Below are 65532 nucleotides of genomic sequence, written 5' to 3' on the forward strand. Positions count from 1 at the left end.
TTGATGACATCCAAGGTCCCTTCCAACCTCAACAGTTCTATGATTCTCATGCAAAGGGATCCTCATATTGAGGTGGAACCTCCTGTACTGTAGTTTATATCCATTGCCCTGCATCCTACCACAGGGTGCCACAGACAAGAGCCTGTCCCCTCTCTCTTGACACTCAGCCCTCAGATATTTATAAACATTTATTAAATCCCCTCTCCGTCTTCTCTTGTCCAGACCAAAAAGCCCCAGGTCTCCCAGCCTCCCCTCATAGAACAGAGTCTCTTCAGCATCCTGGTAGCCCTCCGTTGGATTCTCTGCAGCCCAGAGAGCCAAGCAGAGCCTGGGCTGCAGCAAGAGAAGTGTGGCCAGCAGGGCCAGGGAGGGGATTCTCCCCCTCTGCTCCACTCTGCTCAGACCACACCTGGAGCTCTGGGTCCAGTTCTGGAGCCTCTGTTCCAGGAAGGATCTGGAGATGCTGGAAGGTGTCCAGAGAAGGGCCACAAGGATGAGCAGAGGGCTGGAGCTGCTCTGCTCTGAGGACAGACTGAGAGAGTTGGGGTTGTTCAGTCTGGAGAAGAGAAGGCTCCCAGGAGACCTTCTTGTGGCCTTCCAGGATCTGAAGGGGGCTACAAGAAAGCTGGGGAGAGACTTTTGAGGGTGTCAGGGAGTGATAGGACTGGGGGGAATGGAGCAAAACTAGAAATGGGGAGATTCAGATTGGATGTTAGGAAGAAGTTGATCCCCATGAGGGTGATGAGAGCCTGGCAGAGGTTGCCCAGGGAGGTGGTGGAAGCCTCATCCCTGGAGGTTTTTGCAGCCAGGCTCGATGTGGCTGTGAGCAACGTGCAACTCCCCATGGCAGGGGGGTTGGAACTGGATGATCCTTGAGGTCTCTTCCAACCCTGACAATTCCATGATTCTGTGATTCCGAATGTACCCCAGGACCCCATTGGCCTTCTTGGCCACAAGGGCACATTGCTGTCCCATGGACAGGGCAGAATTCTAGCTACAGTGTCCAGAAGTACATTTCAAACCCATCCGTGGCCGTGATTGCTTAAGCAGTTTGAACAGCTTAGGTGCATTTTGACACTCGCAGAGGTTTGGACTCCGATTTGCAGTTCGCAGAGCCCCCTGATGGCTCTGCACTAGGGATGGGTTGGCTTCATTCGGTTCCCTGCCTCCCTTCGCTTACTCCGAGGATCTTCCCTCCGCTTTTCTGCAGCCTTGGAGCCACCCCCAGCCCTGCACAGCGGGGTCCCTCCAGCCCTCCCGGACACCTGCTCACGGTGCGCGGCGCAGCGGAGCGGCACAGTGCGGGGCAGGCGGCGGGGCCCTGCCGCAGCTCGGGGCGCGGGGGCCCTCTGGCGGCCGCGGGAAAGAACAGTGCCCGAGGACGAGCGGCGCCCGGGGACAGGTGCCGCCCCCCACTGGCACAGTTCTGCCGCGTCCCGGGAAAGCGGACCGCTGGGGGTTTGTCCATCCCCGCTCACACCGCATCCCTGCCTTGGCAGACCTCCCGCCCCAAGACTCGGGGAGGTGTTTGGGCACCGGGTTTGGCTTTTCGTGTTCAAAACCAGCAGAGCACAGCTGCTAGGCTGGCGGCGAAAACGTTCAGATATGGAAAACGTTCCCTGGTGGGAAGGAAAAGAGAAACTCTGGAATAGGTTGCCCAGAGAGGCTATGGATTCCAGCTTGCCTCCAGTGCCCCTTGTGCTGTCCTTGGACATCCCTGAGCAGAGCCTGGCTCCAGCCTCTGGGCACTCATCCTGCACATCTTTACCCCAGCAATGAGAGCAGCCCTCAGGCTCCTCTGCTCCAAGCTCCAGAGCCCTCAGCTCCTTCAGGCTCTCCTCCTAAGGAAGATCTTCCACTGCCTGCAGCACCTTTGTGGCTCTGTGCTGGACTCTCTCAAGCAGTTCCCTGAGGTCCTTCTTGAACTGAGGAGCCCACAACTGGACACAGTATTCCAGATGTGGCCTCATCAGGGCAGAGTAGAGGGGGAGGAGAACCTCTCTGACCTACTGACCACAGCCCTTCTGATCCCCCCCAGGCTGCCCTTGGCCTTCTTGGCCACCAGAGCACATTGCTGGCTCATGGTCACCTCCCACCCACCAGGACCCCCAGAGCCTTTTCCCCTTCAATCCTCTCCAGCAGGCAGTCCCAAACCTGTACTGCTCCATGAGGTTGTTCTTTCCCAGGTGCAAGACTCTCCCCTTGCCTCTCTTGAACTTCATTCCATTTCTCCCTGCCCAGCTCTCAGCCTGTCCAGGTCTGGCTGAATGGCAGCACAACCCTCCTGTGTCCGGTTTTGTGTCATCAGCAAACCTGCTGACAGTGCCTCTGTGCCCTCATCCAGGTCCTTGATGAATATATTGAACAGCACAGCCAACAAGAAAAAGGTGAGAAGAGCTTCATATGAAAGAGATTCAGCAGAACTGCTAACGCAAATCTTTCCACCAGTTTGGATCAGGGAATTTGCCCTTGGCTTACCCGGAAAAATCATCTTGCAGGGCATGTTTCTCCCCTTCACATCCAGCAAAAGAATTTGGGGGTTTCAAGTCACAAGATTTTGGTTCAGATAAGGAAAGTTCTGTTCCATGTGTTTGTGAGCATGCAAAAGCTGTGATGGTAGCAATGGCATTGGTCTGGGGAAGATTTGGTAGGTAACTGGCAATAGCAATGCAGCTGCACATCCAGCAGCTCAGAAATCAGATCCTCAAGTCATCAGCAGCCTCTGCAAAAGAACATCTCTGCACTGGGTTCAATTCTGGGCACCACAGGACAGGAAAGACCTTGAGGTTCTGGAGGGTCCAGCAATGAGGCTGGTGAGGGGTTTGGAGGGCATCATATGAGGAGCAGCTGAGGGAGCTGGGGGTGTTTAGTATGGAGAAGAGGAGGCTCAGGGGAGACCTCATTGCTCTCTACAGCAAGGAAGGCTGGAGTGAGGCTGGCGTTGGTCTGTTCTCCCAGGTATCCAGCAATAGGACAAGAGGAAATGGGCTGAAGTTGTGCCAGGGGAGAGTTAGGTTGGCTATTAGTAACAATTTCTTTGCTGCAAGAGTGGTCAGGGGTTGGAACAGGCTGCCCAGGGAGGTGGTGGAGTCCCCATCCCTGAAGGTGTTCCAAAAGCTGTAGATGTGGTGTTTCAGGATAGAGTTTACTGGTCATGGTAGTTGGGTTACAGCTGGACTCTATCCAACCATGAGCTATCCTCATAGGGTTCAACCCAAGTGCAAGGTCCTGCACCTCAGTTGGGGCAATTCTAATCACAAATCCAGGGTGGATAAAGAATGGACAGAGAGCAGTGCTGAGGAGAAGGACTTGGGGGTGGTGGGTGAGGAGAAGCTCAACAAGAGCCAGTGATATGCATTGTAGCTCAGACCCAGCTGTGTCCTGGGCTGCATCCCCAGCAGTGTGGGCAGCAGCTCAAGGGAGGAGATTCTGCTCCTCTGTTCTGCTCTGCTCTGCTGAGACCCCACTTGGAGAACTGCAGCTGGCTCTGGAGCCCTCAACACAAGAAGGACTTGGAACTGTTGGAGCAGGTCCAGAAGAGGCCACAAAGATGATCAGAGAGCTGGAGAACCTCTCCTATGAAAACAGGTTGAGACAGTTGGGGTTGTTCTGCCTGGAGAAGGCTCTGGGGAGACCTTAGTAATCTTAGCAACCTTCCAGTATTTGAAGGAAGCTACAGGAGAGCTGGGGAGGGACTTTTTACAAAGGCCTGGAGAGACAGGACGAGGGGTGATGGCTTCAGACTGGAAGAATCTGGATTTAGATGAGACATTAGGAAGAAATTCTTCCCCATGAGGCTCTGGAACAGGCTGTCCACAGATGTTGTGGAGACTCCAAGGCTGGAAGTGTTGAGAGGCAGTCTGGATGGAGCTTTGAGCAACCTGACTAGTAGGGTTGGAACTGGATGATCTTTCAGGTCCTTTTCAATCCAACCCATTCTGTCAGTCTGTGATCACCTCACCTCCATGAAGCTGCAGGTGACCACAGCACTCCTGTTGAGGTTCCTCCCCACCACCAACTGTGACAAGATATTCTGGCTCTCCTTCCTGCTGCCTCTGAAGGCTGGGAGCTCTCTGTCCAACAGGCACTCCAGGGAGTTTCTGAGGCAGCCGTTTTCCAAGGCTTTTGCTCTTTGAAGCTCCTTCCTCCCAAATAGATGTATCTGTTGCTGATACTTTGATTAGAGGGGAGGCAGCCAGTGAGTCACTGTTGGGATTGTACCTAACAACTTGGAAAGCCCCCTCCCACCTCCCCCTGTGAGTGAGCATTGCCTTCCAGCACAGACTCGGACCTGCACCTACAGAGCAGCTGCCACAGGGCATTTCCCTTTTCAACACCTCACACCAACAGATGATTGCCCGAATGTCAGCTCCACTGCCTCCGGAGCTGCCTTATGCTGAGCTTCCCAGCACAAACCAAGCCTGGGAGCGATCAAGAGCGTCGAGCTGTAGACCTGACTCCTCCCACAGCCCTTTGCAGATCTTTCAAACCCTGTCCAATTTGTTCTGCTCTCCTTTCAGCCTGCTTGCTGCTGCTGCTCTGCTGAGGGATGAGAGGAGTGACACACGAGTGGAAAGTCAGGGTTGGCTTCCCTCTCTCTGGAGGACCTCTTGAATGACTGCCTTTTGAGTCTTAAATGATAGCAATCCTCTAACAAGCTATGGAGGAGCCTTTGAGTGTGATGTTTTTATAAACATCAACATTTTTATCCTCAGGGTTTGCTGGCCAAGGAAATCCCTTCCAGTTCCTTTGCATGTGTAACATCTAAACCAATGGAATTAACACCATATGGGGGAGAGAGAGGGGTGAAAAATCACCTCTCTGGCCAAAAGAGTTCAGAAAAAAAGGAAAAAAACCCTGCACAGCTGAGGCTGAAGATTGCCCATCGTGAGATTGTATTTTGTTTAGACATGGGTGTTAATTCTTCACACAGGTCATGTGCAGCCCAGACTGCAGCAGCATCTGCTGCGTGCTGCACAGCTGATGAACTATGCAATGTAACTGCCTCTGGGCTCAGCCAGACAGAAGCTAAACACCACCAAATGAAGATTGCTCTTCTCTTCTCTTCTCTTCTCTTCTCTTCTCTTCTCTTCTCTTCTCTTCTCTTCTCTTCTCTTCTCTTCTCTTCTCTTCTCTTCTCTTCTCTTCTCTTCTCTTCTCTTCTCTTCTCTTCTCTTCTCTTCTCTTCTCTTCTCTTCTCTTCTCTTCTCTTCTCTTCTCTTCCCTTCCCTTCCCTTCCCTTCTCTTCCCTTCCCTTCCCTTCCCTTCCCTTCCCTTCCCTTCCCTTCCCTTCCCTTCCCTTCCCTTCCCTTCCCTTCCCTTCCCTTCCCTTCCCTTCCCTTCCCTTCCCTTCCCTTCCCTTCCCTTCCCTTCCCTTCCCTTCCCTTCCCTTCCCTTCCCTTCCCTTCCCTTCCCTCTTCCCTTCCCCTCCCTTCCCTTCCCTTCCCTTCCCTTCCCTTCCCTTCCCTTCCTTCCCTTCCCTTCCCTTCCCTTCCCTTCCCTTCCCTTCCCTTCCCTTCCCTTCCCTTCCCTTCCCTTCCCTTCCCTTCCCTTCCCTTCCCTTCCCTTCCCTTCCCTTTTCTCACCATCACAGGGAGGTACAACCACCTGAGCCCTGAGTTTCAAGTCTCTTCTCTGTGTCCCTGCAAGCAGCAGGCAGCATGAAGTGAGCACCAGCAGAGGCAGCTGGGAGGAACATAATGAAATACAATCATAGAATTGTCAGGGCTGGAAAGGACCTCAAGGCTCAGCCAGTTCCAATCCCCTGCCATGGGCAGGGACACCTCACACTCCAGCAGGTTGCTCACAGCCACATCCAGCCTGGCTGCAAAAACCTCCAGGGATGAGGCTTCCACCACCTCCTTGGGCAACCTCTGCCAGTCTCTCACCACCCTCCTGGGGAACAACTTCTTCCTAACATCCAATCTGAATCTACCCCTTTCTACTTTTGTTCCATTCCCCCCAGTCCTATCATTGCCTGACACCCTAAAATAGCTGTGCAAGCCCTCATAGGGGGAAGAAGAGACCTGTTCACAAAGACAAACCTCCTTGCTTCCCTGTGGGGGCAGTGGAGATTCTGACATGGTGCAGCCTGTAACTCAAACTGCCCTCCTAGCACTCACATCCTGTCTTTTTTGAACCTTCACCTACCTTTCCCCCTCCAGGGGTCACAGAGTTTTGTGACAGTCAGAGATGCTATGGTACAGTCAGGCTTAGACACAGACTTTCATTTGCAAGCAGCTGGTAGTATCTACCAAGTGAAAAGGTCTTGTGGTTTCCTCACCTAACTTCTCCTACACAAATACCACCTGCTGCTAGACTGCCCCAGACAGCACTTTGCAGGGGAACCCTGGCAAGTGTTTGAGTTTATGGCCAGAACAACCAAAACCTTGCTGGCAGTCACCACCTGGCAACAAAGAGCACCAGCAGCAGGTGGCTGAGGGTCCCCACTGAAGGTGGTCAAGTGACACTGGCAAGCTGTGACGTGTCACTTGGGCTCTCAAGAATGAGTGATGTCCCCAAGCAGCCAGCAACAGGGTGAGAGAAAATGGGCGCAAGCTGTGCCAAGGCAGGGTTAGGTTGGAGATTAGGAACAATTTTCTTTCCTGCAAGAGTGGTCAGGCACTGGAACAGGCTGCCCAGGGAGGTTGGTGGAGTCACCATGCCTGGAGGTTTTCAAGAAGTATGGAGATGTGGAGCTTCAGGGTATGGTTTAGTGGTGATGGAAGCTGGGTCATGGTTGGACTTGATGATCTCAGAGGTCTTTTCCAAGCCTAATGATTCTGTGAGTGCCTGATTGGAATTTACTCACATTTACAAGGGAGGAAGGAGGAACCCAAACAGAGCAAACCTGGAAATGCTGAGGAGCTAAGAGAAGGTGCAGCTGTTCCCCTCTGGGTCTGGTGGGGAACACAGCCCTCCTTCAGCTGCAGGAAGCTGCTGAGGTAGCCAGCCACCACCTTCTCCCTTGCTTACAGCTCACTCCTCTATCCTCAGGCCAGAGGAGGCTTTTATTCCTCGTGGATACTCAGCACCTGGGGCTCTACGCAGCAGCTGAGTAACCCTAAGGACTTCTGCAAATCAGACTTCTCCATAACCCCTGTTTGGCTTTGACACATCTGAGTGTTTAAAGGTCTCCTGGGGAGATGAAACACAAAGCTAACTACACCAAGCCATCCATCAGGACAGGGATTGACTGGCTTCCCCCTCCAGATGGGCTTCCTTTGCCTGGCAGCAGGCATCCCACAGCTCAGAGCGGGGAGCCAGGAGGCGGTCGGCAGGCACACTGCCGCCCTCAGCCTGACACTTCTGCAGTGCAGTCTATTTATTTTTTCTCATCTGCTTTGACAGAAGCCTCATGAAGTGTTATGCTCCTTCTGGAGGGTCAGAGCCTCGTGCCCTGCCGTGATTTTGGAGCGGGGGACCATCATTTTGGAGGACATGTTTATTATTTCTGTAAACACTGTTTTCCAGGCCAGCAGGAGAAGGCTTTTCTGTACGTACTCAGATGACAGCTCAGCTTTGCTGGCTCACTTTCCCCACCAAGTCCTGCCTGCCAAATGGTTCTGATCACAGTCTGGCAAACACAACAAGACTCAGAGCAGAGCTGAGCAAATCATCTCCAGAAAATTCCTGATTTATTTATTTATTTCCCCCCTCTCCTCCCCCCCTCTTTCTTTTTATTGCTTCCATAATAGCCCTGAATCTTGAACACAGTTTCCTGGAGTTCAATTCCCCCTTTAAAGCATCCTGGGTTTAACTAAGACCAAAAGAACTCAAGGGAGGCAGAAAAGCCACTCACAGAACAGCTGTGACAAAGCAGGTCCATTGCTTTAGGTTCCCAAAGAGCCAAGTGTCCATTGCTGTTCCTGCAGCAAAGCAGCTGTCTGTCAGCTGAAACTCTGCACAGGGAGCTTCCAAATCTGTGCTCTGGTGCCCTGGTGGCCAAGAAGGCCAATGGGGTCCTGGGGGGCATCCAGAAGAGTTTGTCCAGCAGATTGAGGGAGGTTCTCCTCCCCCTCTGCTCTGCTCTGGTGAGGCCACACCTGGAATATTGCATCCAGTTCTGGGCTCCCCAGTTCAAGAGGGACAGGGATCTGCTGGAGAGAGTCCAAGGGAGGGCTCCAAGGATGCTGAAGGGACTGGAGCACTGCCTGGGGAGGAGAGGCTGAGAGCCTTGGGGCTGTTTAGTGTGGAGAGGAGAAGACTGAGAGGGATCTGATCAATGTCTGTCAAGATCTGAGGGCTGGGGGTCAGGAAGGAAGGGACAGGGACAGCCTCTGCTCACTGTGCCCTGGGATAGGACAAGGGGCAATGGATGGAAACTGCAGCACAGGAGATACCACCTCAACATGAGGAAGAACTTCTTGACTGGGAGAGTCCCAGAGCCCTGGAACAGGCTGCCCAGAGAGGTTGTGGAGTCTCCTTGTCTGGAGCCTTTGCAGCCCTGTCTGGATGTGTTCCTGTGTGACCTGTGCTGGATTCTCTGGTCCTGCTCTGGCAGGGGGTTGGACTGGAAGATCTCCAGAGGTCCCCTCCTAACATCCTGGGATCTGAATTCCTGTTTGTACTGGCACATATGTTTACAGGAGTCAGACAAGGCTACAGGCTAACCAAATGGGTTTTCAACTCTGACCAGGCCACATCTGTAATATCTGCTGCTTTCACAGAATCACTGAATGCTTCGGGTTGGAAGGGACCTCAAGGATCATCCAGTCCCAACCCCCTGCCATGGGCAGGGACACCTCCCTCCAGCCCAGGTTGCTCAAGACCTCATCCAGCCTGGCCTTGAACACCTCCAGGAAGGGACATCCACAGCCTCCCTGGGCAACCTGTTCCAGTGTCTCCCCACCCTCACGCTAAAGAATTTCTTCCTCATCTCCAGTCTCAATCTCCCCTCCTCAAGCCTCAATCCATTCCCTCTCACCCTATCACTACAAGCCCTTGCAAAAAGTTCCATTCTGCCTCTGTGTTCCTGCTGGATGCAGAGGAAACTCTTATTTAGTTAACAATGGTTTCTCATCTGAGAGATGGATTTACCCAGTGCTGGCAGCAGGTCAGCCCCTTAGCTGCACACAGTGGCCCTGCACAGCTGCTGAGTTCAGGCAGCTGATCCAATGCTGTACAGAGGCATGGTCCTGAACCTTCACTGAGCATCAGTGGCAGTGACACAGGTGAGGGGGGTGAGGCACCCTCAGCAAGGCTGTCACCAGCACCAAGCTGTGTGGTGTGGCTGACAGGCTGGAGGGAAGGGATGGCATCCAGAGGGCCCTGGGCAGACTGCACTGCCAGCCTCATGAGGTTCAGCAGGGCCAAGTGCCAGGTCCTGCACCTGGGTCAGGGCAATCCCAAGCACAAATCCAGGCTGGGTGGAGAATGGACAGAGCCTGTTCCAGTGTTTGAGAACCTTTTTAGTGAAGAAGTTTCTTCTAACATCCAACCTGCACTTCCCCTGGTGAGACCTGAGGCAGTTTCCTCTCATCCTATCACTTGTTACTAGGGAGAAGAGCCCAACCCCCACTGGGCTGCAGCCTCCTTTGAAGGAGCTGTAGAGAGCAAGAAGGTCTCCCCTCAGCCTCCTTTTATCCAGGCTGGACAACTCCAGTTTCCTCATCTGCCCCTCACAACACTTGAGCTCTAGGTCCATCACAAGCTTTGCCACTCCTCTCTGGACATGCTCCAGCACCAAAATGTCCTTCTTGGAGTGAAGGTCCCAAAACAACCCAGTTCTCAAGATGTGGCCACACCAGTGCCCAGTGCAGGGCACTGCCCTGCTCCTGCTGCCCACACCACAGCTGCTCCAGGCCAGGCTGCTGAGGCCTCCTTGGCCACCTGGGCACACCCTGGCTCATCTTCAGCCAGCTGTTGATCAGCTCCCCCAGATCTTTCTCTGCTGGGCAGCTTTCCAACCACTCTGCCCCAGGCCTGGAGCACTGCAGGCTTCATAAAACCAAACTCTGCAGCCATTTGTTCTAGAAAGAATCACACACACAGAATCACAGAATTAACCAGGATGGAAAAGACCTTCAAGATCATCAAGTCCAACCTATCACCCAACACCATCTAATCAACTAAACCATAGCACTAAGTGCCTCATCCAGTCTGATTTTAAACATCTCCAGGGATGGTGACTCCACCCCCTCTCTGGGCAGCACATCCCAATGACCAAGCTCTCTTTCTGTGAAGAATTTCTTCCTCACATCCAGCCCAAACCTCCCCTGGCACAGCTTGAGACTGTGTCACCTCATTCTGGTGCTGGGTGCCTGGGAGAAGAGCCCAACCCCCACCTGGCTACAACCTCCCTTCAGGTAGTTGTAGACAGCAATGAGGTCTGCCCTGAGCCTCCTCTTCTCCAGGATGAACACCCCCAGCTCCCTCAGCCTCTCCTCACAGGGCTGTGCTCCAGACCCCTCCCCAGCTTCGTTGCCCTTCTCTGGACTCATTCCAGCATCTCAACATCTTTCTTGAACTGAGGAGCCCAGAACTGGACACAGGACTCAAGGTGTGGTCTAACCAGTTGTGGCAGTTTGGGCTGGGTGCCCCCTGCCACTGCTGCATGAGATACACCTCTGGTGTCCTGGGTGCCTGCCCAATAGGGGTGGACACAGGAAACGGCGTATTTCTACCCATAAATCCTGCGCCCTATAAAGCCATCTGCAGAGTCATCCTCTTCCTCTTTCTTCCCTCTCTGCTCCCATGGGAGATGTCCTCTTTTATCGGGTAATGCCGGGGGAGTATCCTCAAGGCCTCTTAGGCCTGACAAGGCCTAATGCCAGGAGGAGAATGGAGGGGGGGAGGGGGCAGTCTCAGACCTGGCCAGCCTGAGACTTGCCTAGCAGTGGGAGGGGGGAAGGAAGAGCCCTGAGGGATTGGGTAGACCCTCAGGTGGGAGGAGGGAAGGATTGGGAAACCTCTGGGTACTGTGTGGGGGACTCTGTATGCTTTGGGATGTTCTTTTCCATTATGCTTTGTAGTCTGTAGGTTTTTTTCTGTATTCTCACCAATTGCTTTTCCATTTAAACTTTTCCATCACTCTCCAATCCGTTTGTGTGTGTCATTCTTTTGTCCCTCTCGGGGCAAGAGATGTTCTGGCTGGCCTCAAACCAGCACACCAGTGCTGAACACAGGGCAGGATGACTTCCCTACTCCTGCTGGCCACACTACTGCTGATCTAGGCCAGGATGCCATTGGCCTTCTTGGCCAGCTGGGCACACTGCTGGCTCATGTTCAGCCTACTGTCAACCAGTAAGCAAACTGGTTAGACACAGATGAGTGATGGAAGCAGAGTACAGAAACAGATGCAGCAGGTTACACCTTCAACTGCTGCAAAGATATTTCCTCAACATGTTTTGGAAGGAGAAGACAAACCACAGGAGAGGGCAGAAGGGGTCTCAGGCTCTCTGTATTCCCTACCCTGACTCAGGAAAGACTTCACCACAGCCAAAGCTGCAGATCTTGGCTGTCAGGTATCTTAATCACTGTTTGACAGAAGAGCCACTCAGAGCCCATGGCAGGCAGAGCTCTCCCCAGGAGCTTCCCTGTGCTGTGGTGAAATGCAGAGTGATGATCAGCTCTCTGCTGCGCTACAGCTCCTCAGAAATAATTGCTGCAATGGGAAGTGGGGGAAAGGTGAGCTACACAAACAGCCCCCCTCTGTGTGACAGCAAACTTAACTCTGAACAGCTTCCCACTTCACTTGTGGCAGCTGCCACAACCAGGAAGGCCAAAGTGAAGTTTTAAGGTCTTGAAGCTAACAAATGTAAAGCACACAATGCCCAAAGAGAGGAGAGGAAGGAAATTCAAAATGAGGTCCCATAAACAGAGCTAAAGCTAAAAGACCAGCAGGGAGAGTAAGAAACCTCTGCAGAACAGGGAGAAGATTTGCAACAGGCCAGAGAAACAGTGTCCTGGGCTGCAGCCAGAGGAGTGTGGGCAGCAGGGCAGGAGAGGGGATTCTGCCCCTGGGCTCTGCTCTGCTCAGACCTCACCTCCAATCCTGCCTCCAGTTCTGGTGTCCCCAGCAGGAGAAGGACACAGAGCTGCTGGAGAGAGTCCAGAGGAGGCCACAAAGATGATCCAAGGGCTGGAGCAGCTCTGCTGTGAGCACAGGCTGAGGGAGCTGGGGGTGTGCAGCCTGGAGAGGAGAAGACTCCAGGGGGACCTCAGAGCTGCCTGCCAGCACCTGAAGGGATCCTGCAGGAAGGCTGCAGAGAGACTTTCCATGAGGGTGTCCAGAGAGAGGACAAGGGGAATGGTTTGAAGTTGAGGCAGAGCAGGGTTAGAGTGGAGCTGAGGAAGAAGTTCTTCAGTGTGAGGGTGGTGAGACTCTAGAATAGGTTGTCCAGGGAGGCTGTGGATGCCTGGGGATATTCAAGGCCAGGCTGGAAGAAGTCTTAGGCAACCAAGTGTAGTTAAGAGGTGTCCCTGCCCATGGGTGATCTCTGAGGTCCCTTCCAAGCTGAGCCATTCTGTGATTCTGTGATTTGCATCTTTTTAGAAGAAACAGAAACTGATCCTCATGGAACCAGACCAAAGGACATGAAATGAGCATGACAGGAAGCACAGCTGTACCTGCTGGACTTGTCCTGCTTTGAAACTTAAAGGGATGAGTAGGAGGTGTCACCAAAACACAACCCAGGCAAAACATCTTGGAGCAGCTGTGGCAGCAGGGATCACCTATTTTCCAAGAAAATGTGGGAAGTTAAAAGCTGAACAAGTTCCAGCAGCATATTGAGACAGTATCCAGAGGGCCCATGGGCTCCAGTGAATCTGCATACAATCCTGCCTGTACTTAGGATCCACTTTCCAAGGCCACAACAGCACTTCCACAATCCACTGAGGACTCTCCCAGTGCCAGAAGCAGCCTCTCCTGCTATTTCCTCTTGCTGATTGTCCCTCCCTGTCCCCTGCTCCCTTCCCATGGTGCTGAGGCTCATCACCAACAGGAGGGGCACTGTGCAAGGTGTGATGTGCCTGCACAAACACTGCTAGTGAGAGGCCTGTGGTGAAACCTGGAGTCAGCTCTGCAAAGGTCCAGAGGTGACTCCACCACTGCCCCAGACAGCCTCTTCTAATGTTTGAAAAGCCTTTAAGGGAAGAAATATTTCCTAGTATCCAGCCTGAACCTCCCTTGTGCAGCCTGCAGCTTGATGTTGGCCCAAGAGTGTGGTGCAAAACACCACCAAGCTCAGCAGCTGAGCTCTCCAGCTGTGCAGGAGCTACTGAGAGGAAGCACAGCAGCTTCACAGCTGAGTCCTATCTCTGCACCCACAGCACTCCAAGGACTTTAAAGAGAGGGCAGAACCATAATAAAGAAAAAAGTGTTAATCACAGAGTCCTAGAATTGGTTTGGTTGGAAAAGGCCTCTGAGATGATCAGGTTCAACCATCAACTGAGCACCACCATGGCCATCAAACCATGTCCCCAAGTGCCATGGCCACACTATTCTTGAACACCTCCAGAGACAGGGACTCTACCACCTCCCTGGGCAGCCTGTTCCAATCCCTGGCCACTCCTGCAGCAAAGAAATTGTTCCTAATTTCCAATCTAAACCTCCCCTGCCACATTTTCAGGCCATTTCCTCTTGTCCTATCACCTGGGACTAGAGAGAAGAGCCCAACTCCCACCTCTCTCCAACCTCTTTTCAAGGACTTGTAGACAGCAATGAGCTCTTCCCTCAGCCTCCTCTTCTCCATAGTAAGCACCCCCAGCTCCCTCAGCTGCTTCTCCCCAGCCCACTTCTCCAGACCCTTCCCCAGCTTTGTTGCCCTTCTCTAGACCTGCTCCAGCCTCTTAATGTCCTTCTTGGAGTGAGGAGCCCAAAACCTGAGCCCAGTACATGAGATGTAGCTTCACCAGTTGTGAGTAAAGGAGTAAAATCCCTTCCCTACTCCTCCTGGCCACACTGCTGCTGATCCAGGTGAGGATGCAGGTGGCCTCCTCCTGAGCATACTGCTGGCTCGTGTTCAGACAGTTTTTGAGCTTGATAGCTGCACCCAGAGAGTGGCTGTCAATGGCTCCATGTCCCAGTGGAGGCCAGTGACAAGTGGAGTCCCTCAGGGATCAGTCCTGGGACCAGGCTTGTTCAACATCTTTGTTGGTGACATGGACAGAGGCATTGAGTGCACCCTCAGCAGGTTTGCTGCTGACACCAAGCTGTGTGGTGCAGCAGACAGGCTGGAGGGAAGGGATCCATCCAGAGGGACCTGGACAGGCTGGAGGGAAGGGATCCATCCAGAGGGACCTGGACAGGCTGGAGAGGTGGACACAATCAACCTCATGAGGTTCAACAAGACCAAGGGCAAGGCCCTGCAGCTGGGTCTGGGCAATCCCAAGCACAAATCCAGGCTGGGCAGGGACTGGCTGGAGAGCAGCCCTGAGGAGAGGGACTTGGGGGTGCTGGGGGAGGAGAAGCTCAACATGAGCCAGCAGTGAGCACTTGCAGCCCAGAGAGCCAAGCAGAGCCTGGGCTGCAGCAAGAGAAGTGTGGCCAGCAGGGCCAGGGAGGGGATTCTCCCCCTCTGCTCAGCTCTGCTCAGACCACACCTGGAGCTCTGGGTCCAGTTCTGGAGCCTCTGTTCCAGGAAGGATCTGGAGGTGCTGGAAGGTGTCCAGAGAAGGGCCACAAGGATGAGCAGAGGGCTGGAGCTGCTCTGCTATGAGGACAGACTGAAAGAGTTGGGGTTGTTCAGTCTGGAGAAGAGAAGGCTCCCAGGAGACCTTCTTGTAGCCTTGCAGTATCTGAAGGGGGCTCCAAGAAATCTGGGGAGGGACTTTTGAGGGTGTCAGGGAGTGATAGGACTGAGGGGAATGGAGCAAAACTAGAAATGGGGAGATTCAGATTGGATGTTAGGGAGAAGTTGTTCCCCATGAGGGTGGTGAGAGCCTGGCACAGGTTGCTCAGGGAGATGGTGGAAGCCTCATCCCTGGAGGTGTTTGCAGCCAGGCTGGATGTGGCTGTGAGCAACCTGCTGGAGCGTGAGGTGTCCCTGCCCATGGCAGGGGGTTGGACCTCGAGAGCCTTGAGGTCTCTTCCAATCCTAACAATTCTATGATTCTAACTCCACCAAGTCTTCTTTCTGCCCAGCAACGCTGCAGCCTCTCCAGTTGCAGTTCCCAGAGCTGGGAGAAGAACAGCTGTATCATGTGAATGTGCCACAAGGTGGCAGGGGTTGGTCTGAAATAAGTCACAGAACCACAGAATCACAATGTGAGAGGTTGGAAGGGACCTCCAGAGATCACCCAGTCCAACCCCCCTGCCACAGCAGGGTCACCCAGGGTAGTCTGCAGAGGAATGCATCCAGGAGGGTTTTGAAAGTCAGCAGAGGAGACTCCACAACCTATCTGGGCTGCCTGCTCCAGGGTTTGGGTAAGATTTGTCAGACCTCAGCAGCAAAACTCAGATCTGGCTCTGGGGGAAGCAGGGTCTGGAGTTATTCCACTGGTGTCAGGTTCACACTTGGTTCTGTAGTATCTGTCCCAGAGAATGTCATTAGGTTCCTCAGATTCTGATCAAACTTGTATGCACACTTCTTCCTGGGAAAGGCAAACAGTTCTGCTCTCTGGGTCCCCTCTGAGACTCTGTAGAATTGCTGTGACTAAGTAAAGATCACAGGATCACAGAATGGCTCAGCTTGGAAGGGACCTCCGAGACCATCTGCTCCAACCTCCCCACCATGCCCAGGGACACCTCTCAGCTAGCCTCAGCTGCTCAAGGTCTCATCCAGCCTGGCCTTGAGCACCCCCAGGGAGGAGGCAGCCACAACCTCTCTGGGCAACCTGTGCCAGAGTCTCACCACCCTCACACTGAAGAACTTCTTCCCAAGCTCCAGTCTATCCCTGCCCTCCTTCAGCTTCAAACCATTCCCCCTTGGCCTGTCTCTAGACACCCTCAGGAACAGTCCCTCCCCAGCCTTCTCTTGGCTGCTACCTGAGAGTCAGTATTTCATGCTCACTCTCACTGAGTTTTCTCCTGGTTTTGGTTCATTCTCTGAATCCATAAATCCCTCATCTTTCAAAAGGGCATTCCTGCAAGGTGGATTTCTCTGTGTCAGGGCCCTGAGAGGCCCCTTCCTGGCTCTGCTGTCCCACATGTGGGTTGTTCACCCAGTGTGCAAACACCAATCCAAAGCCAGCTGAGAGGCTTCTGTGGCAGCTCTGTGCAGAAGAGGCTGCCAGGTGCTGCTGGAACAGAACAAGGGACTTCATTCACTCCCTGTGATGAGTGCTCTCTGCACACCAGCTGAAGAGTCCAGATCACAGAACCACAGGATGGGATGGGTTGGGTTGGGTTGGAAAGGACCTTAAAGATCACCTAGTTCCACCTCCCTTGCCAGGGCCAGGGCCAGCTTCCACTAGAGCAGGTTGATCAGGGCTTTGTCCAACCTGGCCTTGAACACCTCCACTCTGGGAGGCTTTCACCTCCTCCCTGGGATGATCCTTCTCAAAACTAACTTTCTGTTCTCCTGCTGAGATCTGGAGACTCACAAACAATCTCCCCTTGGAAACTCCAGTGGAATTCCCATGAGATAGGGCCCATGCTGACCTTGGCCAGTCAGCTGCTAGGACTCAGTGGAAATCTTCAGTTGCTCAGACTCAAACCCCTTGGCTTAGGGAATTCTTGCAGCTCTTCCCAAGACTCCTGTTACATGAAGCTAAATGGTAAACTTGGGGAAAACCTATCTTGAAAGCCTCAGCAGCTTGGCATGTCCACCCTTGGGTGGGATAATCTACCTACAGGAATGCTGTGGATTGCACCTTGGATGTCATAAAGATTTGGCCTAAGAGAATAAAGGGATTAAAATCATAGAATACTTAAGGCTGAAAAAGAACCCCAAGATCGTGGAGACCAACCACCAACCCAGCACTGCCAGGGCACCAACCAAGCCACATCCCTCAGCACTGCATCTCCTCCGCCCCCAAACCCCTTCAGGGCTGGGGACCTCACCACTTTGGGGCAAGAGTTGGGCCTGCTGAGACAATGACAGAGGCAGCTCTGCCACTTCTGCAGCCCTGTGCTGGCACAAGTGTTTGTGCAGCTGCACCACGAGCCAGCCCTGGGATGTGGTGTGGTGAACAACTCCTCTTTTTCCTTCTTTCAACCAGAAAGGAGAAAAGCCAGCAGTGATTTTCAAAGTGAGCTATGTCTCCTGTGGTTGCAGCTTCACAGCAAAACAAGGGAAACTTCCTGAAGGTTAGAAATTGTTTGTGAACCCCCCACCCCACCCCGGGAAGTTTGTTTATCCCTGTAATTATGTCTCGATAAACACAAATGCTGGGAACAGAGATCACAGCCCTGCTGAGCCCCGAGCCAGCAAAACCCTAACCACAGGAGGATTATAACTGAGGATAAAGGCACAAATCACACTCACCAGGAATGAACATTAAATGCCTGTCCTGTAGTCAACTGTGAAAAACAAACTTGGAGACTCCAGCAACAGTTTCTGACAGGTGGGCACGGGAAGGGAACCCACATCTGAGTCTTTCAGGGAGAGACAGAGGTAGGAGTGGCACAGCCATTTCCCCCTCCTTGTTTAGAAATCACAGTTCTTGTAGGCAATGTGCTGCAGAATCAGAGAGTATCTTTGGCTGGAAGAGACCTCCCAGCTCATCCAGTCCAACCTTTGACCTGACACTGCAAGGTCACCACTAAACCATGTCCCTAAGTGCCAGATCCACACAACAGGGATTGGTGACTCCAGCACTGCCCTGAGCAGCCTGTTCCATTGTTTGAGAGCCCTTTCAGGGAAGAAATACTTCCTAATACCCAGCCTGGACCTCCCCTGGCACTGGAACCCTGGAACTCCCCTGACCATTTCCTCTGATCCTGTCACTTGGCAGCAAGGAGAAGAGGCTGTCAAAACCCAAGCCATGGTTAAGACACTCCAGTACTGGACTGACATTTTAAGGAGCAAGCCCTGTCTCTTGTGCTGACAGCTCCTTTAGCTGAGCAGAAAGAAAAGGAGCAAGAGAGATCTCTTCAGCATTTTTTTGGTAGAAGTGCCATACTCATATGAAAAGGCTGAGACCTGGGGGTGCTCAGCCTGGGGGAGAGCTTATCATCATGGACCATGATGGGTGGCTGCCAGGAGGATGGAGACTCCCTCTGTACAAGGAGTGCCACGGAAGAGAAAAGGGGGGATGGGGACAAGGTACTGCTGGGGACATTCCCATGGGCTCCAGAAGAAAATGTTCCCCATGAGCACAGTCAGACACTGGAATCATCTCCCCAGGGGAGCAGTGGAGTCCCCTGCACTGGGCAGCTTTAAGACTGAGCTGGACAGGCTGCTGGCCCAGCTCATTCCAACTCCACCATCACCTAGAAAGGTTGGAGCAGATAATCTTTGGGGTCCCTTTGAACCTTGCATTCTGTGATTTCCACTAAGTCCCCAAATCTGTTTTTATCTCTAAAACCCGTAAGTTAAGCCCACATAAACCCCATCTGTGATTTCTAGGATGTACTGCAGACACTAACTCCATGAGCTAATGTGGCTCAGCAGACAGAACACGTAATGCTGCCAAAAATCTGCAAGCATTTTGAAAACCACAACTTAACTTCACAAGGGTTCTTTTCTAGAGGGATACTCACTCCAAAAACATCCTCCTTACTCAGCAGATGTTTCAGCCCAGCACACTAACACACTGGGACACAGCACTTAGGACTCCTTTAATCAGGAACTGTGTATTCAACTCTGGGATTTAAATAAACCATTACAAACCTCTTCTAACTCTCTGTCCAAGATGTTTTATGTGTTAAAAATGCTATTAAAAACCCTTTAAATGAAGCCTCTCAAACCCTAACTGATGTCTTCACCACCATCATCCCTAATGAGTCAGGTGTAGCACATCAGTGAGCTGGCACTGAGGCCTTTAGGGCTGTAAATGGACCAAGAAAAGTTGGACCAGATGATTCTTGAGCTTCCTTTCTATGAAACTGTGAATTTTGTATACCACAGAATCATAGAATGACCTAGGTTGGAAGGGACCTCCAAAGCTTATCCAGCCCAACCCCTCTGCACTCAGCAGGGACATCCTCCACTAGATCAGGTTGTCCACAGCCCTGTCCAGCCTCACCTTGAAGATCTCCAGGGAAGGGGCCCCAGCTACCTCCCTGGGCAACCTGTTCCAGTGTTCCACCACCCTCATGGGGCAGAACTTGTTCCTCACATCCAATCTCAATCTGCTCTGCTCTAGTTTGAAGCCATTGTCCCTGGTCCTGTCCCTGCAGACCTTTGCAAACAGTCTCTCTGCAGCTTTCTTGCACAAGCCTCCTTCAGGTACTAGCAGGTTGCTCTAAGGTCTCCCTGGAGCCTTCTCCTCTCCAGGCTGGACACCCCCAGCTCCCTTAGCCTGTCCTCGTAGCAGAGCTGCTCCATGTTCCATCTGATGTCACAGATACATGAATAAATCAGACTGTGTTCACGAATTCCAACAGAATTGCCATTCTTAAAGCACACAGGTGGGAAGGGACCTGTCTGACATACAGTGGCTAATCTGGAAGAGGATTGAGGGAGTTTTATTTCTAAACCTCTGCTCTAATTGCTAGGTTTTGAGTTTGTTCATTGCTGGCATGAAATTAAAAAAGTAAATAAAAAACCCCACCTGATCCCAGTTCTCCATTTCTTTTCTACTTCTTCCACCTCTTCTGCAATGTAGACTTGATTGGATATTAGGCAAACTTTGCTGCAAGAAGTGTTGGAAGGGGCTGCCCAGGGAGGCGGCGGAGTGCCCATCCCTGGAGGTGTTCAAGAAATGTGTGGCCATGGCACTTGGGGAGATGTTGTGATGGCCATGGTGGCCTTGGGCTGATGGTTGGACTCAGCGATCTATGATTCTATGCAGCCCCCACCAGCTATAGGAACAATCTACCTCAATGGAGAGAAGCTGCACTGTGAGCATGTCGAGTCCCCGGGCTTTCACCACTGAGAGGAACCCAAGATGACACTCAAATCTTCAACCCTTTCCTAAGCTCCTTCAACCCCGTTTTGCGTACCGAGGCCTGGCTGCGGGCCGTGCCGCCTGAGGGCACCACGGGCCCCTTCCCCATCTCTGCTTTGGGAGGAACCGAGCGATGCTGGGCGTCAAGCCGCAGCTAGCCCGAGCTTCTCCCTCAGCCCTGCATCCCCAGCCAGGACCGGCGCCCGCCCGTCTGCCTCTGCAGCCGCGGCGCGGCAAGGGAAGCCCCAGCCCGGTCCCGCCTGCCGCCACCGCGCCTGCGCCCGCTGCCCGGCACCGCCTTTCCCCATGCCGGCCAGCGGAGCGGGACGCGGCGGGAGCCAGGTGGGTCCGGCGCCCTCCCCGAGCCCCGGTCCCGCCGCCCGCGGGCAGCCCCGCGCCCCGCTCGCCCCCTTCTCCCCCGGTGCGCCGGGGCTCGCCCCGCTCCCGCCGTCCGCCCGGGGCCCGCCCCCGTCGCCATGGCAGCGCCGCACGCTGGGCAGGGGCCTGGCGCTGCGCGGCCGCCGCCATTTCGGGGTTCCGGTGAGGCTGCAGGGCTCGCTCGGACAGGCCGCGGAAAGAGGCGGTCCCAGCCCCGGGAGGCTGCGACTTCCAGCCCTGCCGGCCCCCCGGGCTGAGGCAGGCAGCTACGGTGTGCTGAACGCGGGCAGATAAAGCCTCCAGACACGCTTCGCTGGCTGGGGACTGAGTGCTCCCGCAGCTGGACGTTCGCTGCCTCGCTGAGACCCCGAGCAGAGGCCCCGCCGTTAACACCCGCAGGCACCCCGGCTCTGTGCCCCGGGCTCCCGGGGTGCCGAGGGCCGGGAGCTGCCGAGCTCCTTCCGCGGTGCCTTGCCCAGAGCCGACAGTTTCCGGAGCAATTAGCAGTGTGTAGCTGCTGGGGGCTGTGGGGACTGGAACCCAGCCCTCCGCGGCGTTTGGTAACTACTGCTGCGGAGCTTAACATTCGCCAAGCCAACCTCTGCCGGGAAAGGAGAGGTCCGGGAAGGAGAGCCCGGGACCAGGGCTTCTGTAGGCGGTCCGGGTGATGGAGAGCGGCTTCTCCCTTCGCAGCAGCGTTCTCCTGGTTTGTAGCAGCTATACCTTCCCCCTACTCATCACTTAATTACCCTTCCCAGCTGCAGGCAGCCAGCCCTCTTTGGAGCAGGAAAGCTGGACGTGCATGTGCGTGTGCTTCAAAGGCAAGGCAGGCGTGTACAGATGCAGCTATTGCTGCTACTGCCGAGAGACTCTGCAGTAGGTTAACATAAAGGTGAATCATAGAATCAAAAAGGTTGTAATTTCAACTACTGTTATAAAAAACCAAAGATACTCACTATGGGATCGCTGGATTTATGCTGAAGTAAAATACTTACTCCAGTGTGTGGAAAGTACCTGTTCAGATGGGGTTTGTGCTGCCACCCAAGCAATCACAGGAGAGAGGATTACAGTGCTAATTAGATCTCTGAGGTGATGTTCTGGCAGCATCTGGCCCCTCAGAGTCTGTCTCCCTTAATTCATCTCTGTGTAACACACAGAATCAGGCTCGCAGAATGGTCTGGGTTAGAAGGGACCTTAAAGATCATCCAGTTCCAACCCCCCTGCTATGGGCAGGGACACCTCACACTACAGCAGGTTGCTCACAGCCACATCCACCCTGGCTGCGAAAACCTTCAAGGATGAGGCTTCCATTCAGGTCAGGGCAATCCTAACCACTGATATACATTAAAAAAAAAAAAAAATCTAATGGCAAAACTTTAGCAACATTTCATAAGGTTTGATCAAATGGGAGCTGTCCCTGCTGACTGTAAAGGGGTTGGACAAGATGACCTTTGAGGGTTCCTTCAAACCCTATGCAATCTGTGACTCCGTATACAGAATTACACAAAACTAAAGCATTCCCTGCAGTGTTTCACTCCAAGCTGATACAGAACAACATTCTGCCCCTTGACTCTGCTCTGCTCTGCTCAGACCTCACCTCCAGTCCTGCCTCCAGTTCTGGTGTCCCCAGCAGGAGAATGACACAGAGCTGCTGGAGAGAGTCCAGAGGAGGCCACAAAGATGATCCAAGGGCTGGAGCAGCTCTGCTGTGAGCACAGGCTGAGGGAGCTGGGGGTGTGCAGCCTGGAGAAGAAAAGACTCCAGAGGGGCCTCAGAGCTGCCTGCCAGTACCTGAAGGGATCCTGCAGGAAGGCTGCAGAGAGACTTTTGCTGAGGGTGTCTGGAGACAGGGCAAGGGGAATGGTTTGAAGCTGGGGGAGAACAGGGTTAGAGTGGAGCTGAGGAAGAAGTTCTTCAGTGTGAGGGTGGTGAGACTCTGGAACAGGCTGTGGCTGCCTGCTCCCTGGGGGTGTTCAAGGCCAGGATGGATGAGGCTTTGAGTAGCCAAGTGTAGTTGAGAGGTGTCCCTGCCCATGGCAGGGGGGTTGGAATAGATGATCTCTGAAGCCCCTTCCAACCTGAACCATTCTAAGATCAATTGATTTTTATTATCCACACTACAAGAAGAGCAAAAAGTGAAGCTGGTAACATCCAGAGCCAACTAGGAATCAAAACACATTGTTTGTACTAACTTCAAATCAACCCCAAAGTAAATTAGGCTTTAGTAAACTTTTAAGTTTTAGGATAATTGGATGTTTTGAATCTATGTGCCAGTAAAAAAATGTGCAGTCTAAGCAATGGTCACATGTTTGAATGGCATCCAGCTCATTAGGAGACAATTTAGCCAGTGTTCTACCTGCCTGATCTGATAAGATAGTGCCTAGGGTCATGGGACATGTGGGTTTGCTCTGTCCTCTGTAAAGCAGCCATGAGGCAGCTCATGCAGAGTAAAGAGAAATCAGCTGGCAGCAGCCTGCTGAGCCTGCTCTGCTTCCCTCAAAAGCTCCTTGGTATCTTCACGTGGCAGTCAGCATCCAATAGAACCTTCCAGAGAATTTGGGATCCTTCATTTGGTTTGAACAGGCAAACCCCAAGCCCAGAGAGATAAAGATGATTAGTCATTAGCTTCCACCTACTCTCTGTATTCTTTCCATGAAAATGATTTCAAACCTAATGCTTACCTCCCCCAAAGAGTCATCCTCACTTAGCACAAAGCCTTCTCTTGACAAACACACAATGCTCCAGCAAACATGTTTGGCACTGATTCCTGCAGCTTAGCTGAACTTTGCAGATCTCTGGGGAAAAATAAACTGCATTTATTAATACTGAAAAGTACAAAGGTAGGAACCCAGCAAAGCTCTAACACCTACAGCTTGACATTGCAAAGCAGCAGGCTCAGAGACTCATAGAATGGGTTAGGTTGGAAAAGACCTTAAAAATCATCCAGTTCCAACCCCCTGCCATGGGCAGGGACACCTCCTACCAGCCCAGCTTGCTCAAGGCCTCATCTAGCCTGGCCCTGAGCACCTTCAGGGAGGGTTGTTGCACTGAGAGTCCAAACCACCCAAGAGTGGGAATTCCAAACCACTCCCTTTCTGGAGTCAAACAGTGGCCTTCCAGTATCTGAAGGGGGCTACAAGAAAGCTGGGGAGGGACTTTTTAAAGTCTCAGGGAGTAATAGGACTGGAGGGGATAGATCCAAGCTAGAGGAGGGGAGACTGAGATTAGACATTGGGAAGAAGTTCTTCCCCATGAGGGTGGTGAGAGACTGGCAGAGGTTGCCCAGGGAGGTGGTGGAAGCCTCATCCCTGGAGGTTTTTGCAGCCAGGCTGGATGTGGCTGTGAGCAACCTGCTGGAGTGTGAGGTGTCCCTGCCCATGGCAGGGGGTTGGAACTGGATGAGCCTTGAGGTCCCTTCCAACCCTGACAATTCTGTGATTCTGTATTATCCATAGAAAATAAGCACTAAGCATCACAGAATGTTAGGGGTTGGAAGGGACCTCCAAAGCTCATCCAGTCCAATCCCCTGCCAGAGCAGGGTCACCTAGAGCAGGTCACACAGGAACACAGCCAGGTGGGTCTTGAATATCTCCAGAGAGGGAGACTCCACAAACCCCCTGGGCAGCCTGCTCCAGGGCTCTGTCACCCTCACAGGGAAAGAATTCTTCCTCCTGTTTCCATGGCACTTCCTCTGCCTCAGCTTCCACCACTGCTCCTTGTGCTGGCATTGGGCATCACCCAGCAGAGCCTCTGGGCACTCATCCTGCACATCTTTATCCCCAGCAATGAGGTCACCTCTCAGGCTCCTCCTCTCCAAGCTCCAGAGCCCTCAGCTCCCTCAGGCTCTCCTCCTAAGGAAGATGTTCCTGTTGGTGATAGGTTCTCCAGTACCATCATTTAGAGCTTTCCCCAACAGAGAGCTGGGGAAAGTGCTTATGTTAAGAATTTAATTAATGTTTAATTATCTGAAGCTGCTCTTTGTTCTTTAGTTAACTGAAAAAAAAATCCCAAACTGAACATCCTGCATTTCCACCTACAAAACCTTTTACCAGATGCTCCATTTGTTGAATACATGTTTTGTGTGCTGACACTTTAAAAAAAATTGTAGTTCTTTACTCATAGTTCTGTGCCTATGAACAGTGGATGATGAAGGCAAGAGGCAATGCTGCCCCTGGGAAGCATTCCTAGTGCAGGGATCCTCAGACAGGCAATCCACCAGTGCTGGATCCAGTCTGGGAGCCAGCCCTGCCTTGTGTAGGATGTTGGAGTAGCTGACCTCCAGTTCTTTCCAGCTGACCTCCAGTTCTTTCTAGCTGACCTCCAGTTTTTTCTAGCTGATTTCCAGTTCTTGCTGGCCAGAACAATCCTGGAGAGGAGAAGACTCCAGGGGGACCTCAGAGCTGCCTGCCAGCACCTGAAGGGATCCTGCAGGAAGGCTGCAGAGAGACTTTTCCTGAGGGTGTCTGGAGACAGGGCAAGGGGAATGGTTTGAAGCTGAGGCAGAGCAGGGTTAGAGTGGAGCTGAGGAAGAAGTTCTTCAGTGTGAGGGTGGTGAGACTCTGGCACAGGCTGCCCAGGGAGGCTGTGGATGCCTCCTGCCTGGGGGTGTTCAAGGCTGGGCTGGATGAGACCTTGAGCAGCTGAGTCTAGTTTAGAGGTGTCCCTGCCCATGGCAGGGGGGCTGGAATAGATGAGCTCTGAGGTCCCTTCCAACCTGAGCCATTCTAGGATTAATTGCTTTTTATTATCCAACCTACAAGAGGCTGTGGCTGCCTCCTCCCTGGGGGTGTTCAAGGCCAGGCTGGATGAGACCTTGAGGAACCCAGGCTAGTGGAAGATGTCCCTGTCCATGGCAGGGAATTTGAAGTAGATGGTGTCTGAGGTCCCTTCCAAGCTGAGCCATTCCATGATTGATTGTGTTACTAAAACCTGAGGTTGGTGTGGCCTCTTGCCTCAATCCCTTTAAAATCTGGGCAAAGGCAGCAAGCAGTTTATGGGGTGATTAGTGGCATAGTCCCTAAGGCACTCCTTCTGCAGACTTAAGTTTCTTAAGTTAAGAAAAGATATCTGCAGGCTCCTCCCAGCTTGCCATCAGCAATCCAATTAGGCACAGGAAATTCCATGGCAACGTCATGCAGCTTCTCTGCTCTCAAACCTGAATCCCTCCAGCAGCACTCCTGGGGCTGACAGTGCAGCAATGAAGGGCTCAGCAATCACTTACTCAGTTTGCAGTGTGACAGGTAAGGTGTTAGCTCCAAATTCCTTCACCTCTCATAGAACTCCTCTAAATTGACTGTAATTTGGACTGGGTGAGACTTAAAAAGAACTGCTCTAGCTTGCAGAGCTCTCTTTAAAGGACTCCTGAGTGTGTTAACTGCCCAGATCTCATTCTTCTGGCTGTAGTCAGTGTTCCAGCTCTGGTAGTCTCTTAGTAAAGATGATATTCCTGATCAGGAGTATCTGAGTCACCACTTTTGTTTGCAGAGCACTTAATGGATTCATTTTGCATCATCTCCTTTATAATTTGCTGGTGGAGGGTCTGGAGAACAGGGCTGGTGAGGAACAACTGAGGGAACTGGGGGTGTTCAGTCTGGAGAAAAGGAGGCTGATGGGGAGAGACCTTCTGGCTCTGTGCAGCTGCCTGAAAGGAGGATGGAGCCAGGTGGGGCTTGGTCTCGTCTTGGTAACAAGTGATAGAATGAGAGGAAATGAGAGATGCAGCAGGAGAGGTTTAGGTTGGACATTAGAAGAAACTTCTTGACTGAAAGGGTTCTCAAGCCCTGAAGCAGTCTGCCCAGGGAGGTGGCTGAATCCCCATTGCTGAAGGTGTTTCTAAGAGGCAGAGCTGTGGTGCTGAGGGCCATGGTTTAGCACCAGCCTTGGAGGAGTTAGGCAGTGGTTGGCCTGGATGATATTGAAGGACTTTTCCCTCCCAAATGCTGCTCTATTGATTCCATTCTAATTCTCAGTGGTAATGAGTGGCTGCCAGCCTGTTCAAGGTGATTTCCTGTTGGGTTAACACTAAGCCCAGCAAGCTGACCTGACTTAAAGACCATGAATGGAGTCAATTGCTAGAGCCCTCCATTCATTCAGTTTGCAGCTTCTTGCTATTTATGTCCAAAAGAAACAAACAAACAAAATCTCTGAGTAGCAAATCCTGACTCAGCAGCCCAACACCTACCTCCTCTGCTGCTGAAGGTCATTGTTTTGTCTCTCTTGTAGGAGAAAGCAGTGCCAGTCCCTTGTCAATATCAGACTTCCTGGTTAAATAACACTCACCTAAACCACCTGAGGAACCTTTTCTTTTTTATCCCAAAGTGGGGAAAAAACACACTTGGAAATACCAAATCAGTGCTGGCTGCGGTCCCAGTGGAGTTTTGCAACAGCTCTGCTGTTGTTCTGCTCTGTAAATCACATAGGGAAATTGGTTTAAATGCTTCCCTTCTCCTCTCTCTGTGGATATTTTTCAGTTGTTTGTTCTTTGCTTAGAGGTAGGAAGCTGTTCAAATTTCCAAGGAGCCTAAGGAGCTGAGGTGTGTGCCAGCTGAAAGCTGTGTCCTCAATGCTCCAACTGCCCTCTAGGCTTCATTGTAGCTTAAGTACTTGTGGAATTTTACTCTGCTCTGCTCAGACCTCACCTCCAATCCTGCCTCCAGTTCTGGTGTCCCCAGCAGGAGGAGGACACAGAGCTGCTGGGGAGAGTCCAGAGGAGGCCACAAAGATGCTCCAAGGGCTGGAGCAGCTCTGCTGTGAGCACAGGCTGAGGGAGCTGGGAGTGTTCAGCCTGGAGAGGAGAAGACTCCAGGGGGACCTCAGAGCTGCCTGCCAGCACCTGAAGGGATCCTGCAGGAAGGCTGCAGAGAGACTTTTGCTGAGGGTGTCTGGAGACAGGCCAAGAGGAATGGTTTGAAGCTGAGGCAGAGCAGGGTTAGAGTGGAGCTGAGGAAGAAGTTCTTCAGTGTGAGGGTGGTGAGACTCTGGCACAGGCTGCCCAGGGAGGCTGTGGATGCCTCCTCCCTGGAGGTGTTCAAGTCCACAGGTTGGATGAGGCCTTGAGCAGCTGAGTCTAGCTTGGTGTCCCTGCCCATGGCAGAGGGGTTGGAGTGGATGATCTCTGAGGTCCCTTCCAACCTGAGCCATTCTGTGCTTCTGATCCCATGAAATTTCTCCTATCAGCGAGCTTCATTACTGCTATGTCCTTTGCAACAATCACCTCTGCATTCTGTTTCTTTATTCACAGTAATGAAGGTTAACAACCCCCCAGTGAGCTACAGTTCTTACAAACTTCAGAAAGAAATGCTTCATATTCCTGGCAATTCCTGACCCAGAGGGGTGATTCTGGCCCTCTGCTCTGTTCTGGTCAGACCTCCCCTGGAGTACTGAGTCCAACTCTGGGGCCCCCAACACAAGAAGGACATGGAGCTGCTGGAGTGGGTCCAGAGGAGGCCACCAAGATGATCAGAGGGCTGGAGAACCTCTGTTGTGGAGACAGGCTGAGAGAGTTGGGGCTGTTCAGCCTGGAGAAGAGAAGGCTTCAAGGAGACCTTAGAGCTGCATTTCAATATCTGAAGGGGATCTAGAGGAGGGCTGGGCAGAAGGGACTGTTCAGAAGGGCCTGTGGGGATAGGACAAGGGGCAGTGGTTTGATTCTGGAGCAGAGCAGAGTTAGGTTGGACATCAGGAGGAAGTTCTGCACAGTGAGGCTGGGGACACACTGGGACAGGCTGCCCAGGGAGGTGGGGAGACAGTCAAGATCATCCTTGGAGACACTCAAGATCAGCCTTGCTGTGTCCCTGGCAGCCTGCGCTAGCTGGAGGTGTCTCTGATGCCTGCAGGGGGGTTGGACAAGCTGCCCTTGGAGGGTCCCTTCCCACCCAGTGCAACCTGTGAGTCTATTACATTTGGTGGTCTGCTGGGACTGGAAATATGATTTAGAAGAAAGTAACTTTCTGCTTCCTGTAGAAGTGACCAACAATGGCTCAGCAAATTTAGACTTTTCTGTTAAAACCCCTCAGGATATGCCAGTCCTAACAGAGCATCTTCACAGCCTGGGGTTTGAGTCCATTTTATAATTTAATAGCTCTTAGCCACCTTATTAAATATAAACCATCCTCCTTATGCTGTCCTATTTAATTTCAGGTATATTTAGTTATCTAAACCATCATTGTCAGGTTTGGAAGGGACCTCAAGGCTCAGCCAGCTCCAACCCCCCTGCCATGGGCAGGGACACCTCACACTACAGCAGGTTGCTTACAGCCACATCCAGCCTGGCTGCAAAAACCTCCAGGGATGAGGCTTCCACCACCTCCCTGGACAACCTGTGCCAGTCTCTCACCACCCTCATGGGGAAGAACTTCTTCCTAACATCCAATCTGAATCTCCCCATTTCTAGTTTTGCTCCATTCCCCCCAGTCCTGTCACTACCTGACACCCTCCAAAGTCCCTCCCCAGCTTTCTTGGAGCCCCCTTCAGATCCTGCAAGGCCACAAGAAGGTCTCCTCAGAGCCTTCTCCTCTCCAGACTGCACAACCCCAACTCTCTCAGTCTGTCCTCACAACAGAGCAGAGCAGCTCCAGCCCTCTGCTCATCCTTGTGGCCCTTCTCTGGACACCTTCCAGCACCTCCAGATCTTTCCTATAATAGAGGCTCCAGAAGTGGACCCAGAGCTCCAGGTGGGGTCTCAGCAGAGTGGAGTATGCAGTTTACAGAATCAAGCACAGAATGTTAGTGGCTGGAAAGGACCTCTAGACATCATGGAGTCCAAGCCTCCTTCCAGAGCAGGATCACCCAGGGCAGGTCACACAGGAACACATCCAGGGGGATTTGGAATCTCTCCAGAGAAAGAGACTCCACAACCTCTGTGGGCAGCCTGCTCCAGGCCTCCAGCACCCTCACACCAAAGATGTCCTTCCTTGTGTTGAGATGGAACCTCCTGGGTTCCAGCTGATGCTTTAATCTGCATGATTTTATATTTGGACAAATACCCTGTTGGCTTCTGTAGGACTGCTCACCAAAGCCAAGCTTCTCAGGAGGATAAGTAGCTGTGGAATCAGGCCATGGAGTAAATTGTAGAGGTGTTACCTGAGTGCTTAGGTACTGAGCTGGCCTCTGCCTGCCTCTCTGCTTGGCTCTGTTCCTTTAAAAACTTGGCTGCTGCCTAGTTCCTTAGAATCATAGAATCACAGAATCAGTCAGGGTTGGAAGGGACCACAAGGCTCATCCAGTTCCAACCCCCCTGCCATGGCCAGGGACACCTCACACTAGATCAGGCTGGCCAGAGCCTCATCCAGCCTGGCCTTAAACACCTCCAGGGATGGAGCCTCAACCACCTCCCTGCACAACCCATTCCAGGCTCTCACCACCCTCTTGGGGAAGAACTTCTTCCTCATGTCCAGTCTGAATCTCCCCACTTCCAGCTTTATTCCATTCCCCCAATCCTATCACTACCTGAGAGCCTAAAAAGTCCCTCCCCAGCTTTCTTGTAGCCCCCTTAAGATACTGGAAGGCCACAAGAAGGTCACCTCAGAGCCTTCTTTTCTCCAGAACAGCCCCAACTCTCTCAGTCTGTCCTCAGAGCAGAGGTGCTCCAGCCCTCTGCTCATCCTGGTGGCCCTTGCACATCAGCCCCCCACGTGATCATCCTTGCACATGACTGCAACAGGGAGAGAACAAATTCACTTCAGAAGACAAGAAAATAGTAAAAACAACCTCCAAATTATCTGTGAGAGGCAGAAAGTATCAGCATTTGCCTAGATTGAGGGAATAGGTTTGAAATTTCAAGTAGCTTTTAAGACACTGATACTGTAAAATTGAAAGCTTTTCCAGGAGGTTTTCCTGTCAATAGATCAAAGTCATCTTTCAGGGAGTCATGGAAGCATTTCAGTTGGAAAAGGCCTTTCAGCTCATGCAGCCCAACCATTCTCTAGTTCTACCAAGGCATGGCCCTCAGCACCACAGCTCTGCCACTTGGAAACACCTCCAGCAATGGGGATTCAACTCCTCCCTGGGCAGCCTGTGCCAGGCTTTGAGAACCCTTTCACAGAATCACAGAATCAATAAGGTTGGAAAAGATCTCAAGGATCATGAAAGTCCAACCTGTCACCCAAGACCTCATGACCACTAAAGGGAAGAAGTTTCTTCTCATATCCAACCTAAACCTGCCCTGATGCAGCTTGAGGCCATTTCCTCTCTCCCTTTTGCACTGTGCTCTGCTGAGGTGCTCTTGTTTACCCTGTCTACAAGGGTCTGGAGACCTCACCTGCAGTAGGGAGTTGCACAGCAGTGCTGTGAGAGGAGCTTTGCAGGAAGATTACTGCTGGAGCCAGCAGCTGAACTGCCCCAATTGGAATGATTCCAGCCTGCAGTGCAGGCTCTTCTCTCTGTTTTGAGACTGTGTCCTGAAGTAGAAGACAGCAATTGCATTTTTAAACCACCAGCTTCATTGCTAACCAAAGGCAGAGCAGCAGCCTCGTCTCACCACTTCTGGGCTATGCCATTGGTTGCTGGCTGCTAAAACATCACACATTGCTCTTTTCTTTCACTCTGGACCGAAAACTCATCCCAGTGACTGGAAGCCACTGATTTCCAGATCCTGAAAGACTGAAAAAGAATCTTCCTTGTTACAAAGCAGAGTGACACCCAAGCCAATTGCTCATTTGCTGAGTCCAGCCTGCAGGCTGCTGGTGTGAAGTAGGGAGCTGTGCCTCCTTCATGCTTTTCCTCCCTAAGCCTGCCCACCATTTAGTTGCAGCACCTCATTCCTTGTGGATCCCTCATCTCCCAGTTGTCCTGCTTGCTCTGTGGCACTTTTCAGCCTGTAGCTTTCCAGGGGAGTGCTTTTATTCCAGGGGAAATGGCTCTGGGCAAGAAGCTGCTTCACTCCTTAAGGGAGAGCCTTGGAACAGGCTGCCCAGAGAGGTTGTGGAGTCTCCTTCTCTGGAGGCTTTCAAGACCCATCTGGATGTGTTCCTGTGTGACCTGCACTAGGTTCTATGGTTATGTGGTCCTGCTCTGGCCAGGGGGGTTGGACTTGATGATCTCTGGAGGTCCTTTCCAACCCCTAACGTGCTGTGAGCCTGTGAGAGGGGAAGGAGAGAGTCACCTGTGGCAACCTAGGCAGTCTGCTCTGCAACAAAGTCATTTCTCTGCATGGCTGAAGCAGGGAGCAGGACTTGACAGCTGTCTTGTTACCAAATGCACCAAGTGAACCAATGAGGCAACCAAGAGGAAACAAAGAGGGTCCATCCCTTTTGGTGGGAATTGGTCTGCTCAGAGGTGAGGGGAAAAACCCCAAACACCTCAAAGCCACATGCAGGCATCAAAACAAGCCTGAAATCCACACCTGGAGGGGTCCTCCTGGAATGTCCTCCCTAGTGGTTGACATCTGCTCTCCCCAGCCCTGTGTTTGCTCAGGCAGTGTGGTGCTGCTCTTCCCTTCAGCCAACCAGCACCACAGGCACCGCTTTCACTGTGGCTGGGTCTGCACACATCCTGACACTGCTTCCTGGGACAAAGCAGGAAGAGGTGGAACAGCACCTCAGACACAGGGGAATTGGGAAGCAGGGAGGAAAAGAGCAGCTTCTGTGCTGTCATGGCAATGGCAATGCCTGTCAGGGATAATGGAGTGGATCTGATTAAGGTGGCTTCATGACACCCACAGGGCACACTGAGTTCCCTCAGGCAGCTAATGAGGGCCATGCCCTGAACCCTGCAGCCTTGGGTTCATTCTCCAGCATCTATCAGGTGTTGATGTGATGAACAAAACACTGGAGAGGACCTTTTCAAAACTAAGAATATGTTACCCAGAAGAATCAGGAGAGCCTTGTTGCTTTGCCACAGACACTAGTTTTACTTTTCAAACTCCTCTGACCTTTGGAGGAATTTAATATCCCCTCCCTAGGAACATCAGTGCTGAACCAGTCTGTTCTGTCCCAGATCAGAACCTTTTACAGCTATTTGAGGGACTGCAGTGGAGCTCTGGACATTGCCACAAGTGTCTGGGTGGTAGTGCAGCAAAGGCTACAAAGCTGCTGAGGGCCCTGGAGCAGCTCTGTGAGGAGCAAAGGCTGAGAGCCCTGGGGGTGTTGAGCCTGGAGAAGAGCAGCCCCAGAGGGGATCTGAGCAATGCTCAGCAAGAGATAAAGGACCTGTGGGGGGCAAGAGGCTGGGGGCAGACTCTTGTCAGTGGTGCCCAGGGACAGGACAAGGGGCAAGGGGCACAAACTGGAACCCAGGAGGTTCCATCTGAACAGGAGGAGAAACTTCTTTGTTGTGAGGGTGCAGGAGGCCTGGAGCAGGCTGCCCAGAGAGGTTGTGGAGTCTCCTCTGGGGAGATTCCAGACCCCTTGGACATTGTGTTCCTGGGCAAGCAGCTGTGGGTGCCCTGCCAAGGCAGGGGCTTGGACTGGATGATCTCCAGAGGTCCCTTCCAACCCCCACCCTGCTGGGATTTGGGGATAAAATGAAGTTATTTCTTCAGCTACAAAGTCTCCTGTGCTCATGAAAGCTAATCCTTCCTGATCTTAAAGTCTACACAAGTGAAACAAAGGCTTTGGAGCCTCTCCAAATGGAATTCAATTATGTGCAGGTATTCCTGCCTAGGAATTGAGGCTTGACTTTGAGAAGTGCAGTCAGATGGTCACGTAGCTGAGTAGGAAATGCTCCAGATACTTTGTAACCTTTACTGAGATTCATCTTAATTCCTATTCTTGTGAAAATATTTACGTTGGAAATGCATGTCTGAGTGTCACTGAAATTCAAAGGCATTTTGGCTTTCCCAGACAAGTGTAATCCTCCTCTTTCTGAGGTGACCACTATAGCAGCATAAGGGGTTGGTGATGTGTAGATGTGCTCTGTTCCCACTTTTAAGCATCTCAAAGAGGACAGAGCTGCACCAGGGGACTTTGTGTTATTGGAAGAGTGATTTATGTAAATACCTGGGATCACAGAGTCCTAGAATGGGTTGGGTTGGAAGAGACCTTAAAGCTCATCCAGTTCCAACCCCCTGCCATGGGCAGGGACACCTCCCACCAGCCCAGGTTGCTCAAGGCCTCATCCAGCCTGGCTTTGAACACCTCCAGGGAGAGGAAATCCACAGCCTCCCTGGACAACCTGTGCCAGTGTCTCACCACCCTCACTGGAAAGAATTTCTTCCTCATCTCCAGTCTCAGTCTCTCTTGCCAGCTCAAAGCCAGTGTTCCTTGTCCTGGCACTCCCAGCCCTTGTCAACAGTCCCTCCCCAGCTCTCCTGGAGCCCCTTCAGGTACTGGGAGGCTGCTCTAAGGTCTCCCTGGAGCCTGCTCTCCAGGCTGAACAGCTCCAACTCTCTCAGATCTCTGAGGTCCCTTCCAACCTAAGCCATGGTAGGATCTCTGATCCCTTCCAACCTAAGCCATGGTAGGATCTCTGATCCCTTCCAACCTAAGCCATTGTAGGATCTCTGATCCCTTCCAACCTAAGCCATTGTAGAATCTCTGATCCCTTCCAACCTAAGCCATTGTAGGATCTCTGATCCCTTCCAACCTAAGCCATTGTAGGATCTCTGATCCCTTCCAACCTAAGCCATTGTAGGATCTCTGATCCCTTCCAACCTAAGCCATTGTAGGATCTCTGATCCCTTCCAACCTAAGCCATTGTAGGATCTCTGATCCCTTCCAACCTAAGCCATTGTAGGATCTCTGATCCTTTCCAACCTAAGCCATTGTAGGATCTCTGATCCCTTCCAACCTAAGCCATTGTAGGATCTCTGAGGTCCATTCCAACCTAAGCCATTCTGTGATTCTACAGATCCCCACAGTGCTACTTTTATTGTTTTATCAGTACAGCTGCCTTTTAAATCTCTTGCTAGGCTGCTGAACCCTAGTGCTGGCTTTGCAGCATTGGGGTTCTATGGTTTGTCTGTTCAGTAAAGTTTCAGCAGAGTTGGACTTAGTGTGGTATAAAATGATGCTTGTGGTCCTTGCAACTATTTTCCTATAGAGAGGAGAGAAGCAGAATTCTGATCTTACAGTGGGCAAGGATGCATGCAGATGGCTTAGTTAAGCCTGGCAGTGACTGATGACTGTGCTCAGATTGCCAACTGTCCTGTGGTCAGATAGAAGCTCTTCAGAGCAGGAGAGCTTCTAGTAAAAATTGTATTAAAGCATGAGAAAAAAAACATTTCTGCTTAGGCAGACATGTGGGCAGCAGGTTGAGGGAGCAGGTCTGCCCCTCTGCTCTGCTTAGAACCCCCTGCAGTGCTGGGGCCAGCTCTGGAGTGCTCAGCACAGACAGGGACCTGTTGAAGCAGGGCCAGAGCAGGCCACAGCAATGCTGGGAGGGCTGGAAGCCCTCTGCTGTGAGGCCAGGCTGGGACAGTTGGGCTTGGTCAGCCTGGAGAAGAGAAGCCATTCAGTGCTTCAAGGAGCTGACCAGAAAGCTGAAGCCCTTTTGAGCAGGGCCTGTTGTGACAGGACAAGGGGTGATGATTTGAACTAGAAGAGGGAGATTGAGACTGGAGAGAAGGAAGAAATGTTTGACACTGAGGTGGTGAGAGCCTGGCCCAGGTTGCCCAGAGAGGTGGAAGATGCCCCATGGCTAGAACCATTCCAGATCAGGTTGTGTGGGGCTCTGAGCAACCTGCTCTTGTTGGGGATGTCCCTGCTGACTGCAGGGGGTTGGACTGAATGAGCTTGAAAGGTCCCTTCCAACCCAAACCACTCTGTGATTCTATGACTCTCATGTTAGCTTTTCTTGTTGGAAGAGACTTGTCATTTAGGTGACTTCAGACTTGGCAACAGAATGGAACCCCTGAGTGGAGGGAAGAGAGCAGAGGGGACAAGGAGGTTGTGGGCAATCTGTTTGGCAAGTATCAAGTGAAATGCTAAATAGGGTGATCTCAAAATCCTGCTGCCATTAGCACAGGACTGGCTTTGCTGAAACTGCTCCCTGCCAGATCTCAGCTGCAGCTCTCTGCTTCTGTCTGTACTGTGAAGAATGTGAGGCAATCAAGGTGGCAGTGCATTAAATCATGGAGTCACAGAATGAAGGGACCCTCAAGGGTCAGCTTGTCTGACCCCCCTGCAGTCTGCAGGGACACCTCCAACCAGAGCAGGCTGCCCAGGGCCACATCAAGGCTGACCTTGAATGTCTCCAGTGGTGAAGCCTCCACCACATCCCGAGGTGACCTTCTTGTGGCTTTCCAGTATCTGAAGGGGGCTACAAGAAAGCTGGGGAGGGACTTTTTAGGGTGTCAGGTAGTGATAGGACTGGGGGGAACAGAACAAAGCTGGAAGTGGGGAGATTCAGGCTGGATGTGAGGAAGAAGTTCTTCCCCATGAGAGTGGTGAGAGCCTGGAATGGGTTGTCCAGGGAGGTGGTTGAGGTCCCATCCCTGGAGGTGTTTGCAGCCAGGCTGGATGAGGCTCTGGCCAGCCTGATCTAGTGTGAGGTGTCCCTGCCCATGGCAGAGGGTTGGAACTGGATGAGCCTTGAGGTCCCTTCCAACCCTGACTGATTCTATGATTCTATGATCCCTGGGCAACCTGTTCCAGTATTTCACTACCCTCACCGTGCAGAGCTTCCTCCTGGTGCCTGACCCAAATCTGCCCTGCTGCAGTTTCAGATGCTTTTAGCTGAGTGCCCCCTGCCCATGTAAAACTCTCCACATAACTGACTGACATCTAATTGCTAGGGCAGGCAGTGGAGCTGTTCAGTTGTAAGATGGCAGCACACCAGAAAGAAAGCACAGCCCATGTCTGACTGCTCATATCTTGAGCCTTGGAGAACTCCTCTCTGAGCAGATGCCAGGTACTCAGCTTTGCTCTGCTTTTTTGAGCCTCTCTGGTGGATTTTCAGTGACCATGTTGCTGTTCCAACAGGTACTGCCATGGCTGCGGGAGTCCTGCTGCAAAATGAACTGCCTTACTCTTCGTTGCTAGAGAGCAGTTTACACCTTGCCAAGATGAGTTCAGGTAACAACTTTCTTCTGATCTGCCATTCCTGGAAGGTGCAGATAGCAATTCCATGGAAAAGTAGCCCCCTCCTACCCCCAGAATGGTATCCCACATCATAAACAAAGTGTCTGTTACAAAAACCAAACACCAAATACTTGAGCACTGTGTTCTGCAGCCTCTGTTCCAGGAAGGATCTGGAGGTGCTGGAAGGTGTCCAGAGCAGGGCCATGAGGATGAGCAGAGGGCTGGAGCTGCTCTGCCATGGGAACAGACTGAGAGAGTTGGGGTTGTTCAGTCTGGAGAGGAGAAGGCTCCCAGGAGACCTTCTTGTGGCCTTCCAGTATCTGAGGGGGGCAACAAGAAAGCTGGGGAGGGACTTTTGAGGGTGTCAGGGAGTGATAGGACTGGGGGGAATGGAACAAAACTAGAAATGGGGAGATTCAGATTGGATGTTAGGAAGAAGTTCTCCACCATGAGGGTGGTGAGAGACTGGAAGAGGTTGCCCAGGGAGGTGGTGGAAGCCTCATCCCTGGATGTTTTGAAGGTCAGGCTGGATGTGGCTCTGAGCAACCTGATCTAGTGTGAGGTGTCCCTGCCCATGGCAGGGGGGCTGAAACTGGTCCCTTCCAACCCTGACAATTCTATGACTCTGTGATTACTTGGTCATCACCACCCTGTGTTAATGCAGGATCATAGAAGGTTTGGGTTGGAAGAGACCTTTCAAGGACATCTGCAGCTAGAGCAGCTTGCTCAGAGCCCTAGACAACCTGACCTACAATGGTTCCAGGGATGGGGCATCTCCCACCTCTCTGAGCAACCTGGCTCTGGACATTGACAGCTTCACTTTCTGCTCTTCTTGTAGTTTGGATAATAAAAATCAGTTAATCCTAGAATGGCTCAGGTTGGAACGGACCTCAGAGACAATCTATTCCAGCTCCCCTGCCATGGGCAAGAACACCTCTCAACTAGACTTGGCTGTTCAAGGCCTCATCCAGCCTGGCCTTGAACACCTCCAGGGAGGAGGCATCCACAGCCTCCCTGGGCAGCCTGTGCCAGAGTCTCACCACCCTCACACTGAAGAACTTCTTCCTCAGCTCCACTCTAACCCTGCTCTGCCTCAGCTTCAAACCATTCCCCCTTGCCCTGTCTCCAGACACCCTCAGCAAAAGTCTCTCTGCAGCCTTCCTGCAGGATCCCTTCAGGTGCTGGCAGGCAGCTCTGAGGTCCCCCTGGAGTCTTCTCCTCTCCAGGCTGCACACCCCCAGCTCCCTCAGCCTGTGCTCACAGCAGAGCTGTTCCAACCCTTGGAGCATCTTTGTGGCCTCCTCTGGCCTTACTCCAGCAACTCTGTGTCCTCCTCCTGCTGGGGACACCAGAACTGGAGGCAGGATTGGAGGTGGGATCCCGTCAGCTTTCTTCACTTCCTCAGTCTTATAACTGCAGCCTAATGCACAGACAGGAGGATGACAAAGTCTTTTCGCTTCTCCCTAGTTTGTTCTACCCATAGTTAGAGAAGAATTTTGTGCTTTTGAGAGTATTGCAATCTTCCTGGCCAGCTCATTCTCCTCAGAACATTGGAATCAAAGTGGGAGGCAATTTGCCACCTAATTCTACCTTCAAGAGCCTAAAGCACTCAGCTGATCCATCACCTCCTCCCCCTAATCTGCTTTATCTCAGTCTGCAGGGCTAACAGCTTTGCTTAACAGAAGAGCTGTGCCCTGGAAAAAAGAGAAAGGAAAAAAAAAAAAGAAAGAGAAGCCTTTTGTTTTGAATAACAAATTGTGTTCTGTTAGGAGATACCAATGGTCCAGAGGGAACAGTCTACAATTCATCACACACACACACCCCCAACCATTCCAGTAGGAGCACACTAATCCCAATCATTACAGAGCTAATGATGCATTTTGTAGCAACCAAGTGGAGGAGGAGAGGTGGTTGTGGAACGCTGAAGCGAGAGGTGGGGGAGTATAATGTACCTACTTAGAGGCTGCTCAGGAAGCAGAGCCTCCAGCTCCGTTTGGATTGTTCTTTTGAGTCTGGCGGTGTGTGTCTAGGGGGAGTTGTGAATGCCTGGTATTTACGACTCTCTAAATACTCACATTGTTGAGGGAAGATGTTTTGGTTCTTCCCCGCCCGCTTGCAAAGCCAGCTACTTGCCTTGCAACTATTCTCACCCCGCAGCGGAACAGTTTGTCCCAAACAGACTGGATTCAGAGCGAAAGGAGCAGCCGCAAGGATGGCTGGCAGCAGCTCCCTCATTGCTAGTTACTATGGAGACAGCTCAGCCCATGCTGCCTAGCTGCCGGAGCGCCCAGAAGGATGCACAGCTCTCCGGCGCAACTTCAGCGCTGAGCAACTTGGATTTCCTTACCAGTGCCTCCTCAGCAGCCCTCCCGAAGGCTTCTGGGGCCGCTCGGCCATGCAGGGCTCACCCCAGAGGCGTTCAGCAGTCAGCATCTTTAGCAGCTTTTTCCAGGGGCGCAGGCATTCCTCCTCTGACCCCCTGCTCCGCATGATCCAGAGGCGCCGCAGCTCCGTGGTCGAGGTCCTGTCCTCCTCGACGCGCCGGGTGATGGTGGCGGTGTCGTCCCTGAGTCCCGAGGAGCTGGACGCAAGTTTGCCTGAAAAAAAGAGTAAAGTATTGTCGTGAGGGCAGCTGGCAGCTCTGGGGATTTCCTTGGTGTTAAATTGAGACACCTTTACTTGGCAGTCAGCTGAGGTTCCTTTGCTGGCAGTGAATTGAGATTCCTTTACTTGGTATAAAATGGAGATTCCTTCCCTTGATAGTAACTTGAGATTCCTTTAATTGATAGCAACTTGAAATTCCTTTATGTGATAGTAACTTGAGATTCCTTTACTTGCTATCAAATGGAGATTCCTTCACTTGATATTGAGATTTATTTACTTGATAATCAATTGAGATTTCTTTACTTGATATTAAACTGATTCCTCTACTTGATATTAAATTGAGATGTCTTTACTTGATAGTAAATTCATATTCCATAACTTGATATTAAATTGAGATTCCTTACTTGGCATTAAATTGATATTCCATAACTTGATATTAAATTGAGATTCCTTTACTTGATATTAAACAGATATTCCTTTTCTTGATATTTAATGATATTCCTTTACTTGATATTAAATTGAGATTTCTTGATATTGAATTGAGATTTCTTTATTTGATATTAAATTGAGATTCCTTTACTTGATATTAAATTGAGATTTCTTTACTTGATATTAAACTGATATCCCTTTACTTGATAGTAAATTGAGGTTTCTTTACTTGATATTAAATTGAGATTTCTTTACTTGATAGTAAATTGAGATTCCTTTACTTGACATTAAATTGAGATTCCTTTACTTGACATTAAATTGGGATTCCTTTACATGATATTAAATTGAGATTCCTTTACTTGATATTAAATTGAAATTTACTTGACATTAAATTGAGATTCCTTTACTTGATATTAAACTGATATCCCTTTACTTGATAGTAAATTGAGATTTCTTTACTTGATATTAAACTGACATCCCTTTACTTGATAGTAAATTGAGATTTCTTTATTTGACATTAAATTGGTATTCCTTTACTTGGCATTAAATGGATATTTCTCTATTTGATAATAAATAGCTATTATTTTACTTGACATTCAGTTGATATTCCTTTAATTGGCAGTGAACTGATATTTCTTTACTTGATAATAAATAGATAATATTTTACTTGGCATTAAATAGATATTCCTTTACTTGGCATTAAATTGATACTCCTTTACTTGGCATTAAATTGATATTTCTTTACTTGATAATAAATAGATACTGATACTCCTTTACTTGGCATTAAATCAATATACCTTTGTTCTGTTAACTATATTTTAGCTACACCCATCAAATAAATGTCTATGCATATAATAAAAAAGCTTTATTAATAATTTTTCTCCCTGTATTTTATATTTAGAAGCATAAAATTGTTTCAGTTTGGAAAAGACCTTTAAGATCATGGGGTCCAACCATTAATCATCAGCTCCAACCATTCCACACATAACTGCCTGAGCATTTTGTGCTTTTCAGATTGCTGCAATCCTTCTGGCCAGCTCATTTTAGTTCCTTGATTCCTTATTTAAGGCTTAATCCACGTTCTTCACTCTGAACAGCTCAGTTAGAGAGAACAGATAAGAAAGAAGTCCACACACACACACCAAGAACGTGGCTAAATATTTTCAATTTCTGGTGGAAGAAGGCAGTGACTTTTTTTTGTTTTTTTTTCTGTTGCAAAGGGCACTACACAGCTCTGACTTCATCAGGCAAACCAAAGTGACAGTGAGAAGAAACAACTTCTGCAGCAATGCAAGCGAGTGCCCCCCTCACGACCCCTTCTTGGAGTCTGTGTTGGAAAATGTGTCTTAAATTTACCTATTCCATGGATTTTGTGCTGTTTCTAGTGGCATCGAGTTAAGGTTGAACTGCTGCTTTTAAGGTTGATCTGATGGTTTTAGGGTTGATCTGGTACTTTTATGCTTGATCTGATAATTTTAGGACTGATCTGGTGGTTTTAAGGTTGATCTGATGCTTGTAGGGCTGATCTGGTACTTTTTGGGTTGAGTTGATACTTTTAAGCTTAATCTGATGCTTTTAAGTTTGAATGGATATTTTTAGGATTGCTCTGGTGGGTTTAGGGTTGCTCTGGTGGGTTTAGGGTTGATCTGATGGTTTTAGGGTTCATCTGGTACTTTTAGGGTTGATCTGATGATTTTAGGGTTGATCTGATGCTTTTAGGGCTGATCTGGTACTTTTTGGGTTGAGTTGATACTTTTAAGCTTGATCTGATGCTTTTAAGTTTGAATGGGTATTTTTAGGATTGCTCTGGTGGGTTTAGGGTTGCTCTGGTGGGTTTAGGGTTGATCTGGTGGTTTTAGGGTTGCTCTGGTGGGTTTAGGGTTGATATGATGGCTTAGGGTTGATATGATGGCTTAGGGTTGATCTGGTGCATTTAAGGTTGATCTGATGGTTTTAGGGTTGATCTGATGGTTTTAGGGTTGATCTGGTAGTTTTAGGGTTGATCTGGTACTTTGAAGCTTGATCTGGTGCTTTTAAGCTTGAATTTACACTTTTAAGTATGATCTGATGCTTTTAGGGTCATCTGGTACTTTTAGGGTTGATCTGATGGTTTTAGGGTTGGTCTGGTAGTTGTAGGGTGCATCTGGTACTTTTAAGCTTGATCTGATGCTTTTAAACTTGAGTTTATGCTTTTAAGTTTGATCTGATGTTTTTAAGCTTGATCTGATGTTTATAAGCTTGATCTGATGTTTTTAAGCTTGATCTGATGTTTTTAAGCTTGAATTGATACCTTTAAGCTTGATCTGATGTTTTTAAGCTTGATCTGATGTTTTTAAGCTTGAATTGATACTTTTAAAGTTGATCTGATAGTTTTAAGGATGAACTGCTGCTTCTAAGGTTGGTCTGATGGTTTTGGGGTTGATCTGGTAGTTTTAGGGTTGATCTGGTACTTTTAAGCTTGATCTGATGCTTTTAAGCTTGAATTTATACTTTTAAGTATGATCTGATGCTTTGAAGTTTGATCTGATGCTTTTTTAAAGCTCGATCTGATGTTTTTAAGCTTGAATTGGTACTTTTAAGGTTGATCTGATGGTTTTAAGGATGAGCTGCTGCTTCTAAGGTTGATCTGATGGTTTTAGGGTGAGGATGGCTTTGTAAGCTCCCTGCCTAAAGCTGTCTTTTGCCTGTCTTGTAGGAGGTTCCAGGCGTCCGACAGCGAAATACACGAAGGTAGGGGAGCGCCTTCGCCATGTGATTCCTGGTCACATGCAGTGCTCCATGGCCTGTGGTGGACGTGCCTGCAAGTATGAGAACCCAGCCCGGTGGAGTGACCAGGAGCAAGCCATCAAAGGGCTCTACTCATCCTGGTAATGAGCAGCATGTAGTCTCCATAAATGTAACTGCACCCATTTTTGGTAAAAGAGAGAAGTGAGAGGGGAAATAACGAGGGGTTTGGCCTAAGTCAGCTGCTGCTAAGTATACTAAGCTGGTAAGGCTGGAACATCTTTGCTGTGAAGAGAGACTGAGTGCTCTGGGGCTGTTTAGTCTGGAGAAGAGAAGGCTGAGAGGGGATCTGATCAATGCCTATCAATAGCTGAGGGGTGGCTGTCAAGTGGAGGGGCCCAGGCTCTTTTGGGTGGTTCATAGTGGTAAGATGAGGAGCAATGGGTTCAGACTTGAACACAGAAGATTTGAGCTCAACATGAGGAGAAACTTCTTTACAGTGAGGGTGACAGAGCACTGGAACAGGCTGCCCAGAGAGGTCTCTGGAGCCTTTCAAAATCCACCTGGATGCATTCCTGTGTGACCTGCCCTAGTTGATCGTGCTAGGGGAGGGGGGTTAGACTGAACTCTGGAGGTACCTTCCAACCCCTACCATTCTGTGACAGCTTGATTCAGAATTACACCATAACAGTAACCCATAATGGCCATTGTGCAGAGCCCAGGAAAGATGCTGAAAGACTTCTGTTCACTTACAGTAAGTTTGGTTCAGGTCCAAAGCAATAGATACGTATCTGTCAGGAATGGTAACAAAAAGAGTTGTGGCAATTCCTGCCAAGGTTTAAACTGCAAATTAATTCAAATGTGTTCAGAGCAGAATTCAAAAGTAAAAACATTGCTTGCTAATTTTATTAACATTATAAAACGTTTAAATAATGTATTAATTTAATAATGTATGATGGATTATATAATATAAGGTATCTGTTCAAAAGCTGAGGAGCCTGGGGTTGTTCAGTCCGGAAAAAAGAAGGCTCAGGGGAAACCTTCTGGCTCTGCAACTCCCTGAAAGGAGGTTGGAGCCAGGTGGGGATTGGTTTCTTCTCACAAGGAACAAAGGATAGGATGAGAGGAAATGGCCTCAGGTTGCAGCAGGGGAGGTTTAGGTTGGATATTGGAAGAAACTTCTTCCCTGAAAGGGTTCTCAAAGCCTGGCACAGGCTACCCAGGGAGGTGTTTGAAGCCCCATCCCTGAGGGTGTTTGAAAGAGGCAGAGCTGTGGTGCTGAGGGCCATGGTTCAGCCCCAACCTTGGCAGAGTTAGAGAAGGGTTGGGCTGGATGACCTTAAAGAGCTTTTCCAACCCTAATGATTTGTGATTCATATGCAGCAATATCCACACGAAATTAGCTTTACATTCTTACTGATTGCTTTGTAACAGCAAATGCTCCTCAGAAGCAAAGACACCTTACAGGGCCAAAGGGAGATCTGAGTGCAGGTTTCTTTTAGAGGAATTGTTTCGTGTGATGATCCCTGGGCTGGCACTGAAAGAACTCCAGTACTGGCTGTGTGCTGGGTCTTACCTATGTCAGTTTAAGCAGACTAATCATCAGTACTATCAGGGAGTAGAACTTTTGGAGAAATCATTTCTAGTTAATCCTAATCTTGTTTTGGTAGATTCCAGCCCAGGAAGTGATTAATAACAATATCATTTTCTCCTTTTCCTCATTTCTCAGGATAACAGATAACATACTGGCTATGGCTCGACCCTCAACAGAATTAATTGAGAAGTACAACATTATTGAGCAGTTTGAAAGGTAACAGATGCAGGCATTCCTCTTTCAACAGAGATTTGGATGAGTGGTAAAGATCCTTTCATCTTAAGGGCAACAAAGCTGGTAGGGGTCTGGAGCACAGCCCTGTGAGGAGAGGCTGAGGGAGCTGGGGGTGTTCAGCCTGGAGAAGAGGAGGCTCAGGGCAGACCTCATTGCTGTCTACAACTCCCTGAAGGGAGGCTGTAGCCAGGTGGGGGTTGGGCTCTTCTCCCAGGCAACCAGCACCAGAATGAGGGGACACAGTCTCAAGCTGTGCAGGGGAGGTTTGGGCTGGATGTTAGGAAGAAATTCTTCCCAGAAAGAGAGATTGGCCATTGGGATGTGCTGCCCAGGGAGGTGGTGGAGTCACCATCCCTGGAAGTGTTTAAACTCAGACTGGATGAGGCACTTAGTGCTATGGTTTAGTTGATTAGATGGTGTTGGGTGAGAGGTTGGACTTGATGATCTTGAAGGTCTTTTCCAAAGTGGTTAATTCTGTGATTCTGAATCTGCATTAGGATGCAGGTAAAAACTTCTTCTGTATTAAGAACAAACGTATTGCTGGGGCCCCAGCACAAAAAGGACATGGATCTAATGGAGCAGGTCCAGAGGAGACCATGAAGATGATCATAGGGCTGGAGAACCTTCCATATGGGGACAGCCTGGAAGAGTTGAGGCTGTTCAGCCTGGAGAAGAGAAGGCTTCAGGGAGACGTTAGAGCTACAATTCAATATCTGAAGGGGCCCTACAGGCTGGCTGGGCAGGGACTGTTCAGGAGGGCCTGTGGTGACAGGACAAGGAACAATGGTTTGAAACTGGAGCAGGGAAGATGTAGGTTGGACATTAGGAGAAAGTTCTGCACAATGAGGGTGGTAGAACACTGGAATAGGTTGCCCAGGGATGTGGTTGAGGCCCCATCCCTGGAGACATTCAAGGTCAGCCTTGCTGTGTCCCTGGGCAGCCTGCTCTAGGTGGAGCTGCTGCCTGCATGGGGGTTGGACAAGCTGACCTTTGAGGGTCCCTTCCAACCTGATGCAACCTGTGAAGCTGTGAGGTGCTGGCTGTGTATCATACTCTGACTCATCTGTTCCTTCCTTCAGATGTGGCATAAAAACTGTAATTAACCTGCAGCGTCCTGGGGAGCACGCGAGCTGTGGGAATCCACTGGAACAAGAAAGTGGCTTCACCTACCTGCCTGAGGCTTTTATGGGGGCTGGAAGTAAGTTCCCTCCTGCTGCTCTTCCTCATTTATTATTGATTTTGGCACTTAGAGATACTTGAATTCTTGTGTGTTAAAAGCAGCTGTGTTAAGAAAAGCTGCACAAAATGGGATGTGAGCATGAACCTTGTAAAATCTGAGAGAGCAAAGATCAGGTTAGTGAAGGTGTTTAGAACAGAGGAAGGACCAGAGGTAGTTCTCTTTTTCTTCTGAGCTCACAGATATATAAAACATTAATGGGGGTGGCTCAGATTCTGGTACAATTCCTATTCTAACCATAAGAGGTTATTTCATGTGGTGTTCACAATATTTTTCTGTGTTGATATTCTGGTGAAGGGAGAAAAAGTGCCTCTCTGTAAGCACCAGGCTTGGACTGAAGAAGTGCTTTTATTTCCAAAACCAAACAAAATTACCTTCTACCTATGTATAGCTGAGTAATTTTCGTGTGAATCACTCAAGTTTGTTACATCTTTTACATTCCATCTGAAATTCAGGTTGACAACTCTTTGCTAGCTTTGTGTATTTAACAGATTTCAATACCAAGAGTCCAGCTGAAATGGGAAAATAATCTCATAGCACCTCAGAATCCCACATGGTGGGGCTGGGAAGGGACCTCTACGGATCATCCAGTCCAAACCCCCCTGCTAAAGCAGGGCACCCACAGCAGCTTGCCCAGGAGCACAATGGCCAGAGGGGTTTGGAATCTCTCCAGAGAAGGAGACTCCACAACCTCTATGGGCAGCCTGCTCCAGGCCTCCAGCACCCTCACACCAAAGAATTTTCTCCTCCTGTTCAGATGGAACCTCCTGGGTTCCAGTTTGTGTCCATTGCCCCTTGTCCTGTCCCTGAGCACCACTGACAAGAGTCTGGCCCCAGCCTCTTGCCCCCAGCCCCTTTAGATACTCATTAGCATTGATCAGATGCCCTCTCAGGCTGCTCTTCTCCAGACTAAACAATCCCAGGTGTCTCAGCCTCCTCTCACAAGAGAGACGCTCCAGGCTCCATCATCTTGATAGCCTCTGCTGGACTCTCTCCAGTCTCTCTTGAACTGGGAAGTTCAGAACTGGACACAACGCTCCAGATGTGGCCTCAGTAGGGCATAGTAGAGGGGAAGGAGAACCTCCCTTGAACTGTTGGCCACGCTTTTCTTAATGCTCCCCAGAAGACCATTGGTCTCTTGGCCACAAGAGCATGTTGCTGGCTCATGGTGAGCTTGCCCAGCAGCACTCCCAGGTCCTTCTCAGTGGAGCTGCTTTTCAGCAGGGGGTCACATGGCAGCGTGCAGTTGTAGTGATGTCATTTATGAGTGGTGAGCTGGCCGCTGCATATCGCAGTGCCAATCTCAGCTGTGGTGTGGCAGAAATTAACTTTTCTCTCTCTTTCCATTGTAGTTTATTTTTACAATTTTGGCTGGAAGGATTATGGAGTGGCCTCTCTCACTACTATCCTTGACATGGTCAAAGTGATGGCTTTTGCCTTGCAGGAGGGGAGGGTGGCTGTGCACTGCCACGCAGGACTCGGTCGGACAGGTAGGTGCTCTGCTGCAAGCTCAGCTCAAGCTCTGCAGATGCAAACCAGCCTCTGCTTATCAGCTGTGAGTGGTTTGTTTAGGTTCTGTACCACTGCCTGGTGTGGAATTCCCTTCATCCATGAAATGATTCACAATGCTAAGCATGTCTGTGAAAATGAAATGAGGAGATCGCTTTTAGTGTAGCAACCCCAGAAACCTCTGAGGGTAGAAAACGTTTGGTTCTCTCTGGTCATCTCAGAAGGGTTGGAGGTGGAAGGAACCTCCAGAGATCATTGAGTTCAACCCCACTTCCAAAGCAGGGTTACCTGGATCAGGTCACACAGGAACACATTCAGGCAGGTTTGGAATCTCTCCAGAGAAGGAGACTCCACAACCTCTCTGGGCAGCCTGCACCAGGGCTCCAGCACCCTCACACCAAAGAAGTTTTCCTTGTGTTGAGGTGAAACCTCCTGCGTTCCATCTTGTACCTAGTGTTCCTTGTCCTATCACAGGGCACCACTGCAAAGAGCCTGGCACCTTCATCCTGACACCCACCCCTCAGACATTGATTAGATCCTCCCTCAGCCTTCTCTTCTCCAGACTAAATAGCCCCAGGGCTCTCAGTCTTTTTTTCATAGCAGAGATGTTCAAGTCCCTTCATTATCCTCATAGCTTCCCTTGGACTCTCTCCAGCAGGTCTCTGTCTCTCTTGAACTGGGGAGCCCAAAACTGGACACAAGATTGCAGCTGTGGTCTCAGCAGGGCAGACTAGAGGGGGAGGAGAACCTCCCTAGACCTGCTGGACCCTGTTAATTAATAATTCCCTGTTACATGCAAATGGGACAACTCTATTTTGAGGGGACAACTCTCCTCCATACTCCTAAACCTCCTCTGGTGCAGCTTGAGGCTATTTGCTCTCATCCTGTCACTTGCTACTGAGGAGAACAAACCAATGTACACCCCAGGTTTTGTTCAGAGAGCAAGGAGGTCTCCCCTCAGCCTCCTTTTCTCTAGACCAAACACCCCCAGGTCCCTCAGCTGCTCCACCCCAGCCCTGTTCTCCAGACCCTTCCCCAGCTTTGTTGCCCTTCTCTGGACCTGCTCCAGCCTCTCAATGCCCTTCTTGGAGTGAGAGACCCAAACCTAAACCCAGTACTCAAAGTGTGGCCTCACCAGTGCCCAGTACAGAGGCATGATCACTTCCCTCCTGCTGGCCACACCATTGCTGATCTAGGTCAGGCTGCTGGTGTCCTTCTTGGCCACCTGGTCACACCCTGGCTCATCTTCAGCTGGCTGTTGATCAAGACCTGCAGGTCTTTCTCTCTTGGGCAGCTCAAACCTCCCTCCCAGCTTAGTGTCATCTGAAACTTCCTGAGGGTGCCCTCAATCCCCTCATGCAGATCACTGCTAAAGACATTAAAGAGAACTGGCCCAGCAGTGAGCCCTGGGGAACACCACTGGTGACCAGATTTAACTCCGTTCCCCCCCACTCTCTGGGCCTGGCCATGAGCCAGTTTTTAACTCAGTCAAGCATCCACCCCTCCAAGCCACGAGCAGCCAGTTTCTCCAGCAGGATGCTGTAGGGAACAGGGTCAAAGGCTAAAGTCCAGTTAAGCAACACCCACAGCCTCTCCCTCCTGCACTCAGCAGGCAGTCAGAGCTAACAGGGTGCTTCTAGCTCCTGCATCTTTACCTAGGTTAATTTTCATCCAGTAGTTGCACTGAGTAGTCTGATTGTGCTTCAGCTAACGCCTGTCTCCCTTTTTCCCAGGTGTTTTAATAGCTTGCTACCTGGTTTTTGCCACAAGAATGAGTGCTGACCAAGCCATTCTCTTTGTCAGAGCCAAAAGGCCTAACTCCATTCAGACCCGGGGGCAGCTGCTGTGTGTCAGAGAGTTCACTCAGTTTCTGGTTCCTCTCCGGAATGTGTTTGCCTGCTGCGAGCCCAAGGCTCACACCGTGACGCTGGCCCAGTACCTGACCCGGCAGAGGCACCTGCTCCACGGCTATGAGAGCAGGCACCTCAAGCACGTGCCAAAGCTCATCCACCTCGTCTGCAAACTGCTGCTGGACCTGGCTGAAAACAGGCAGGTGGTGGAGGCAGAGCTGCTGGAGATCCCAGATCTCTCAGCTGAGATCGAAGAGACTGTTTCTCACCTGGTGTCCACGCAGCTAGACAGAGAATTTGCAAGGCAGTACAGTGATACCTCAGAGTCCTCCCACATCCACTCCTCCACCTTCGAGACCCAGCACAGCCCTTTCTCCCTGGCACACGAAAGTGATCCTCTTTGGAAAAGAAGGAATGCTGAATTCCTTCAGCCTCTTACTCACCTGAGGAGGAGTCTCAGCTTCAGTGAGTCAGACTTAAGGAGAACGGAGTTTCTTGTCGAGCAAGGAGAAACTGCGTGGACTGTACCTGCTCACATACTGCTGTGCAACAAGCTGAAGCAGAGCAGTGGTGAGGAGAGTTCTGCCCCAGGAGAGCAACAGCCACAGGTGGAGCTGAACAAGGAGATGTTGGTGCACAACACCTGCATGTTCTGGAGTCAAAGGAGGTTTAACCTGGACGGGCGGAGGGATGGATCCTCACTGTATCACAGGAGAAACTCTACCAAAGAAGTACATCGCAGCAGGACCTTTTCTTCTGGTCTAGCATCTCTCCCAAATGCCAGGGAACCTGGAACCCCAAGGCACCACTACAGCAATGAGACTGATCACAGGAAAGAGCACAAGGCGTATGGGTACGGCAGAGGAGTCTGTGCCTCCGAGGACTCCGACTCCTCTTCTTCTTCCAAAGTGAACTTTTCCATTGGATATGAAAGCCAAGGGAGCAAAGATGTGTCAGAGGCAATTCCACACATTGTTCTGCAGTCAGAATTAAGTCTGGAAGCCCGAAGAATTTTGGCAGCAAAAGCACTTGCAGATATCAATGAATTTCTGGGAGAGGATGAAGTGAAGGAGAAGGTAGAGATGTGGCAGGTAATTCTGATTCAGTGTTACAGGCTCTGCATATGTCACCTGGGTTAATACCTCCAATGGCCTTTGCAGTGGCACATGGGGACACCATGTACACCGTGGTTCAGTAAATGATTGTAGTTGGCAGTTATGGGTCAGTTCATTCAGTCATAGATTCACAGAGTGCTTTGGGTTGGAAGATCATCCAGTCCCAACCCCTCTGCCATGGGCAGGGATGCCTCCCACCAGCCCAGGTTGCTCAAGGACTCATCCAACCTGGCCTTGAACACCTCCAGGGAAGAGGCATCCACAGCCTCCCTGGGCAACCTGTGCCAGTGTCTCCCCACCCTCACTGGAAAGAATTTCTTCCTCATCTCCACTCTCAATCTCCCCTCCTCAAGCACCAATCCATTCCCTCTCATCCTGGCACTACAAAAAAAGTGTAAAAAGTTCTTTCAAAAGCAAGTTCTTTCAAAATGCTCCTGCAGATTTTGGTCTCTAGCAGGAGGTTAGAAGATTGTTTCTGGTTTAGTTCCTTTGTTCTACTAACTAATAAAAATGAATGCAATTAACTGTGGTTGTATTGGTAGCAGCAAGTGACACAGATTGTAAGGTGGAGCTGTGTCGTTTCTCATCACTGCTTCCTCAGAACTGATCAGAGGATTCTGTGTGTAAAAATTCAAGAATTTAGCAGAAACTTAACTGCTTATCCTTGAGACCAAATCCTCACAGCAACATTTGCTTTGGAGCTGGAATCCAAAGCTGCTTTATCTATTCTAGTAGATAGCTGGGAGGCTCTGAGCTGCATTGTTTATGTCACCCTTCTGTATTAAAGAATCATTTGTATTTGCTGCTGCCTCATGCTGATGAGTTGTTAAAAATAGAAATTCTTTATTTGTAACTCTTAAGTCCTTTTTGTTTTGTTTAAACTTGAGCAGCCAAGAACTGTGCAGTCAAAGAGGATGTTGTAAATAGATGATGTGTTTTCAGTTTTGTTCTGTTTTTGTTTTTTTAAGAAAGAACTGAATTCTCAAGATGGAGCTTGGGATAAAATCTGTACTGAGAGAGATCCTTTTATCCTCTGTAGCTTGATGTGGTCCTGGATAGAGCAGCTGAAAGAACCTATTATACCCAAAGATGATATTGATCTGCTGGCAAAAAAATGCACAGAATCCCAGGATGCTCTTAACTTACTGAGAAAGGTAGATATTGTCTGTGTCAGTTCATTCTTTCACTGCCAAGTACAATTTGTTAATGTCTGTTAGTCATTTGTGGCCTTCAGGCAATGGAATTGCAACCTCAAAAGGCAACTTCAGTCTCTAAAAATCAGAAAGAGGATTCTTTTGGTACTGGATAGTATGAGTTGTAATCAATCTGTGATGAGATTGCAGCCATAGGATCACAGAATGGCTCAGGTTGGAAGGGACCTCAGAGATAGAATCATAGAATCAGTCAGGGTTGGAAGGGACCACGAGGATCATCCAGTTCCAACCCCCCTGCCATGGGCAGGGACACCTCACACTAGATCAGGCTGGCCAGAGCCTCATCCAGCCTGGCCTTAAACACCTCCAGGGATGGGGCCTCAACCACCTCCCTGGGGAGCCCATTTGAGAGTCTCACCACTCTCATGGGGAAGAACTTCTTCCTCACATCCAGCCTGAATCCCCCCACTTCCAGCTTTATTCCATTCCCCCCAGTCCTGTCACTCCCTGACACCCTAAAAAGTCCCTCCCCAGCTTTCTTGTAGCCCCCTTCAGATACTGGAAGGCCACAAGAAGGTCTCCTGGGAGCCTTCTCTTCTCCAGACTGAACAGCCCCAACTCTCTCAGTCTGTCTCCATAGCAGAGCAGCTCCAGCCCTCTGCTCATCCTGGTGGCCCTTCTCTGCACACCTTCCAGCACCTCCAGATCCCTCTTGTAATATGGGGTCCAGAACTGGACACAGTACTCCTGGTACTCCGTCTGTTCCAACCCTCCTGCCATGGGCACCTCTCAGCTAGACTCAGCTGCTCAAGGACTCAATCAAGTTACAATCAGTACATAAGAAAAATACCAGCTCCTGTCTTTCAGCACCATTCTGTAGAAGCTCAGTTTCAGTTTATGTCCCTGCAAATTCTGCACTTTGAGATCCAAAGGCAAAAATGAGAAATATTTTCTGTGTGCCTGGAGGTATGGCTTTGATTAGTGTCACTTGTGGCAGATGCACTTAATGCTTGCCTCGTTCATACATTCATAGAATGGGTTGAGTTGGAAGGGAACTCAAAGAGATCATCCAGTTCCAAGCCCCTGCCACGGGCAAGGACACCTCCCAGCAGCCCAGGTTGCTCAGGGCCTCATCCAGCCTGGCCTTGAACACCTCCAGGGAGAGGAAATCCACAGCCTCACTGGGCAACCTGTTCCAGTGTCTCCCCATCCTCACTATCAAGAATTTCTTCCTCATCTCTACTCTCAATCTCCTCTCTTCCATCTCAAAGCCATTGTCCCTCGTCCTGGCACTCCCAGCCCTTGTCCAAATTCTCTCCCCAGCTCTCCTGGAGCCCCTTCAGGTACTGGAATGTGTCACCTCCATTCACCTGTTGGCAAGTCTCTATCTAGTGCAGTCTAGGATGCTCTCAAGTGGCCTTTACCCGTTGCTGGCTCACATTGAACTTTGTATGCACTGGGACCCCCAGGTTCTCTCCTGCTAATCTGCTCTCCAGCCAGTCAGCCCCCCATACCTCCTGGTGCATATTTAGCTGCTCTTCCCCTCAAGTTTTAATTGAATTTTCACTGTGACCTGCCAGTGTGGAGATCTGTCTCCCCTAGAAAAGGGATGAGAACAACAGCCACAAAATACTGGTGCTCCCTTTGTGTCCTCCTTGCTAGCACTGCCCAGGTGTCTTTCTGCAAGATCCCTCAAAGAGTGAAGGAGACTTGGCAGGACAGAGAGAGATACAGAGCATCCTGTGTTAGTTGTGCAAAAAGCCTTAGACATAGAATCACAGAAGAGTTGCAGCTGGAAGGGACCTCCTCAAGTCACCTAGAGCCCACAGTCCCACCCTAAACCACTGCCACTAACCCACATCCCTCAGCACCATGTCCACATGGCTTTTAAATACCCCCAAGCAAGGTGACCCCACCCCTCCCTGGGCAGCCTCTTCAGTGCCTGAGAACCCTTTCTGGGTGGAAATTTTTCCCAGTATCCAACCTGAACCTCCGTTGCACAACAAGAGGCCATTTCCTCTTGTCCTGTAACTTGCTGCATGTTAAGAGACCAACCCCACCTCACTCCAACCTCCTGAGGGAGGTGCAGAAGGTGGTGAGGTCTCCCCTCAGCCTTCTCTTCTGAAGACTAACCAAGCCCAGTTCCCTCCGCTGTTCACATTAAACTTGTGTTCAAGGCCCTTCACAAGTGTGGCAGTTTAGGCTGGGTGCCCCCTGCCACTGCCGCATGAGATACACCTCTGGTGTCCTGGGTGCCCACCCACAGGAGTGGACACAGGAAACGACGTATTTCTACCCATAAATCCTGCACCCTATAAGGCCATCTGCAGAGTCATTCTCTTCCTCTTTCTTCCCTCTCTGCTCCCACGGGAGATGTCCTCTCTTATCGGGTAATACCGGGGGAGTATCCTCAAGGCCTCTTAGGCCTGTCTAGGCCTAATGCCAGGAGGAGAATGGAGGGGGGGCAGTCTCAGACCTGGCCAGCCTGAGACTTGCCTAGCAGTGGGAGGGGGAAGAAAGAGCCCTGGGGGGTTTGGGTTTACCCTCAGGTGGGAAGAAGGGAAGGACTGGGAAGCTTTGGGAATTCTGTGAGGGGTTCTGTAGGCTTTGGGATACTCTTTGTCACTATGCTTTGTAGTTTGTAGTTTTTTTGTAGCTTCACCAATTGCTTTTCCATTTAAACTTTCCATCACTCTCCAATCCGTTTGTGTGAGTCTCATTCTTTTGTCCCTTTCGGGGCAAGAGAGGATCTGTCTGGCCCCAAACCAGCACAACAAGTTTGCTTGCTGTTCTTTGGAAGACACACTCCAGCACCTCAATGTCCTTCTTGGAGTGAGGAGCCCAAACATGCACAGCATTTGGGGCTGGAAAGAGCAGATCTGACTTTTTTTGATGCCACTTCACCTGAATGTTCCTGTTTGTGAGGAGGGCCTTGAAAAGTACATCCCCAGATGCATGCCTGACCTCCTAAAAATGTCCAGAGCAGTTTGTGGTACACTACAAGAGAAGGGTTTGTCCCATCATGACTAAAACAATTATCTAGAGGTTCTTTAGGCTTGTGGAAGTTCCATCCCCAACTCCTACACCTGAAGGTTTCAACACAGGAAGGCACAGCCTGGTATTCAAACAGCAATTAACAGAACCTGACAGTGAAATGTTTTTCATGACAATATTTCTCCTAACAAGCTGCTGTTTCTTTTTTTTCCCCATCAGGAACAGTCTCAGACCATCCTTTGCATTCTGCACTGTGTGGTGAACTTGCAAACGCTACCAGCTGATGTGGAGGAGGCCTTACTTGCTCGTGCTATTAAAGCTTTCACTAAGGCAAGCCCCCTTTTCTCTGTGGCACTGTGTTTACTTGCTTTAAATCAGCAGAGCAGGCCTCTGGGAGAGAAGCTGCAGTAATTCATGGAATCGCAGAGATCTCCAGAGATCATTCAGTCCAACCCCTCTGCCAGAGCAGCATCACCCAGGGCAGGTCACACAGGAACACATCCAGGTGGGTTTTGGAAGTCTCCAGAGAAGGAGACTCCACAACCTTTCTGGGCAGCCTGCTCCAGGGCTCCAGCACCCTCACACCAAAGAATTGTCACCTCCTGTTGAGGTGGAACTACCTGGGCTCCAGCTTATCCCTACTGTTCCTTGTCCACTGCAAAGAGCCTGGCACCTTCACCCTGACACCCACCCCTCAGATATTGATAGACATTGATCAGATCCCTCTCAGCCTTCTCTTCTTCAGACTAAACAGCCCCAGGGATCTCAGGCTCTCTCCATAGAGGAGATGCTCAAGTCCCCTAAGCATCCTCATAGCCTGTGTTGGACTCTCTCCAACAGTCTCTGGGGAGCCCAAAACTGGACAGAGTATTCCAGGTGTGGCCTCTCCAGGGCAGAGTTGAGGGGCAGGAGAACCTCCACAGCCCTGCTGGCCACACTTTTCTTGATGCCCCCCAGGATTCCATTTGCCTTCTTGGCCACAAGGGCACATTGCTGTCCCATGCAGAACTTCCTGCCCACCAGGACTCTAAGGTCTTTCTCCATGGAGCTGCTTTCCAGCACTTCACACCAGGCATACTTGTGCTAATCTCTTTCAGAGTTCACATTTGATAATAATTAGGGTAGTAAATCTTCTCAGCCAAAGGGCATTCTGTCACTGCAGCCTCAATCCTTTAGTCTCATTTTGCTCTTTCTGGCTCACTGCCAATTCATGGACTCCTTCAAATTAGGGAAATGAGAATTTGTAAGTGGTGAGAGTAACTTACCAAAGGCTTTGGTAGATTCTGTACCACTTGGAGTCTTTCCATCAGATTAAGTAATTTTCTGAGAGTGCACTGCAATTCAGCTATGTTTCAGGTCCATCTTTAATACAGGCTGTCTATGAATAGCATCTGCTTTTGGAGTAGTTTAATCACAGTGACAGGTTACACTACACTTGCTGTTGCTCAGCTCACAGCTGCTTCCTTCTCAAATTCAGCAGGGTGTAGGAACAGAACCTTCAGCATACTGCTTCCTAACCTCTTGTAAATCAGAGAATTGTTCCAGTTGGTAAAGCCCTTCAGATCATAAAGTCCAACTATTCTCTAACCCTACCAAGGCTGGGGCCTCTCTGAAACACCTCCCTGGGGACCCTGTTCTAAGTGTTTGAGAACTCTTTCAGTCAAGTTTCTTCTAATGCCCAACCTAAACCTCCCCTGGTGCAACTTGAGGCCATTTCTTCTCATCCTATCACTTGTTAGTAAGGAGAAGAGACCAACCCCCACCTGGCTCCAGCCTCCTTTCAGGGAGTTATAGAGTGAAAAGGTCTCACCTCACCCTCCTATTCTGCAGGCTGAACAGCCCCAGGTCCCTCAGTCACTAAGTGTACTACAGACACACCTGGTTACAACAATCATGGCTTTTCTCCTTCTACTGTAGTTTGTTTTAGTGTCTAGTCAGCACACTTAGCATTGAGTACTCTGTCAGGAGACACAACTCCACCAGGAGACAGATATTGTCTTTGACCCATTTGAAATCAAAGCTCTGTGTGATACATTCATGGAATCACAGCATGTGAGGGGCTGGGAGCCCCAGAACCTCATCCAAAGCTCATCCAGTCCAACCCCCTGCCAGAGCAGGTCACCCAGAGCAGATCACACAGGAACACAGCCAGGTGGGCTTTGAATATCTCCAGAGAGGGAGACTCCACAACCCCCCTGGGCAGCCTGCTCCAGGACTCTGTCACCCTCACAGGGAAAGAATTCTTCCTCCTGTTTCCATGGCACTTCCTCTGCCTCAGCTTCCACCACTGCCCCTTGTGCTGGCATTGGGCATCACCCAGCAGAGCCTGGCTCCAGCCTCTGGGCACTCATCCTGCACATCTTTATCCCCAGCAATGAGGTCACCTCTCAGGCTCCTCCTCTCCAAGCTCCAGAGCCCTCAGCTCCCTCAGGCTCTCCTCCTAAGGAAGATCTTCCACTGCCTGCAGCAGCTTTGTGGCTCTGTGCTGGACTCTCTCAAGCAGTTCCCTGAGGTCCTTCTTGACCTGAGGAGCCCAGAACTGGACACAATATTCCAGATGTGGCCTCAGCAGGGCAGAGCAGAGGGGGAGGAGAACCTCTGTGACCTACTGACCACAGCCCTTCTGATCCCCCCCAGGCTGCCCTTGGCCTTCTTGGCCACCAGAGCACATTGCTGGCTCATGGTCACCTCCCATCCACCAGGACCCCCAGGGCCTTTTCCCCTTCACTGCTCTCCAACAGGACAGTCCCCAACCTGTACTAATCCAGGGGGTTGTCATCACCTTTGCATTTATTTAACAACTGAACTTTTCTCTCCTTTATTTAGATAAGCATCGATTCTGAAAACGGACCATATGTTTACAGCACCTTGAAGAAAGTATTTAAACAAACACTGGAAGAAAAAAGAAAAAGGCTGAAGGAAGGAACAGAGCATCCCTCTTGATTTCTGCACAGCTGTGCTGAGGACCTAAGAGGGCCTACCAGGCTATCCTGCATTCTCCAGCTGCTGTCCTCTCCACAGTCTGGCTTGACTGACACTACACTAGGTAATGGTAGCTGTTAACAAAGGATTTTATTTTTGTAGAGGGACTTTTAGAGAGTTTTTCCACAGAACAGTGCCTGTGTGACTGTACCCTAGCATTTGGTTCCCCATGCTTTTATATTGTGAACTGTTCCCTTGTTTTCAGACATATTTATGGATTTAGATACCTCTGTCACTGGGCAAGCAACATTATTTTCAGGTCCCACGACTGCCATAAGTTCAGTGCCATGGTACAGCCAAGGTTCAATGGGCTCAGCTGATATTTATGTACTGCATATGTTTACATTAACGTGGAATGGGTTTACTTTGCAGAAAATAAATACTGACTGAACTTATTACATCCATTGTGCATTTTACATCCATTTTTCCTGCTGGAGAGCAGCTCCATGGAGAAGGACCTGAGAGTCCTGGTCTGCACCAAGTTCTCCATGGGACAGCAATGTGCCCTGGTGGCCAAGAAGGCCAATGGGATCCTGGGGTGCATTAAGAGGAGCATGGCCAGCAGATTGAGGGAGGTTCTCCTCCTCCTCTACTCTGCCCTGGTGAGACCTCACCTGGAATATTGCATCCAGTTCTGGGCTCCCCAGTTCAAGATGGACAGGGATCTGCTAGAGAGAGTCCAAGGGAGGGCTACAAGGATGCTGAAGGGACTGGAGCACTGCCTGGGGAGGAGAGGCTGAGAGCCCTGGGGCTATTTAGTCTGGAGAGGAGAAGGCTGAGAGGGATCTGATCAATGTCTATCAAGATCTGAGGGGTGGAGGTCAGGAAGGAAGGGAGAGGGACAGGCTCTGCTCACTGTGCCCTGGGATAGGCCAAGGGGCAATGGATGGAAACTCCAGCACAGGAGGTTCCACCTCAACACGAGGCAGAATTTCATCACTGTGAGGGTCCCGGATCTATGCTGGATTCTCTGGTCCTGCTCTGGCAGGGGAGTTGGACTGGAAGATCTCCAGAGGTCCCTTCCAACCCCTAACATCCTCTGATCTGTGATTTTACAATAGGGCTAATATTAAAATAGACTAATCAAAAGAAGACTAATCATAAACAGGTCTTGAGGTCTACTATTGACAGCAGATTTTTCCCCTTCACATATTCATAGAATCATGGAATTGTTTTGGTTGGAAAAGACCTCTAAGGTCATCAAATCCAACCATTGACCCAACACTACCATGGCCATTAAACCTAGGTGTTTCTAAAAGGTGTTGCAGTAGAGAAGGTCTATCACAGCCTGTGCTGCATCCAAAGCAGTGTTGGCAGCAGATCCAGAGAGGTGATTCTGCCACTGTCCTCTGCTCTGCTGAGACCCTACCTGGAGTGCTGTCTGCAGGTCTGGAGCCCTCAATATAGGAAAGACATGGACCTGATGGAGAGGGTCCAGAGGAGGCCACAAAAATGCTCAGGGGGTTGGAGCAGCTCTGCTCTGAGGACAGGCTGAGGGAGCTGGGGGTGTTCAGCCTGCAGAAGAGAAGGCTCCAGGGAGACCTCAGAGCAGCCTGCCAGGACCTGAAGGGGCTACAAGAAGGCTGCAGAGAGACTGTTTGCAAAGGGCTGCAGGGACAGGACCAGGGACAATGGCTTCAAACTAGAGCAGAGCAGATTGAGATTGGATGTGAGGAACAAGTTCTGCACCATGAGGGTGGTGGAACACTGGAACAGGTTGCCCAGGGAGGTGGTTGGGGCCCCATGCCTGGAGATATTCAAGGTGAGGCCCTGGGCAACCTGATCTAGCTGGGGATGTCCCTGCTGAGTGCAGAGGGGTTGGACTGGATGAGCTTTGGAAGTCCCTTCTGGCCTGGACCATTCTATGAATCTATAATTAGGGTTAAGTATATATAATTATTATTAACTATATATAATTATTATTAACTATATATAATTATTATTAACCATATATGATTAGTATTCAGTTATACAATTAGTATTAAGTTATCAAGGCTTTCATTTACATTTTTTTGGCTAAGAAAAAAGCTTTAAACTGTTTTTAGCAGAGGAAGTGCTTTGAAGAAAACTTAATACCCTATTAGCTAAACTTTTATAGATCTTTAAACCATTATCAAACCTTAAGGATGATTTGATTCTGTTTGTAGTTAGGTGTATAAATAATTGTAACACAATAGTTCTAAAAAAGTTGAAGATAATTCTAAGAAGTGAAGATCTCACTGCATGCAGAGGTTTTTTGTATCAAGTAAGAGAGCAACAAGAGGGCTGCCAGCTGAGCTGCAGAGTTTGCTGACAGTCTTAGGATCTGGGCTGGAGTGGCCCTGGGTAGCACCAACAGTTTCTCAGTTTTCATTGATTAAGGATGAAAACAGGAATCTGTCCTTTGAATCCAAGAATGGCTCAGGTTGGAAAGGGCCTTAAGAGATCATCAACTCCAACCTTCCAACCACGCCTCCAAGCTAGACCTGGGCAGCTCAAGGCCTCATCAACGTGGCCTTGAACACCCCCAGGGAGGAGACATCTTCAACCTCCCTGGGCAACCTGTTCCAGACTCTCACCACCCTGGTACTGAAGAGCTATTGGATGGCAGCTCTGAGGTCCCCCTGGAGTCTTCTCCAGGCTGAACACCCCCAGCTCCCTCTGCCTGGCCTCACAGCAGAGCTGCTCCAGCCCTTGGATCATCATTGAGTGCACCCTCAGCAGGTTTGCTGATGACACCAAGCTGTGTGGTGCAGCAGACAGGCTGGAGGGAAGGGATCCATCCAGAGGGACCTGGGCAGGCTGCAGAGCTGGGCACAAGCCAACCTCATGAGGGTCAACAAGACCAAGGGCAAGGTCCTGCAGCTGGGTCGAGGCAATCCCAAGTACAAATCCAGGCTAGGCAGGGACTGGCTGGAGAGCAGCCCTGAGGAGAGGGACTTGGGGGTGCTGGGGGATGAGAAGCTCAACGTGAGCCAGCAGTGAGCACTTGCAGCCCAGAGAGCCAAGCAGAGCCTGGGCTGCAGCAAGAGAAGTGTGGCCAGCAGGGCCAGGGAGGGGATTCTCCCCCTCTGCTCAGCTCTGGTGAGACCCCACCTGGAGTACTGTGTCCAGTTCTGGAGCCTCTATTACAAGGGATCTGGAGGTGCTGGAAGGTGTCCAGAGAAGGGCCACGAGGATGAGCAGAGGGCTGGAGCTGCTCTGCTATGAGGAGAGACTGAGAGAGTTGGGGTTGTTCAGTCTGGAGAGGAGAAGGCTCTGAGGTGACCTTCTTGTAGCCTTTCAATATCTGAAGGGGACTACAAGAAAGCTGGGGAGGGACTTTTTAGGATCTCAGGTAGTGACAGGACTGGGGGGAATGGAATAAAGCTGGAAGTGGGGAGATTCAGACTGGACATGAGGAAGAAGTTCTTCCCCATGAGAGTGGTGAGAGCCTGGAATGGGTTGTGCAGGGAGGTGGTTGAGGCCCCATCCCTGGAGGTGTTTGCAGCCAGGCTGGATGAGGCTCTGGCCAGCCTGCTGTAGTGTGAGGTGTCCCTGCCCATGGCAGGGGGCTTGGAACTGGATGAGCCTTGTGGTCCCTTCCAACCCTGACTGATTCTATGATTCTATGATCTTTGTGGCCTCCTCTGGACCCTCTCCAGCAGCTCTGTGCCCTTCCTGCTTGGGGACACCAGAACTGGACAAACACTTCTGTTTGGTACTGAAAGTGACTCACGTTTTCAGGTAAAGGGAGACCAGTGGAAAATACCTGAACTGTCCTCGCCTCAGCTGTTGGATGAGTTCGGCCACTCGAGGGCTCGGTGAGCGGCTGCGGCCGGCGCGGCTGGAGCAGAGGATCGGCCCCGAGGGAGCGCAGGGACCAGGGCGTGGCGTGGCCCTTCTGTGGCACTTTGTGTCCCTGCGGCACAATTTCAACGGCGGTTCGGTAGCTTCGTCGAAAGTTGCGTGGCTGAGGACGGCGCCGGCCCGGCCCGGCCCCCGTGAGCGGGAAGCGGTTTCCAACCCCGGAGCAGGGAGTGCAGCAGAGATGGCACCGGTGCGAAGTGCAGCCTGGTGGTGGCAGGGCTGAGAGAGAAAGCAGAAAGGTGCAGGAGCGTCAGGGGAGCGGGAGAGGGATGCGGTCGGGTGGTGCCGCCCCCAAGAGAAAGGTGGCAAACAGCAGGAGAAGTGGGGGACGCCCCTAGCCTCTTGCCAGCAGGCAGAAAGGGGACCTAAGAGATGAGGCAGGGATGGGAACAGTTGGGTGAATCTCCCCCCAGCCTTCCTTGCCTTGCCGGGCCCTCTGGAACTTGAGGGCCTGGAGGATGGGGATGGGGATGAAGGTTCATCCAGGGGGTTGCCTGGCTTGGTGAGCGCTTCCGCGAGCTCCCTCAGGACCCCAGAGGCTGCACTAAGGGGTGCAGCAGGTTGCTGTCTCCTTGGTTGATGGGGGATTAAATCTGCTCAGGGGGCTGAGTGTGCAAATGGTCCTACTCCTAGAGACTGAGGCAAAGAAGGTATGAATTACCTCAGCCTTTGACTCATTCTGACCACTATGTTCTGCCCTGCAGCCAGTGAAGGAGAAGAGATTCTCCTCAGTCTTCCTTTTGTTGCTAAATGTATTTGTAGAAGCATTTCTTGCCTTTAACAACTGAAACCAGATTAATTTATCTTGGGCTTTGGCTGTTCTAATTTTTTCCCTGCATACTCTCATGACAGCTCTGTAGTCCTCCTGAGTGGCCTCCCCCTTCTTCCAACAGCCATAAACTCTCCTTTTTGCTCTGAGCTGCAAGCAAATCTCCCTGCTCAGACAGGCCAGCCTTCTAGAAGAGCAACAAAGAAAGTTCCACCAAAACATAAGGAAAATCTTATTTGGCGTGAGGGTGCTGGAGCCCTGGAGCAGGCTGCCCAGAGAGGTTGTGGAGTCTCCTTCTCTGGAGAGATTCAAAGCCCACCTGGATGTGTTCCTGTGTGACCTGTACTGGATTCTATGGTCCTGATTTGGCAGGGCGGTTGGACTCAAAGATCTCCAGAGGTCCTTTCCAACCCCTAACATCCTGTGATCTGTGATCCAAAGTCACTGCAAGGGGCCCCAGCTTTTATATTGTTGGCTAAACAAGTTTATGTGATTCTAAACATGGAAACCTCTGACTTCACCTTCCTCTTGGATTTCCTCAGAGCCTGGCCAGGGCCCAGGGAGAAAGCAAGGGAATGTTTTTATCTCTTTGGCTTTGATCTCACCTCTACATGAGGCTGGACATGTGACTGCATGGCCTTGATGGTCTGCCTCTAAACAAGGAAAGCTGAATCCATTCTCATGGCATTTCATCCTGATGATTTTGTTCTGTCTAAGCTCCATCTGTCACTAAGGAGCATCCACGTTTTGTTAACTGATAACAGATGCTAAGGACAGTACATACTTCACTAATGAGTAGATACTAATAATATCTCCCATTTGGTTGGGATGTTCATCTAGAGGTCAGCTTTTGTTCAGGGCCTGTGGCTCAGGCCACAGCACTTCAGGTGCTCACCACTTTATTCCTCCCAAGGCAATAAAAGCCTCATTCATGGAACATCTTAACAGGAGGCTCAGCACCCAGATGTGCATTTTGCAGCATTCCCAGTTGGTGATGGCCCATCAGCTAGGGCTCATCAAGGGACCATGAATTCGTGAAGACCTTTGTCTCCAGTACATTTGCCTGTCAGGCTTGTGTCCCTGGAGCAGCTCTTGATGACTTCCCTCTTTTCCTGGGTGTCCTGTTTGAGGAGGTTCGATGTCAGCTGATCCTTCTGCAGTAAGCATTCCCTTCCCCCAGGGCAGAGCCTCACCAGTCCATGGGACTGGCCAGCTCAGTCTCCCTGGCCATGGCCATGGGCTTTTGGAGCCCACCATTGATTGGGAGCCCTGTGTCCAGCTCCTGCCTGCCAACACCGAGGGCATCTGTGGCTGTGCCTGAGCATTAAGCTGAGCCTGTGTGGTGCCTTGCAGGGTTTGCTGTTGATATCAGCTTGACACCTGTGTGACAGCTCTGTCCCTGTGTGTGCAGAGAAACAGCTGATCCCCGATGCTGTTGGAGAGAGTCCTATCAGTGCACCCCAATACTTACCCCGGCAGAGCTGCCCTTGGCTCTTGCTGGGGGACCAGACCAGCAGGCTTGAGCCTGGGCTGGTTCCATAGCAGCTGAAGCAGGAGGGTGATGAGCTGGGGGTGTGTGGGAGGCTGGGGGCTCTGTGGGAGGTTGCATGCTCTGGTTTTCCTTGAAGGAGCAGTGGCTGCCTGTGTTGGGTCCACCTCTCTGAAGTGCTGAAGTGGCAGGTCTAGCTGTGTGGGCACAAGGGGAAGGCCAAGGTCAAAGCTGGTAACACTGAGCACTCTGAGGAGGTGGTAACAGAACCACAGAGTGCTTTAGATTGGAGAAGACCTTCACACAGACCATTGCATGGAACCATTCAGCAAACACTTCCAAGTACCTCACCAAACCATGTCACATAAACAAAATGATTTATTTTCAGCAGAAAACAGGAAAGCTACATAACTGGGGTGGGGAAGAGGAGGAAGAGGGGTAGTGAGAGCATGAGGTGAATGAGAGTTGATGGAGGTGGAAGTGGTGGGAAGGAGAGGGAGGTCAAGGGGTTGGGGAAGGGCTGTGGGAGAGCACTGAGAGCAGAGATAGTGTGGAAGGTGAAGGCTCTGCTGTTCCAAACTGCAGCATTGGTGGCTCCTAGTGATGATAGGCCCAGGAGCTGGCCTGTGAGTAGCCACTGAAGTCTGCAACCCTGTGGAAAGAGGAGACCAATGAAGCCTCAGCTGCTGATGGAGGCTTTTGAGCAAGGACTAACTCAGCACTGCACAGCAGCTGGACCCGAACTGCTTCATGGCTACATGCAGCCATTGAAGGAAGCAGCAGAGGGAAAAAGAAAAAACTCACTGTTTTCTGCTCCTCTGCCAGCGCACCAGCACACAGCAAAACAGGATGCTGAGAGGCACCAGCAACACCACCCCTGCTGTGCTGATCATGCAGACCTGGCGCATGCTGCCAGAACACCACCGACGCTTGGTGCTCAGGCCATCGGCATTCCTGGTTCTCTCGTTGGCCACATCTGGAGGATGAGCAATGGGAATGTCAGTCTGTCCTGGGCACCACTGCCAAGCATGCAGCAGGTTTGCTCTGGCCAGGAAGTTCTCTTTCCCCCCCAGTGCTGGTGCCTGGAGACAAGCTGCCAGCCTCTGGGACACACAAGAAAACTCAGGTGGCCAGGAGAGGATGGGGCACAGCACAGCTGCCTGACCAGTCCCTCCTTCAGGGCACATGGACACAAACCATGGCTGCAACAGGGAGTGCCACCCTCAGCTCGCTCCTTCCTTCCCTTCCTCCCTCCCTCCCTCCCTTCCTTGCCAGTGGCAGGCACCCCAGGGCTTCTGCTGTGCCAACCACACAGCATATGCTTGAGACAGCAAGCAGGCAGCAAGGCCTGAAACCCAGCATGGCTGCTGGAGGCTGGGATCCAGCCCTTGCCCCTCTGCAGGCCACAGCGTGGCCAGACCTGTGCCTGCAGCCTGCCTCTGCCCAGGCTCAGGGCTAAGGCAGAGTGAAGGGCACCCACCCTGTCCTCTCTCCAGTTCCCAAGGCATTCTCTGTAGGGAGTCTGAAGCCTCTGGGGAATTCTTTGCTCCCTCAGCTGAGTATGTTCCTCTTGGAGAACCTAAACAGAAAGGGTTGAGCTGAGTTTCACATGAATAAAGCACAGAAAAGCAGTGCTTGGGGTGAGGTCAGCACAGACTCACCCCTTTGATGCCAGCCTGGCTGCAGAGGACGATGCATGTAACGAGCTAGAAATGGAGATGGAGGTGGTCAGTGACCTGCTGCACCTAGACACACCCAAGTCCCTGGGGCTGCATGGCAAACACCCAAGGGTACTGAGGGAGGAGCTGCTGGAAGTGCTCTCCAAGGCATGGGCACCATGGGCAGACTCACCGCTCTCATACCAGCCAGGCTGCAGCGGAAGAGGCAGGAGAGGATCTGGAGGAATCCTCTCCGGGGCCACATCTGCAACTAAACAGCCAGAGAAGCTCCAGTCAGCTCTTGCCATCTGCCTGGGCAGAACTGAACCCCAGGAGCCATCAGGGCTCAGCCAAGCAGAGGGCACCACGGGCAGGTCTGTGTCCTCACCCTGCCGAGGTGCCCGGCTGGGTGTCCCTTGGGCTTGGAGCTGGCAGCTGCCAAGGGCAGGCTAAAGCCAGGACCTACCTGTGCCTTCTGCCGGAACCTCAATGGCAGAAGCCTCCAGGGAAGCTGGGTGACCTTGGGGTACAGGCAGGCCTGCAAAGAAGCAGAGGGGAGAAGAGCTCCTGTGGCACAGCTGCAGACACTGCTGCAGAAGGCAGTGGCACTGAGGGGCATTCAGAGCCGGGCACCCCACGGCACTCAGCTCTGCCCTGCGCCCAGGAGCAGGCTGCAAAGAGTTACAGCCTGCCTGCAGTGGCAGTGTGCTGGGAGCAAAGGAAGCTCTGAGCTCAGCCCCAACAAGCCTCCTGCCTTGGCAGCCAGCAGCAGCAGCACCTCCTGCCCCAAGGGCCACAAAGAGCTCCTCAAGGCAAAGCACCCTGGGGGCCATCACTGAGCCCCTCTGGCTCCCTCTCTGCTCCTCTCCACGGCTGTGCATCCACCATGGAAGGAGCAACTTGCATCCACCATGGAAAGAAGCTGAAAAGGTCAATGCTGCTTCCTGCCAAGGACTTACCTGTGGGGTTGTTCTCAGGCTGGAGGGCAGGGAGTGTCTGAGAAGTGGAGGAAGCAGCAGGCACAGGAGTGTCAGCACTTCCAGTTCTCTCGCTGGCCACATCTGGAGGATGAGCAATGGGAATGTCAGTCAGT

The 65532-nt window shown here is 50.9% G+C and overlaps 1 protein-coding gene across 1 annotated transcript; it reads left to right on the plus strand.

The window, feature by feature from the left end:
* Positions 1 to 38664: 38664 nt before the first annotated feature.
* On the plus strand, positions 38665 to 56656 carry PTPDC1 (protein tyrosine phosphatase domain containing 1). Its single transcript, XM_054398931.1, has 9 exons — positions 38665 to 38878; positions 41998 to 42169; positions 43756 to 43836; positions 44934 to 45052; positions 46444 to 46581; positions 48334 to 49541; positions 50534 to 50719; positions 53933 to 54043; positions 56540 to 56656. Exons 1-9 carry the CDS (start codon positions 38665 to 38667, stop codon positions 56654 to 56656), a joined length of 2346 nt encoding a protein of 781 aa, XP_054254906.1.
* The last annotated feature ends 8876 nt before the right edge of the window (positions 56657 to 65532 follow it).

The sequence above is a fragment of the Indicator indicator genome, unplaced genomic scaffold (assembly GCF_027791375.1).
Source record: "Indicator indicator isolate 239-I01 unplaced genomic scaffold, UM_Iind_1.1 iindUn_scaffold_198, whole genome shotgun sequence".
NCBI lineage: Eukaryota > Metazoa > Chordata > Aves > Piciformes > Indicatoridae > Indicator > Indicator indicator.

Excerpts from the sequence above, each read along its gene's own strand:
- PTPDC1 (XM_054398931.1), top strand. The coding sequence starts at position 38,665 with ATGCAGGGCTCACCCCAGAGGCGTTCAGCAGTCAGCATCTTTAGCAGC. Across the intron at positions 38,879-41,997 it reads AAGTTTGCCTGAAAAAAAGA|GAGGTTCCAGGCGTCCGACA; the intron begins GTAAAGTATTGT and ends CCTGTCTTGTAG. Across the intron at positions 43,837-44,933 it reads ATTATTGAGCAGTTTGAAAG|ATGTGGCATAAAAACTGTAA; the intron begins GTAACAGATGCA and ends TCCTTCCTTCAG.